The sequence below is a fragment of the Protopterus annectens genome, chromosome 7.part0 (assembly GCF_019279795.1).
Source record: "Protopterus annectens isolate FY-2018-M chromosome 7.part0, PAN1.0, whole genome shotgun sequence".
Taxonomy (NCBI): Eukaryota; Metazoa; Chordata; order Ceratodontiformes; family Protopteridae; genus Protopterus; species Protopterus annectens.
Genome location: NC_056739.1, coordinates 1,830,459,100 through 1,830,531,188, shown reverse-complemented (window position 1 = coordinate 1,830,531,188; position 72,089 = coordinate 1,830,459,100).

Sequence of the window (72,089 nt, the reverse complement as noted above, 5' to 3'; positions counted from 1 at the left end):
AGTTATGGTTCTCAAAACCAACAATAGACATAGTGTAGGGTTTAGCAGGTGTAATGAAGCATTACTGGCAAAGACTGCCGTCACTGACTACATACTAATCGTAAAAATCTGAGGGCATGTAAAAATTAATAGAAATGGGGCGTCATGAAGAGAATAAACAAAAGCAGTGATAAAGGCTAGCTGTGACGTGTATATAATAGTAGATATTGCATATGATATCTCTTCATCCATTACTATTCATGTTATTACAGTATAGATTACTGACTGAACATATATGAAGGAAATTATATTTTTTATCAAGTTATAGTTATGCAATTAAAAGCTTATACTGCATTTTCTGTTATTACTGCATTTATAGCCCTTTCCATTTTTATTTTTTGGGGGGGGTGGTGCTAGAAGTAGTTCCAAAATTAGGTTGCATCTTTGGTTGGTTTATCTGTGATTAGAATATATTGAAGTGAGAACTCGGAATTTTCTCAGCAGACCTTAGGCTTTGTGCCAAGACTACAGCATAGCTTTTTTACATCTATATTAGGAGGGATCAGCTAGTTATTTTCTGTTCAAGCAGAACCTGAATTAGACATAGGCAAGAACACTAGATAAGACTGATTTACATAGAAATCCCCTCTGTTATTTTGTGGATCTATACTTTGCCAAAGCTTGCACTAATACTAGTTGCACAATATTTACAAAAGACTGCTATACAGGTGTGTTATAGGTGCCATTGCAGAAAGTAAAACATTGCTTGTACTGTCCAACAGGATTCACTGTTGGCTCCTCCTCTTCTCAGACCACCAAACCATCAGCATAGACTATGGCTATTTAAAATTGTTTGTGACTGCAAATTGGATGTGGTTATTCATTCACCTGTTCCTGCTTGGGGTTGCCACAGTGGACCACAGAATGAGTGGCAGTAGAGTTTTTGGGGTTGCCACAGTAGACCACAGAATGAGTGGCAGTAGAGTTTTACTGTGCCAGCCTGGCATCCAACCTTCCTCACAAGGCACACACTCATACCTAGGACAAAATTACAAATGTCCAATTCACCCACAGCATGTCTTGAGAGGAAACCGGAGCACCTGGAGGAAACCCACTCAAACACATGCAGACTCCACACAGAAGGCACCCCAGCCAATAATCAAACTGGAGAACTTCTTGCTGTGAGGCAACAATGCTAACCACCAAACCACTGTGCCACCCTTATCATTATTCATTCACCTGTTGATAGAAAATCATTTCAACAAGGGTTAGACCATGCTAATAACTGGTGCAAAGAAAATGGTCTCAAATGTAATGCAATAAATGTAAATACAGTACAACTTGGTAAACAAAGCCGTTCCACATCATACAACATGGATGTCATGTGCTTCCAAATAAAAATCATTATCAGAAGAGCTCAGTACCTTTATGATTAAGTCCTTATTTCTAGATCGTCATTTCTCAGCAGTAGTTAGGAAATATTTTTATCTGGCCCAGTTCATTTCCAGGACAATTTCCTCTTGATCTAAATAAGTCATTCATTGCATGTACTCAATTCTCATCAGATGTTATTGAATATTTAGCATGCATTTATCTAAACATATTACATGGCTTTTAAGGACCTCAGAGATTGATTACTACAAAAATCACTGGCCTGAAAACTCATAGTTATTCTGACAGTCTGTCAGTCTTCTTCCTTTATTTTGTGTCTTGTAGAGCACTATATGGCTAATTGTGCATAGTCTTTCATGTAATTAAATATACTACCATCCCTGTTCTTCTTCACCCCACAAATTACCCTGATCTTCATCAGAAAATCGATTACACATTTACACAATAGACTCATCTTCGAGTATGTCTGTGTCTCCAGAGTAAACTCTTACAACATATCAAATAATACCCTTCTACGTTTAAGTAAATTTCATCAGTTTGGTGGGTAGCCACAAATTCTTCCAGGGTTTTTCTTGTGTTGCTGTCATGGAATTTTGAGTATGTGTTATTGGATAGAGTCAAATGATCTGTCGAGTAATTTCCTAATATTTACCTAGGATCCTATAAACCTGTGCTGATAGTATTAACCAAGGCCAGCCTTGAACTACATGTCTTAATAAACTTGACTGTGATTGTACAGAGAACAACTCCACTTAAATACTGTTAGCTCACTCCTGCCTTTACCATGAAGTAGATTCCTTTATTATTTTTCTCTGTTGCATCTCATATAAACAGCGCAATGCTGCACATAGCATAACCATCTTAAGGACATGTCAGTAAGTGAAAAGGAAAGCTTCAAAGCTAGCTGTAAGTGGCTGAAGTGTGTATATGGCTGTGTGTGTGTGTGTATGTGGGTGTGTTGCTTGAGTTTGTGGTTCATACTCCAGGTGCTATGTCTTATACCCATTGCTTGCAGAAATAGAATCGGTCTCACTTGTCACCCTGAGTAAGATAAAGTTGATGATAAAAGGAATGACTAAATAACTCACATACATTTGATAATAGAAGTTATGATGGTTCCAGTGAAATCAGAGAAAGTTATTTGAAATTGATGGGAAAAAAAGGTTATTTGAGCACACTGGAACAGTAGCACATTTCTGTCATGTAGTTCTACATATAGTGTTAATAAAAATTTTGCATCGAGATTTTTTCATTGTGTCTTTTTGTGTCTTTTGATTTGTTTCTTTATTACAGCCATGACTAACTATAGAACTATAATTCATAATCTGACTCTATATTTTATGTTTTCAGTTCTTGAAAGATAGTGCTTATCTTCACCTACTATGCAGTCAAGATGCATTCAGGTTCATTCCTGAGATTTGATTCTGCTTCCAAGAAATTTGTCTGTCAATCATTCTTCTGATAAAGTCATCAAATTTTTGGTTAGGAACTTGGTGATCTTTGGTCAGCAAAAATGCCTGTACATCTACTTCTGTCCCGGATAAATGGAGGCTTTGTTTCAATTGTTAACAATGTCATGAATTTGTATGTCTTTGTAATATGACAACATTAGTTTCAATATAGTCCAATGACTGCAATTGCTTTAATATTCTAAGTTGACAATTTGTTAACAGTGATTGATTTTCAATGGGCTGATATTAAAAGCATAGAATATTATGTACATGGTGAGATGTGACCATCAGCTATATCCTCAGTACTGTAAAAAAGAGTTGACATAATATTCATTCATTTTAGAAATGACCTTTATTTCATTCAGTATTGCAGTGGAACTGACACCTATCCAAAAAAAAGCAGCAACATGGATGCAGTCCTGCATAAGACACCAATACATTACACACACACACACACACACACACACACACACACACACACACAGACACACACACATGCACTCACACACACACACACACACACACACACACACTGCACACGCACACACTGCACACACACACGCGCACACACACACACACACACACACACACACACACACACACACACACACACACACACACACACACACACACATTGGGCAGTTTGGAGTATTGCCAATTCATGCATGCTTATGGGATCTGTGAAGAAAATGTGAATATCAGCCAAATCTTGGGATCCTATAGAGAACATGAAAAATTCCAAACAGAAGGTAGCCCAACAGGGAGATACACATGAGGACCAAGTACTGAGAGACTGCAGTGTGGCCATTTGTTTCATTTTGTTGCCCCAGTACAAGTGTATTTTATACTTAATTAATTTAGTCAGTCAGTGGGGCTGTTATTTTGCAAATAGTGTAATATTTCCAACTTGATTGATCATACAGACTTTAGATACAACCACATATTCTATTCTGAAGTTGCCTTGCATTCTATATTTATTGTAAATTATAGCATTTCTTAGGTTCATAGGTTCATATGAGATTACAAGGCTAACAGGGCAAGAGCCCTTACAAGCCTAGCCAGCTTTATAAAGATTTTACCCAATTTTCTATCCCTAATCAAAGATAACAACAGTCAGCAAGCATGTTTTGACAATTTTTACAGATTGTATCTGTCCAAAAGAGACATGGGCACCACCCTAGGAGTTAATTTGTGATTTCCCATCCACTGGTCCAGATTGCACTTGAAGATGGTTAGGGAATGGGGTCTGGTTCATTTGACTAGGAAGCCTATTCCAGAGAAGGGTCAATCTCTGGGACACATATCTGTCTCTCCAGCACGATCTATTCAAGTCAGAGATCAGGTTTAGATCTTTGGAGTTGGTAACCCTCGTGCAGTTAGTTTTGCGAATATGCAACATTTCCATCAGGGCTAGGCCAGATACTGCCTTGTAGGTCAGGCACAGATCACCCCTCAGTAATCAGTAGGAAACTGAATACAGTAATAGGGCTTTTAATCAGCCCACATATGATATGTTGGTTATAGCCTGTATTTTTGGTGAGAAACCTTTGAGGATGCTCCAACTATTACAGGTGCCTGGTGAGGTGCATGCTAAAGGGTGAATTGTACTCAACTGGTGATCTGATGTGGGCTGAGTACTACTATAACATGCTTAGTTCTTGATACCATGCCCTTACTTATAAGTTGAGCCACACAGAAGGATTTCCTCACCAACGTGGACACATAACTGTCAACGTTCAGACTGCTATCTATCTGAGCGCCCATATCTCTCCCCACTGGGCTTGCTGTTAGGGAGGGTGCTATCAATGTTATAATTTGCAATGGTATTTGATTTCCAAGAGGGTATTATTATGCATTTCTTCATATTTAGTTTGAGGCCATGGCTTTGACACCAATAATTAATCTGTGTCAGACCATTCTGTAAGATATCAACATTGTTTTGGGAGACAATGATTGTCAACAAACTTGGTCAGCCAAAGGCCATCTGCATTTGCCTTGACATCTGAGAAGTATATCCCAAATAGGAGGGGGACCAGCACCCTGTGGTATTTCACTGGTGACTGGCCTCTTGCTGGTTGTGGATTCCCCCACTCTAACAACTCATGTCCTATTCATGAGCCATTTAGCTATCCATCTGGTAATGTAGATGTTTATGCTACATTGTGTGAGTTTATCTATAATACCTGAGTAGGATACTATGTCAAATGCCTTGGCCAGGTCAAGGTAGGTGGTATGCACTGTCTTATCCTCATTCATTGCCTTGGTGACCATCTCAAAGAAGTTCACAAGATTGAGCAGGCAAGACCTGGGCTTGAAAAAACCTAATTGGGTTGGGTCTAGAATCTGGAGATATCCTATGTTGTTGTTAATTAGGTCCACGATTACCCTTTCCATAGACTTGCAGACTTATGGGTCACTGGTTTCCTGGGTCTGTTCATGGTCCCCCCTTGTGCAGAGGGATGACTGTTGCTGTCTTCCATTCTACTTGTAAAAGACCTGTCTGGTTAAATAGAGATCCAAGAGGGTCTGCTAGGTCATGTTTCAAGATATTTTATAGGCACCTTGGGATTCCATCAGGGCCCATTGATACCATTTTTCTAGCTTTAGAGAGCACAGTGATGATCTGTTCTTTAGTGATAAGCAAAGGAATGGTAGGGGATATTTCATGGTGAGTGACTATAGGTGGTAAGAGGGTGAAATTTCAGCTTATTTATTCAGCCAGCAGGTTTGCTATTTCTTCTGGCTGAGTATAGGTAGTGCCATCTACAAACAACTCAGTATATTGTAGAGTGTTTCCCTTAAGATTTTGTACATAACTAAAAACACGTTGTGGTTATCCTTTGTTTGGAAGGCTAATTTAGTCTCGTATTTAGCCTTTGAAGACTTGACTAGTTCCCTGATTTACCTGTTGAGGCTAATGAGAGATTTTTTTCTGTTGTGCAACCCCCTGCTTACTTCTAGACAGGAATTTCTTCCTTCTATTGTATAGTCTGTTTATGCCAGGGGTCCAACCAGGTGACTTGCTTTTTCAGATATTTGTGGATTTAGTTTGGTCAAGTACTACCGTTTCTATGCAGTTGTTTAAATGGTTGTACATGGAATTCATATATACTTCTTCATAGGCTTCTGTGTTTCTGAGGTTAGGGGAAGCCTTAAAATTGCCTATGCTCTCACTTAATAGAAGGTAATTTGGCCTAGAAAAATTCTTTAGGGTTTTAGGGTTTGATGGGTGTTCTAACACTACATTTATTTCAAAGGAGACCAAGTTATGATCCAGTCCTACCAAGGAGGCATTGCACTGTGGGAGGGGGGTGCAATCCTCCCTCCTGTTTGTAAGTACTATGTCAAAGATACTTGAGGCCCTAGTGAGAGTGCAGACCAGTTGTTCTAGAGCATTTGCACTGACAAAGTCCAGGAATCTCTGAGCTTGCATATTAGTGGTTGTGTATGTTTCCTAGTTTAAGGAGGGATAGTTAAAGTTACCCATGAGTAGTGTGTGCTGGGCTAAACGTTAAGTGATTCTAGTAACATCAGGTATGTGGAGTGGTTTTCATGGTTGGGAACCTGTCGATAGCGATAATATGGTGGGGGATTTTGCCTATGGTTAACTGGACATGGACTAGCTCAAGCGAGTCATCCTGCTTGACCAATCTAGGGGTGTGATTGTTTTTTATGACTGGGAACACCTCTTTCTTTTGTTTTTTTCCTTTTCAGAAGGTGGTCTAGTCATGTGATAGGCATTGTAGCCTTGCACTGCTGTGGTGCTTTCCTCATCCTTAAACCACATGTTTGTAACTGCACAGACATCGGCATTCTCCACAATGAGGAGAGCTTCCAGGGAGTGCAGTTTCTTGTTAAGATTTCTAGCATTGAGCAGTAGAGCCTTCAGCATGGTATGAAAATAATTTATTACATTGCTAGGTCTGTTGGTCTGGCAACAATACCATTGCTTTTCATATAAAAACTATATGGCGCCTACTATTTTTGTACCTGCATATTACTAAAAATAATTCTGATTTTCTTACAGAAGCATACGTTGCTATTTTGCATCTCCAATGTGTAATTAAGTGGCACTGCAAGAATATATTTAAATTGATTTTCTAACATAGGTAAGACACCATTACACTTTAACAATGTATATCAAATAGTATTCCATGTTGGTGATTTTTTCATGGGTCCCTCACTCCCAATATACCCTGCTATCTTTTCAAAATATGCAATATATTTAAGCAATAGAATCAAATTTTTGCCAGGTTTAATAAAATAAGCAAAAATTAAAATTTTCTCTGCTGCTTTTACTAAAGGGATAAAGTTACGTTTTTATGCTAGAATTTTGTACTTTTGCTGCAAATGGGAATTGTTTTCCATGTTATAAATTATTAATCCAGAAATCTGCAGTAGACAGTGGGCAATCATTAAACCAATACAGTGTATAAAATCTTTCTTGAATTATTCAGTTCTAACACAGAATTTATATTCTGTAAAATACTGTACTGAGTTATACTGAGCTCTCAGGATGAACACAGAGAGTAGATCTCCTATGACCATTTTAGGGTTTTCTGTTTAATTTCATGTATAATGTATTAATGGTTAACCGTTCTAGAACATGCAGCATGATACACATAAGTTTACTTTTACAGAAAACTACAATTAAGTTCAGAATCTCTGAACAGGTATACATTTCTCTGAACTAAATTCAGCAATGGAACAAGCAAAGTATATTTTAGCCTGAACTACAGTACAGTAAAGTTTCTGCATGCAAAAGTATGGTAGAGTTAAATTACTCAACTCTTCAACTATGCTTTCAGTTAAACGTAGGCCTTTTGTCAATAAAGCAATTCACTATCCCAGAGCCAGCTTTCATAGGACCTTAGAATCCATTTTTTTCTTGAATCCATGTGGTTGTTTAATGTTAAGTATGCTCCATGTAAAAATATAAACCTATGATATTCACTGGGGCTATATAAGCATGTATTAAGCACTTATTAATGTATGAGTACTGAATGGGCAATTTTATTTATAGTAGTATTAAGATTTTCTATTGTTTTCTGCCATGTATTTATGTGGTGTCTAATTTATTACAAGAATACTAAAGCACAACAACATATTCTAGATGGTCAGGCTAAATTAAATGTAAGCAGTAGACTCATACATTTTCTTAAATTATATTTTATTTTTTTTCCTGTAAATTCTAGATAATGCTTGAGTACATGCTGAACTTGAAGAAAAAGGTATTAAGTAAACCTCATAAACAAAATCATAATGCTGCTACTGATAAGTCATCAATGAATACTTGGAGTTTTGTTTTTTGTAAATAAATGCATTGTTTAGCTTTTGGACAGTTAAATTTTGTAATAAAGAGCAACACTGAGAGAGAAAAAAATCCTGCTCTGGTCCACACTATATTTGGTCCAACTGTCTTGACTTTTTCTCACTCCTTTTGTACCTCCCAAGCCTGACCAGCTGGACTTTAGCATGGCTACTCCAAAGACTCCTTTCTTTCTGTCATCCTGCTTACAGAAATGGGCAGTAGGATCTAGAATTTGAGTGACATGGGGCTGTTATCAACAGTCAGTGGGCGTATGTTATGCCTAACCCATGGTAGTAATCAAGCTCCCAGCTTTGGCCAGGTGTACAGCTGTGGGACTCTTCATAATATGTTTCCATTCTCTGAACCTCAGATACACTATAATACGTTGCTTGGGATACCTGCGTCTTCCAATGTGTACTAGGTGGGACCCATTCTAGTTCAATTCCTTGGATGAGAAGCTGAAACAAACCACCACTCCTACCATCCAGCTGATTTCTACAAGTCATTGTATCACCCATATCACCAGAGTTTCACTATGGAAGGTATCACAGATTTGATGCGATAGATCCATGACTATGATCTCCCAGAACATGTTAGGGAACACATTTCAGAGAATCACAACATAAAACAGTGCTTAATTAGTCGTCATATCTTTTATATTTGAAAATGTCATTCAAGTATAACAAGCAATATTGTCTCTTTCATAGCATGGGTAAACAGAAAATGCCTTCTTAGCAGCTCTCTAGCAGAGGTAAACAGAAAATGCCTTCTTAGCAGCCCTCTAGCATGGGTAAACAGAAAATGCCCTCTTATCAGCCCCCTAGCATAGGAAAGCAGAAGACACCTTGTTATCCAGCCCTCTAGAATGGGTAAACCGAAATTATACAATGACTCCCTATTACTATTCAAAAATATGCATGCTGATTGGCCAGCCCAACCAGCGTGCCCATTGTAAATCCCACAATATACCAACGGAAAAAGGTCCGGTCACCCAGACTTTTGTCCGTTGATATAAACTGCCCCAAAACCTTTTTTTTTTACAATTAAAAAAAAAAAAAGAGAGAAAACGGAGCAACGGAGACTTTCTTTTCTCCATTGCTTCCGTTTCAAAGCATTGATGTACTGGGTATGCCTGGGAACACAAGTCCCATATGCATGCACAGTACATCAAAACGAAGAAGCAGTATACCACAACCGATGGAAGAACAGCAATCCGCTGTTATACAAAGACATTATTTAAGAAAAGTAAGTATTTTTTTCTTAAATTATGTCATTGTATAATAGCAATAATCAACTCCGTGGCTTCGCCCTCATGATTAAACCACATCAACCGTGGGTAAATCTTCAATATACCACACCACGTCAACAGTTATTGATTAAATGCCTTTTTAGTCAGCCCTCTAGCATGGGTAAACAGAAAATGCCTCCTTAGGCAGCCCTCTAGCATGGGTAAACAGAACCTTCTAGACTTCCTTTTATTCTCTTTCATTTTAATGATCTGCTGAATCCCTGAAAAAAATGGGTGAGTCACTATGCCAATTACATTGCCCTTATTAAACATGCTGACCCAAATGTAATAACTCTGAATGATATTCAGATGGATTTTTCAAGGCTTAGTCTGCACTTCCAATTTGGTGGATTGTAATAGGTTGAAACAACATCCATGATCACCTTCTCATTCAAATGGCTCAGTAAACATAAAAAAACAAAGTAATCAGTGATGATCTGAATAGTAGAAAATACCTAGGACTTCTAAGAGACCAAATCAATACAATCAAAATGCACCTATAAGTACTTGTCTTCAAAGTGCAACGATCTTGAGATACTAAATCTTCAGAATTAACTCACAAATTAGATGGTACAACAAGTGCTCTGTCTCTGCTAGAATTCAGGTTCATTTGCGGAAGCCTGTTCACAATTAGTTTTTTGCATAAAATAATACTGTTTCCAATAGGTGGTCCTAAACAGATATAAGAAAGATAACAAAGCAACCTGTCAACTCAAAATGCATCTTAATCAGAATGGTAAGTGTTCTTGCTTTTTGTGCAAATATTCAGCTTGGAAAATGTTTATGATTACCTTATTTTGTATCTGCACTTGTTTGTGATTACTTACTGTCTAATCTTACACAGAAGACTAGGAGTTTTTTGGTGGTTTTTTTTTTTTTTAATTTTCCCACCCAAACCATAGCTGTCTGTATCAGCTATGTCCTAGTCAGCTGTCTGCTCTGGCTTTGCATGGCATGTGTCTGCTTACATCTCACAGATCAAAGCTTTGCAATTAGGAAGCCTTAGTATAACCTACTGGAGAGGTGGGCAGAGAGGAGATCAGTGTGTTTTGGTAGGCTGCATCATAACAGCTGCCGAAAGCTTTTTGGTATGCACTAAGCACTGTTTTTCCAAATACCAATGGGAGCTAATTATACTTTGTTTTTCTTGTTTACTGCCTTATATTATACTGACATCTCCTGATACTTTATTTTATATAAAAGGGATTGATTGGTCCAGCTCACTTACCTGTTCAACACAGAAATAACTAAGTATATAGACAGTGATATATAGAGAGAAAGATGAATAGATAGATAGATACATAGATAGATAGATAGATAGATGATAGACAGACAGATAAATAGACAGACAGATAGAGAAGTAGATAGATGGCCAGATAGATAGACAAATAGACATAATGAGATAACAGGTTTCACAGTGGAGAAATATGGGGATTCTGTCCTAAAGAAAAAAGGGTTTGATGATAAAGCAATTAAATTTCTTTTAGCTTAACCTTGCCTACAGTTAATTATAAAACTGTTTTTTGTCTTCAGCTAAGAATGCTGCCCCAGTGGTACACCTCTGTCATGGTACTCGGGTTCTGAGAAGTCTAAAAGAAGAAAATATTTACAAGAATAATATTCTAGTGCATTGGACCAGTCTTGTAGCAAGTTGTATGAATATGAAAAAAATCCCCTTACCTTTAAAAATTATCTAACTACACTATTCAGAAATGGTGCGTCATGTTACATGATTTTATTTGCTAAAGTAGATAATAATTACAGTAAGTAATGCATGAATCATATGAAGAAATTGTCTGCTGTTAGTGTGCTGCACTACTAAGAATCTGATAGACAAATATGCAGCTACAAAAATCAAATAGTGGTATGTAGGTGCTCAATAGACTAAAACCACAAAAAAGCACCGAAAGGACCACAGAAAACTCCTTTTAATGAATAAATATGCAACTATAGTCAGTTCCTTAAATACCACGGAATCTGGATAAATTCAGATCTTATATTTTACTCTCAAATCATACCCCTGCGCCTAAAAATTCTTAAATGGTAAAAAGACTGTTTTCCAGTTTAATTACCTCCTTTCTAAGGAATCCCAATGAGGTATTTCCCAAGGAACTATGATAACAAGCTTAGGAAAAAAAAAAAAAACATGCAATACATACTGACTACCAATCTTTAAAATTAAAATGTAAGATTTGCCCTCCACAAACAAAACCAAATCCACTATTGGAAATCGTTATCATCCTTTAGATGGCTACCAGTGACTTCTTTATTACTTCATTTATTTATTCTTAGCATAATAAGTTTTGTCCATCAGATGACTTTACATTAACTAGATATAAATTCCACCCAATTAACATTGTATTCATTATATATGGATCATCTCTGTGGAATATGTCTTTTCCATAAGTTCTTCCATAGTCAAGCTTTCCTGTTTATCTATTGTTCTAGAAAAAACCTTCATTTACACACTGTGCAGCTTCATTTAAAATATTAAATATTTACTATCGACACTCCCAAAAAATATTAAAGCTAAGTGGCCCAGTGACTGTTTTTGCGTGGACTTATTCTGGTTGATACAGTAAAAACAGAACAACCCAGCTTTTTATCAAATCTTGTAAATCATGCAAAATTCAAATAAGAAAAGCTAAGTTTGATCTGGTAAATAAGGGACTGTGTGGATTGAGATGGCTGATGTTCTTTGCTGGCAAGCACTAGTGAGACAGCTTGTCTGGTGAACCAATGAATGCAAAGGAATGGAACAAGTAAGCTGATGAGATAAAAGTCCAGTTGGTGACAGGGAGCAGGAAAGCAGCTAGTGGGAAGTGGGGTTAATTTTGATGAGCAGAATTCAGGCTGTCTATCTGGTGACAAACTACTCACAGAATTATTTAATGCTGTTAAGCTAGTACTGTTAATAGAATTTAAGGATCTCAAGCTGGCTACATAGCCTAGAGGTTTTGCTTTCACCTGTAGAAGGTGAGTATACAAGTGACCAACCTGGAAGTGGGAACCAGTTTTTTGGCTGTTGGACTGATTGCGTCCAATTTTCTTGAGGACTGGAGATAAAAATCTTACCCCCCACCTGAAAAAAAATGTAGGAATCCTTTCAGAAAAAAAAAGACTATGGATGGGCCAGCAAGTTGGAGTTAAAACAGGGAAAGAATAAGGATGCACACATGGAAGAATATGACTAAAGTGGAGCATAACAAGCCTAAAATCAGAGTAACTTCATGTAAACAGTGGATACCTATGGAGCACAACAAAGGTAGAGAATGTCAGATTTAGAGTTTAGTGAACATACCCACTTCTGGTCCCTCCTGGAGTAGACAAACAGGATAAGGTTACCTGGGCTGTCACAGCAACCATCTGAATGCTGGGGTATATCCTCTGGAGAAAAGGCCCTAGCTGCAAAAGGCATAATACTTCCAATAATACAATTCATTAGTCATCTCATAACCAGGTTACTATGTGCATTTCTGGAAGGTGTATAATGAGTGAGACATTCAGAATCTAGAAAAAGTTCTGATTAAGAAAAAAACACCAGAAAGGTACATAGGATGAAAAGGAAAGGATATGCCAAGATATCAGAAGGAACAGGAGGGGAACATGATGTTTGACCTTACCAGGGAATGTGAAGGTATTGTCCTAAAAGGAAATTACAAAGGCTAGAAAGTAGGGGGACAGGCATGACATTTTAGGAAACAAATTATCATTAGAGCTGCTAAAACATTCTTTCATAGAGAGGTTTTTGAATGCATGGAATGGCTACAAGAATATGTGATGGAATTGAAATCCATAAAGATACTAAGAAGCAAAGGATAGTTGGAGAAGAGATGAGGAGAAAGACATGAAAGATTGGGAGGTACATTGGTGAATTCAGTCAAATGGCAGAGTAAATAGACTTATTGGCTCCTTCTACAATTATACAAATGCAATTTAACAAGAGGTGAGATAATGCATTACCACCGAGGGGGAGTGGGTGGCTTATAAGGGCTATAGTCTCTGCTAGTTCTCATATTGTGAACTGCAAAACTTACATAGTTATTTATTCTAAAAAAAGTCAAGTTAATATTTATTGTTAACTTTGGGGAGTATTTTCTGTAGATTTCTGTAGGTATTTTGTTTGCTGCAGCATGATTCACAGTTCACTATATGCATCTCATTTCAAGTTATAACTGCTGCTGACATGGGATGCAGAGATGTCTCATTTAATAACAGAGATGAACATCTGGGACAGCTTTACTAACATGCATTTCAGATCTAGAAACAAGGGTTAGTACCAAAGATGTGCATAAGGATTAATAATCCACCCTAAAATTAATACTTGTTCACTAAACAATAGATCATTCAAAATGTAAAAAATGATCTAGGTCTTCCTATATAGTATCCAATAAGATCTAATTTAAGACATTCATCTTTGAGATGGACTTTCATAATTAACTCTTCATGATAATTAGCCCACATCTCTTCTGATTTATTTAATGAAGCAGACTTCCCATCACTTCTACAGAGGTCAATGAGAGTTGCTAGTATTTTGAAGTCGATCACTGATCATATCAATTGAGTGACAAAAGATTTAAATGGCATTTCCTAAGGCAACTCAAGTTTTCACACAAGATCCTCTATGGTGACAACTCTGAATACTTTTCATCCCAAACAACAGTGGTCTTGCTCCAGGATGCAAGGAAAGAACAAAATACAAAACTAGGGTCAAGATCACCGGAACTAACTAGTAACAGTTCCGTTTTCAAGTTAAGTAGTTTTCATTTGATTTGCCATCATGTGACTCTGTTAAATAAAGTTTTGTCTTTCATTCCCGTGAGTCGAGTGAGTTTGGTAAATGTTTTACTTAATTTAAAGGTGCATGTCAGGACATTAAATTTACAGTATATTTTTCATGATGTTCCATATTTAAATTTACTAAACAGTTTGATTAATGGAAAGAAAAGTATGTTTAATTGAAAGTTGCTAAATACTTTAAAAACTTTCAGTGATGCCTGTGAGAAAGATATGAGAAACCCTTTAGATAAATGTAAAGTTACATTGGTTAATATAATGGAACAAGTTTGAAAGTCATTAAGAGATATATAGCAACAATACTACACAAATTATGAAGGCTGACAAGAGTAGTGGCATAGTGGTTATGGACAATGATTTATACACAAAAAGTGTTGGAACTTTTATCAGCTGTTAATTACTACACTAAATGTTTTAAATCCTTTGTAAGAAACAGGTATAGATGCACAGACTAGTGTTTATTATAGCAAAAACCAATGATGACAGTGTAGTATATTGAAGATTTACCCATGGTTGGTGTGGTTTAATCATGAGGGTGAAACCCGAGTGATTAAATAAAGCCAAACATGGATAAATCTTCAATATACCACACCACAGAGTCCATTATTGCTATTATACAATTATATTATTTAAGAGAAAAAATACTTACTTTATTAAATAATGTCTTTGTCTAATGCCTTTGTGGTACCCTTCCATGTTTTTCTGGTATCCTGGGGCTTTTCTGATGTACTGTGCATACGTATGGGACTTGTGTTCCCACACTTATGCAGTACATCAGTGCTGTGCAGAGGAAGCAATGGAGAAAGGAAGATCTCCATTTCTCTCTTGCTTTTTTTTTTTTTTTTTTTAATTTAAAAGAAAAAAGAAACCGGGAGACTTTTAAAATTCATGGCAGAGAAAGTAAAAGGATTATCAGATAATCCTCTTATTTTTCTCTGTGCCATCTCCCTCGTTCATTTGAGGGCTTCGGTTTTGCAAATTTATTTAAAAAAAGAAAGAAAGGTAAACATTTTATGAGATATACTAATGGAAAAAAGTCCAGGTGACTGGACCTTTTTCCATTGGTATATTCTAGGATTTACAATGGGCATGCTGGTTGGGCTGACCAATCGGCATTCTCATTTTTGGATATTACCGGCCAGTCATTGTAAAATAGATATGTTACATCAGGGTTACTTTGATTATAATCTGTATGAATTTTTGATCAACCAAAATTAGGTCATAGTTATTTATTTATTTATTTATTCTTGCATTCTTAAAATCAATAAAAATATACCAGACCCACCATTTTGAATTATTGTAGCTGCTGATTACAGTTGAACAAAGCCCATTTATATATATATATATATATATATATATATATATATATATATATATATTTCATGTTGACCCTTATATACTGAGAACTGATTTTGACTTAAAAGATTCATGTGTTTATTTAGCTTTATTGAAATAATATAAATTTAGATGTATTGACAGCTTTCTTATTATTGTGGACATCAATTATTCAAGAAGTTATAACTAATTATGCAAATAATTATTTAAGTATTTCCCTATGTTTGATAATATATTGATTAATACTATTTGTTTATTGCTTGATTTTGTATTAACTAATACTTTTTCAATTTCAAGATCAATTTTTTTTACTAACTAAAAGGCATCACAGCGGATGCCATGATGGTACCTGCCTTTGCAAATTTGATATTAAGTTGGTGGGAAAATAATTTATTGGTCAAAATTTGTTTTTTTTGAAGTCAGTGTCATTTTATAGGAATTACACTGATGAACTGTTTTTCATTTGGAACAGTACTATGGATGATTTTTATTCTTTTCAAATCACTGAATATCTTGTTTTACCTTATGGGTTTTTGGTAAAACTATTAACTTTCTTGATTTAGAAATGAGTATGGTCAACTTAAATTTTTGTTTTCATAGTAATATTTATAGTAAGAAAATGTTTGCTAATAATTACTTGCATAGTACTAGTCAATATCCTACTTTCATGAAATGTAACATTATTAAGGGCCAATTTATTCAATTAAGTAGGCTAATCAGTGAGAATTACAAGTTTAAAGAAGAAGTAGTCATTTTAAAAGAAATGTTTCTAAACAGAAGTTATGTTAACATAGATAGTAATCTAGCCTTTGATCATCACATGTCTACAGTGGTGAGGAAATCATTCTATGTTGTGCAACTTATAAACAAAGGTATGGCATCTAAGTCCAAGGAAGTTATTGTTCCACTGTATTTGGCATTCATCAGACCTATCACTGAGTACAATGCCCCCTTTGGTATGTACTTAACCAGACATATCCAACAATTGGACTATCCACAGAGGTTCCTCACTAAATGAGTACAGGGTGTAAGTAATATGTCCTATGCAGACCACCTCAAGGCCCTAAACCCTTTATTTTGTCTCCTACAGACTTTTGAGGAGTGAGCTATGCCTGGCATGCAGGGCATTGTCAGATCCCACTCTGATGGACCGCCTGCATATCCACAAAACAAACAGCACCTGAATAACCCATTCTAAAGACTTAAATCTTACTTGTGATATAAATAGGACCTGATGGAGAAATAGGCATGTATTACAGAGACACCCCCATCTATGGAACAAGCTCCCCATGCATGTGAAGCAAAGTTCCTCCCTGTCCCAATTCAAATGCAGCTTGGACAATTGGCTGAGAAACCGAAAATTCATCCTTGGTTTGCACCTCTGTTTCTGATAGAGACAGGTAACCTGTAAATGGTTCATCTCCCAGGTACATGGTTACACTTAGAGTATTGGAACTTGTCAGGGATTTGTGATGGATGGCTAGGCTTAAAAAGACCTTTATGGTCATTATCCTAGTAAACCCTATGAATTTATGAACCTATGAACAATAGAAATGACAATTATTTCTAAAGTAACTGATAATAGAGGTAAAAAGTTTTTTGCATATTCTTAATATTCCTAAGATTTGTGAAGTTGGCAATTTATTCTTTTAGAATATATTTTCCACTACCTATTAATATGGATTCATTTGACATTAAAACATTTTAGTAGACAACAGGAAAATTATTACAGGTGATAGTGAATTAATGAAACCTTTTTGGTCTACTCTGCAGTTCATGTATAAACAAACTTGAATACAAAAAATATTTGGAGAGAAGGACTATCTTTACATCTGGTCCTGAATTTGAACCCTTTGGTATGTATCCTTGTTAACTGTAAATGTTATAGGATTATTAAAATGGGACAAAGTGTTATTTTGAAACACACAAAAAGGAAATTAATTGGTTCTGCAAGATACACTTGTAATATAGAAAATGTAGTTTATCTTGCCACATATTCTTCCTGTGAAAGCTTCTACATGGCTAAAACCATGAGGAGGCTCTCACAAAGAATGCATGAACACAAGTTAGCTAATAAAAGCAAAGCTGAACACAATAAATTGGCCAAACATTTGTTATTTTGTTAAAAAAATTAGGATATATTTGTTATTGATCATATTTACATTAAACCTCTTTCAGAGATATCATAATTTGTTTAAGGTGAAAGATGTTAAATGGCTTAGAACATTAATGCTAAGTGCTTTCTGTAGATGCAGAACAAATAAAGTATATATTTAAGTTTTTATATATTATTTTTATTTATACAGATGGATTTGCTATCTATATATATATATATATATATATATATATATATATATATATATATATATATAAGGCTATTCAAATATTGAGTCTATTGTTGATTATAATGTTTTTTAGGGGAAGTGTCAGCCAGTACTATGTGATTAGATTAAATTACCAGCAAAAGATAATTTAAAGTTTAAAAAAAATATTTGAATCTGTTCTGTTGACGTTCATTTGAAAAATAAAGAATGAAAGCAACCAACTTTAATTTGGTGTTACTTTCTTTAATTTGAAGTGGTTTCTTTGTTAATATATGTTATTGCTTTAAGTTATAATATAATGTAAGAATGTGGTAGAAGCGGACAGTAAGCCTACTTTTACATCACTGAATTAAAATGCCAGCCTTCATTAACAAAGGCTATGTTTACTGACTCCTTTTTTACTTACATTTATTGACTAGTTTACTTATATAGCTCTCAAAATACTTATTTTACTGATATGAAGTTCTGAAACTGAATTTGTAACTAAGTGGCTCTAAGAAATTCCACAATATTAACTTGTGGGTCACTTGGTTCTACCACCTGGCATCTGCTCCAGTATCCATCATTGTAGCACATATGATTAGTGTATAAGCAGTCTTAACTAGACTTGCCTCTAAGTTGTTATTAATGCTACATCCTCCTGCAGTTGTCCTGAAACTGTCAGTAATAGCTAGATAGATATATAGTTAGATAGATAGATAGATAGATAGATAGATAGATAGATAGATAGATACCCAGAAGCCTTCAGCAGATATGTTAAAAGGCCATCAACCATATGCATACATTTTCAGCTTAAAGTGGTATATGTAAGATATGTATGTGTGTGTGTGTGTGTGTATATATATATATATATATATATATATATATATATATATATATATATATATATATATATATGGGTCTACTTTGATTCACTGAAAACTCATTTCACTGAATTTCAAGTCCCCCTCAAGAAAACGCTGAAAGTTCATATCAGTGAAAACTCATTTCACTGAATCACATTTCACTGAATGTAAGTACTGCTGGACAAATTAAATGTATATGCCCTTTTCCCCACTGTAGTGCAATCCTGGAATTAGTATATATAGTTGGGGGGTGTTGGAGACACATCCCCCTAAATTTGTGAGTGTGAGGGGCGTAGACCCCCTCCTACTTAGCTTTTATATTTATGAATCTCATTTCACTGAAAGTTAACAATATAAAACCAAAAGTAGGTGGGGTCTTTGCCCCCCCCCACACACCCCAATGTGGGGGGGGGCTATGACCTCCACCCCCCCAAAATATATATATATACTAACTCCAGAATCACACTACAATGGGGAAAAGAGCATATTCATTTTATTTATCCAACAGTGCTTACATTCAGTGAAGTGTGATTCAGTGAAATGAGTTTTCAGTGATTTGGTATGAGTGTTTTGAAATTCAGTGAAATGAGTTTTCAGTGAATCATAGTAGACTTATATATATATATATATATATATATATATATATATATATATATATACATATACAATCTAAACATCAGTCAGGTTGGGAATATTAAAAAAGTGTGAAAGTTCTGAAACAATGCCTCCCAACTGTCCAAACTATTAGAGAATATCCAGACTTTTGCTGCATATTTCTGGCCTGTTGCTCATAACATTTGTGCTTTTTTTAGCAATGTGAGTATTGAAGTCACTAACTAAAGATAGAAAATTGAATTTTATAGTTTATACCCTTCAGAAAATACATGTTAATGGAAAAACAGGTATTTGATCACATTTCTAAGTCTATAGACATATTTAAAATTTGTGCATGATTTTGAGCTTTAACCTCCCCATTATTTTGGCTTTTTCTAGAATTTATCATCTAAGAGATTGAGAAATATGTCTGAATCAGAGAAAAAAGGCACTGTTGACCTCATTGATATGATAATTTGCAGCTTCTCTCCATTTTGACTCAATACGTTATTAGGACAAATCATTAGGAAGCCATTCCACTGCTGGAACAATTCAAGTGAGCCAAATTCTCCACAGACTATGTTTTCATTGACTAATGAAGTATGGGGTCCTTTTTTGATAGGACAAGCCTATCTACGACTCATATTTCTCAGGCAATTGCAACATCCAGTTTGATATGAGTTACCTTGTATGTTCAATATAATGGCTTGCAAATTCTGGATGTTAGGTGTTGTGCTTGCTAGGTATTTGCAAAGCTGTTTCTCTAACTTGCCACCACAATCTGCTTATGATCTTTATTCAGTCTAACTAGATATTGAAAATCCATGATGCTACCATTTAACTGTAAAAGTTATATATTCACACATAAGGTCTCCTGTGGACTCAATATCTTTTGATGCCTTAAGATACTGCTTAGAACTGATTGTGATGCATTGAATAGTCATGCAGTACCTTACCTTCCTGAAGTGGTACTGCTGTCGAATGTTGTTGTGCCTGCTACTTTCCAATTATTTTGTCAGCCACTTTTTATATAGCTGTTTTCTTTTAGGTGTGCATTTTTAAAAGGAAAATGTCATTCTGAAGACAGTATAATTTTATGCATTTCACATTATAAAACTTCATATTGCTTTAATTATAATTAGCTTTTTCACAGGGCCATATTTTGTCAATTTTGCAATAAAACCTATTCTAAAGATACATTGGCATTTACTGTTTGTGATAATAAATTCTAGGATTAAAACATCACACTTGCAGAGTTCCATGTTGTTGATAATTATATAGTACCCCTAATAAGAATAACTAGGATTATACCACAGATAATGTGAGGGGGCCCATACAAGGGATAAAGCATTTGGGAGCTGCCTCTGTAGTTAGTACAGGGGGCACTCCTGGAGTAACTTTTCTGTTTCCCATCCATAGATCTAAGTTGTGCTTACAAATGGACTGGAACAGACATTGCTTAATGTGGATAGTGAGTCTATTCCACAACAGTGGTATCCTTTGTGCAATATACTTGTCCTTCCAAACTGTTCTGTTGATGTTGCAAAAGAGGTTTATATCCCTAGACAAAGCATTTCTACTGTCATTTGGAATGGTTCAGAGGATGTCTTGTACGGCAGACACAGGTTACCTCTTAGCAGTCTGTAGGATACCAAGTATAGTAACAGGGTTTTGGGTCAGTACAAGTAGGGCATGTTGTTTAAGCTTTGTATCTTTTTAGTAAGGTATCTCTGTGTGCATTCCAGTTGTTGCAGATGTCTGGACAGATACATGCCAAAGGGAGCATTACATCCAATGATTGGCCTAATGAGGGCTGAGTAAAGGGGGGCAATGACATACTTATATCCAGACATAACCCCCTTGTTTATAAGGTGTGGAATATAGAAGAACATTCTTCCAACAACAGAAACATATTGATCAAAAGTTAGATCACTATCCACATAAGTTACCAAATCATGAACAACTGGGTTAACTCTGAGGGTAGTATTGTTAGTGTGGTAGTTTCATGGGGTAAATGTCTTATCAATGGATAAAATAATGCATTTTTGACATTTAGTTGCAGGCCATGATTTTGACACCAGTTATGTATTTCAGACATACCTTCCTACAGGATGGTTAAATCATTTAGGTATTCAAAGACTGCTACTAACTTACAGTCATCTATAAACTGAGCCAGAGCCCTTTGGCATTGGCTTTGACTACAGAAAGTAGATAAAAAATAGAAGAGGTCCTAGCACAGATCATTGAGGGACTCCATTGGTGACGGATGTCATTGTGGAGACAACAGCCCCTATTCTGATTTTTTGCATTCTATCTGTGAACCAATTGTCAATCCAGTGGGTAACATAGGGGTTTATTACCAGTTTATTTAGCTTTTCTGCTCTAGCTGAGTGTGGGATTTTGTCAAAAGCTTTAGTCAGATTGTGGTATGTAGTGTGTATCATTTTGCCGTCATCCATTGCTTTGGTGACCTTTTCAGGAAAATTCACAAGGTTTCACCAGGTTGAGTAAGTATGACCTGCCCTTGATCAATCCAAAATTAAATGGATACAGTGTTTAGAGGTTCCCTATGTCCTTATCGATTAATTCTATGATAAGTCCTTCCATGGCTTTTAATATTATGCTGGCCAGACTTAAGGATCTGTAATTGCCTGGGTCTGTGGAAGATCACTCATTATCACTGCAATCACAACACCAGGTAATCACATTAGTATATGTAGTGCATGTTGTGGCATATGGACATCATGCCTGTAGTGGATGTGGTCAAGACATATGTGAACATGGCCATTGTACAAAACATGTATATCTGGCTAAAGAACCATTGCACATTGATGAGCAGTAAAGGCAGTAGTTCTAGTGCTGTATTTTTCTGCTAAGACTTTATCTGCTATTAATTTTGCTGCACATTAATATATATCATATTTACTTTTGTTACATGAATTTTTGTTAATAATCTTGATTATTGTGTTCATTTGTTTTATTAGACTACTAACCTTCTGGATCTTATTTACTTTCTGTAACCTATTTCTTTAATCAGTCTTAATATATCTCTCCATTTCTATAAAATTGAGCAACTCTTCCTTTAACTCTTTTTCTTCTAAAGTGAGAGCACATTCTTTATTCTCCATTTCCTGTTGGTATTCTACAGAGAGATTCAGAACATCTTCCTGTGTCATAGTTTCTTCAGCTGCTTCCTGAGTCATCTGTTAACCTTTCATATGGGATTTCACTGGTCTGTCACTCTGCAACGTTGACTGTGTCAAAGTTGCTACTGTTTCCTGTTCTTTCCTTTGCTGTGAAACTCTAAATGAACTTTTGCACTAGCTTCCTACTGAAGGTTCCAGAGTATTTTCATGGGGTAACTGATCAGATGCTTCCTGTTTCTCCTTAATTTGTGAACTCACTGTTCCATCATGCTGTGACATTACCAGACTGAGATTTTCTACTCTAAATCCTTCAGTTCACTGGTAATTGATAACTTCAATTTTTATTTCTTTAACTTCTCCATTACTAATCCTTTTTTTTCTCCCCCCTTTGTTTTCTTATTTTTTGTATTGTAAAATGTTTCATATCTGGATGCATTTGCCTGTATTTCTCTTCAAATATCTCTGGTGCTGATTTTTTGTATTGAATAGTTTTGCTTTCTTGTTTGCATAAATATTGCACCATATTAAATCTTTTTCTTTTCCATGTCCATATTTCATCTTCAGATGTCTCCCACTCCACCTATTTCTCCTTACTTTGGGGGATCATTGTTCCATCATGCTGTGACATAACCTGTGCAAGACTTCCTACACTAAATCCTTCACTTCACAGGTATTCCATAACTTCGGATTCTATTTGTTCAACTTCTACTTTACTAATATTCTGTTCTGTGTTCCTCCTTTGTGATCTTATTTTTTTCTATGTGAAATTTTCCACATCTGGGTACCTTTGCTTGTATTATTTTTCAAGTATCTTTGAAGCTGCTTTTTTGTACTGATTATTTTGTCTTTTTCCCTTGCATAAATATTACACCATATAGATATCTCTTTCTTTCCCATGTCCATATTTTTTATAACTTTCAAAAATCTCTAGGTTTTATTCATTATATTTTTGCACTTCCTCATTCCCTTCTTTTTCCAAATGGCCCAATGTTTCTTGGTCTATATAATGTTTTTTCATTACTCTGTTGTATTAATGAACACAAATTTGATTTGAAGTTTTTCCTGACAGTCTTTTCTTGTGCAAGTAATTTGCTTTCCTCTAATTTCTCTCTTAATCTTTTTGAATAATTTATATCCACAAATTCTGTCATTCTTGCATAAAGTAACAATACATACTTTATTTCTTATCCTCAATAGTCCATTCTGTCATCTTTTCTTTGTTGGCCTGTAAGTTGTTATAGTTTTTGTGGACTACTACTTCCTTCTACAACAGGAGGTCCATTCTCCCCCTGAGCCTGGCCTAACCTCATCATGAGAATGTTTCTGTGTCTTAATAATTGTGACACTGCCAGCCCAGCTATCTGGAATTTTGTAAATAGTTCTATGTCATTTGTGAATATTGATATGATTTATACAGAACTGCATGTTATGCACTGAGCTTCAAGAATGTAACCACAGCATACCCTGTTGGAACATAGAAGATTAACTTACAAAACTTCAAGAAAATAAGTTGAAATTAAGTGATTTATGATGTGCTATAAAATTTAGTTTCATTGCAGCAAGAGGACAGGATATCTAGAGCTAGAAGTTTTTTATATTGTCTTGGAAAGAAGTATTTACTATGTTTAAAATGTAAAGTGTTGTATTGCTCTATGACTTCCTAGCAGCTGCACTTCTGAGAGATATGTACTTCTCACACAGAGATGTTAAAATTCTGTTAGTATCTGTTATCCTGAAAACTGAAGGCAGGTGACAAAGAGTGATGTCATCCAAATTGACCCAGCAGTAATGTTTGCTAGTAATTAAAAAACTCTCTCGGAGAAAGACTGTGCATTTTGTATCTTGTCTTTGACCTGGAAACATCCATAATCAGCATTTCTGTGTGCATCTTGCTCTGTAAATAAGTTATTTAGGGCATAGTAGCTCTCAGATATAGATAGGACTATAGTAAAGATTAGTTTAAATGTTTTATGTATTTGTATTTGAGACTGTCCTGCAATGAAGTTTTAAAATATTTCCTGTGATTCTGAACACCGCAGTTACTGTGTTGTTTGAGTATTGCCTTGTTCTTTTATTTATTATTAAATATATTTAAACCCATCTTTGTGGCTAATATTTGTGAGACATATTTAAGCTCTTAAAGTGCTTGCATATGTATTTGGTGACACTGTACAGGCCACTCCTAAATAGCCTTGGTCTTGGTCAGACTACCATTTGGATTATTAGTAACATTGCACAGTAGGATTGGTCACCCTTTGGGAAGGGCCTTAAAGTAGCTGATAAGGAGTTCTGGTGGCAGTGATAACTACGTTATGGTTTGGGCAGAAGGAGGCATAGCTAGTAAACTTGTGCCAGCCTTTCCCATGTGTGTTTGTATATAAATCAAATCTCAAAGTGTGTGTGTGTTTCAGCTACTTGAGCAGGGACATGAATCACTGGTTGGACAGAGATAGTGTTGGAAGGACTTGGCTTGGAACCCTGGCTAAGGATTCAACTCTATAGCTGTGCCAGCGGGGATTCTTATTGGGGATATGCTATATGAAATACAGTCTATATATCAGTGTCGTCTTTGTGAGCTTTTGTAAAAAGAAGGTCCAACTAATGAAGGTTCTCACCAGGACTTGAGGATGAATTAAATTCCAGCAATACTTCTGTCCTTTGTTGCTGACTTTATTATCTCTCCATTTGGACCCCTTGCTTCACAGTAAGAACCATGCCATTCTGTGGCAGACCACCTGGCAGAGGTGCCTCGTCAAGCAGCTCAGTGACATAGTACACCTCATATAGCCCTGCTGTGGTCACCACCATCAGACCAAATTCCATAACTTGATAGAAATGTTATATCTATGTTCAAGATGCATAGTGTTTGATTGAGGTTGATGGAAACCTGATGCAGTTCCAAGGCTTATGATACATTATAGCTAGAAACTTGGCAAGCTGTCTAGAAGATGTGGCCTGGAACACCCTTAATGTATCACTCGTGGTAGTGGAATGTTCTAGATACAAGTACACCCCACACATTTGTTTCTAGTGTTGGATGCATGGGCTCATGTGTGGTCCAAACAGCTCACATACAAATTTCACTTGGTTTCTATCCAATCCAAACAAATCAATAACCTACTGATCAAATAGCTTGTCTAGCAGGAGCCACTGATGATGCATATCTTGAAATATCTTTGTTGCGTGGTGTGCAGCAATTAGTCTGAGTTCTTGTACTATTAAGGATTTATACCCAAAAGGCTGCTGCTGGATGGAAATATTTTTGATTAATATCTCATATTCTATTTATATATGCTGCTTCTCTTGAGAGTGATCTTTCAATTTTTACTTTTGCCTGATATGAGGGCTGCAAAGACACAGGGCCGGATTCATGAAGGCTTGCACGGAGTCTAACAGTAGAGTAAGACTCTAGACAGCCAATATGTCTGCCGAGCGATCCTGGAACAGCCGGCAAGGGCGTGCATGAGAACTCCTAAAACTACCCTTGCACAGACAGTGTTATGTTATGCAAATTACCTCATTTGCTGCAGAAAGCTATGCAAATGAGGTAAATTTGCGATCCAGGAAACACTAATCTGTCTGAGTAAGAGTAGTGTTATTTGTAGAAATGTACTCCGTTGGTAATGGAGTACCTTTGTGCAAATAGCAAAACGGAGCTATGACAGCTCCAAATAAAGGATGCATCCAGTTGAGGAAGCATGCCAATGGCCAAATATAAGGCCATTGGCATTTTTATCTGTTGCAAAATAATAAAAAATATTTTTTCCCCCGATCTCTGATGTTTAAGCGTAGCGCAGTGCCGAGCAAACATGCGGTGCTCTAAAAACCAGAAAAAAAAATAAAAGCCAAAAATAGGCATTTTATTAAAAATATTCATCTGCCATACAGGTGAATGGCAGGCTGAAGACAACATGGCTACTGAGTAGTGGTTGCTAAGGGGGGAAGCTCAGTCTGAGAGATGTAACCAAGCATTACTAGGCAATCCTATCAAATGAGGATAAGGAGAGTGAATCCCAATTTTCCCTGTCATGTGAACCATGTCCCTGGAGTGTCAGAGTAGGATTAGGGGAGTAAAAGAGTAGAAAATAGGTGACATCATGAGGGGGTATGTATCAAAGACTGTAAGCTTATTGGAGCAGAGTGGCATGTGTTTGCTGTAAGTGACTCAGGACTGGAAGAGGCGTGTCTACAGTTGTCTTAACTGAAACTCAGAAAATGAAGGTGTATGCCATGGATATCACCAAAGTTTCTTGCAAAGATGCTTACACTGTGTGTGAGCGTGTGCGTGCCTGTAAACCCATCTAAGCCTGTGTGCGCATGTGTGCACCCGTGTAAGCCTGTGTAAAGCTGTCTAAGCCTGTGTGCACACATGTGCACCCACCTAAGCCTGTGTAAGCCCGTGTAAGCCTGTGTAAGCCTGTGTGCGCGTGTTTGCGCGTAACTGCCCCCTGTGGAAACAGAAAGGGAAAAGGAAGGAAAAGAAGTAGTAGGAAGTTAACCAAGGAGAACTAGCAGACCTGCCAGGTGAAATCAATCATAATCAGCCAATTACAGAGGCAGTACACTAGCCCAGCCCAGCCCAGCACTTAAAACTCTGCAAACAACATTCCCTCATATTTTTCTCAGAAACACTGCCACACTGCAGTCTACAAAGAGAAGTGAAAACTTAAAAAGCTCAACTGAGACAAATAATGTTAGGGGCTGCCATTGCTATTATAAGGCGACATGTGCAAGATGCTGAGGGTGGTGCCATTGTGAATGCTGCTGAGCAATTCACAGTGAGGAGACAGAGAAGAGTGTACAGACCCAGGGTAACCTACCAGGGGCTACATGAGCTGGAGATAGTGGAGCACTATAGAGTGGACAGAGACCTCCTGCAGCAAATTGTTGAGCTGTGCAGGCCACGCCTCACACACAGAACCAACAGAGGGGAACCCATCCCAGTGGAAACCAAGGTATGTGTTGGCCTAAGAATACTACCAACAGGTACCTTCCAGAGACCAACTGGTGATATGATGGGGATTTCATAGGCATCAGCATCCAGGTTACTGCACCAGTTCCTGAATGCCATGTCACCACATGTCGGTGATCATGTATATTTCCCCAATTCCCGTGAGGTATTGGCCAGCAATATGCATCTCTTCCAGCAAATAGCGGAATACCCTGAGGTAGTGGGTGCAATTGACTGCATGCATATACACATCAAAGCACCAGCCGGTGAGCGGGGTAGGGCATACGTCAACCGCAAGGGCTTCCACTCCATCAACTGCCGGGTCGTGTGCGATGCCCAGGGCATAATACTGAATGTGTGTGCTGGCTGCCCTGGAAGCTACCACAATTCCCATATCTGGCATCTGACGCAGCTGTACCAGATGTTTGCCAATGGGGACATCCCTGACGGTCACCTAGTGGGGGATGTTAGATACGCACTGGAGCCATGGCTGATGACACCCATCAGAAATGCACACACACCTTAACAAGAACTCCATAATGAGGCACACACACAAACACGAAATGTAATCGAGCGTGTGTTTGGGATGCTCACGGTTCCGGTGCCTGGACACATCTGGTGGAGCCTTGCAGTACTCACCAACTACATGTACCCAAATTGTCATGGTATGTGCCATGCTACACAATATGATCCTGTGACAACAGCTGCAGCAGGAACAACATGGGGCAGGGCGAAACAGCCCTCCACCATTACCAAGGCCTGCAGAGGCACAGCGTGACTTGGAGGAGGAACAACCTGAGCCTGCCCCAGTAGGCAGAAGGAGGCGTGCCCAGTATGCCTTGGCCTTGGCAAAGAGGCAACGCATAGCACATACACTGGCTCAGTAGGAACCCTGGAAATGATACCTCTCTCTGACTCGCACATAAAATAAAAGGGATGCCTAACTTGACACTACCTGTTTCCAAACATGTATAGGGAGTGTAGTATGTGCATCCTACATAAGCAGCCCTGCAGTACCACCTGAGTCATGATTGCCATGTTTTAAGCAATATAAAGCAGTGCTAAGCAGCTTTTACCAATATTTAGTATATGTAAACAAAACTGCCCGTGCTAACTAGCGCAATGTCAGGCAATGTTGAGCAATGTTGGGCAAGGTCGGGCAAAGCTGAGCAAAGACAGGTAAACATGCTTATATTAGCTTTACTGTCCCTTAAGCAGTCTGGTCTGCCCAGCATGAAAATAAAAAGCAGTGACAGGGCTCAAACCCAGGATACTGTGTACTATAGTCACAGTACTGAACCACTAAGCCATGATAGCATTTCAGTGGCACAGACACAGCAGGACAATTGTACACTAATGCAAACACAAAGAAATGCTGTAACATGCCCCTAAAGAGGCATATGGGTAACCTCCCCCACAGGCCTATGCAGACAGAGAACATCAGGCCAGGTGGTGTGATGTGGGTTGTGTAGGCTATGAAGTTGCAATCTAATATATGTGGCATTGGACGCTAAGAAGTGTAGTACAGTAGTATACCTCAAGCCAGTACGATAGGCAACAGTACAGACTGAAATGGTGTACCGTACATAGCAGTGCAGGCATAGCAAATGTGTATAAGTGTCAGGTGAACCCCTCATCCTATGTACACCCACAGTAACAATCAAGTGTGCCCCCGAGTAGAAATGTACAAAGAATGGCTGTCACCCCTGTAAGTAGAAATGTTGATAAGTCTATGCAAAGTGTCTCATGGAAGCCCTGCAGGCACAGCATGATCCCTGTTGATCTATGACACAAAGGTGAGGCCTGCTGTAAAAATACAACTTGATTTTCCATACACATATAGTATAAATGTCTATACCGGGTGTGCTCACATACTCCAACAAATGTAGTGGATTTCATTCAGTATCACACTGAAAGGTCATATTGGGCATGCTCACACACTTATGCCAAATATGGAGGTGATAATAAGGGATCTATGGACAAATGTGGATAGACGTCTATACTTCCAGAAACATATTCACAAAGTTGTCAGAAAATCATGCTATGTGTTCACACAAACTGTCAAGGTCTGTGCATGTAGGTCAAAGGAGGTTCCCACTACTCATCAGTCATCAGACCCATCAGAGAGTACCACAACACACTTGTGAGGAATCTGACTAGGCATGTTCAGCAGCCAGAAAGACCACTGAAGTACCCTAACAAGAGGATTACTTGCCTCAAACAGTTGCCCCATGCAACAAGACTGAATGTAACCCAATCTGTACTCTGTTGCATGCTGTCTACTCAGGAGATCTCTGCCAAACAGACAGGTCCATGTCATGGCTACACTCAGATATGTTCTGAGTTACAGCTCAATGGCATTAAATATACAGACCCAACTGATATTGCCAACATCCTGGCAGATAGGATCAGTGTTAACTTTACCCCCCTCACCCATGAAAGAGCACATCTCTATAATGGAAGACTGCAAAGTTGCTGTCATCACGGCTGCACAGGTAAAAAACACTCTCCAAAGCCAGTATCACAGCAGCCATGGGACCAGATAACTTCACTGGCTGTGTTCCACACAAACTACAGAACGAACAGGCACCACACTGACGTACCATGTGCAGTCATAGCCTCACTTCATGCTTTGTACCTGTTGAATGGTGCACAGTGACGGTTATCCCACTACACAAGGGTGGAGACACCACGGACCCCAGGAACTAGTGCCCCATTAGTCTGATGAGCCCGCTCTTCAAGGCCATGGAATGTATCATCATATAACATATAAAAAATTACATTTGTAATACCCAAACCCTGGACCACAGCCATGTTCGGTTTGTAAAATGCAGATCATGTCTCCTAAACCTGATAGATGACATTGAAGCAGTCAACAGAACCGTAGACAAGGGTAAAGTGGTTCACACAGCCTGTGTTGATCCTGCCACGGCTTACAACACCACCCCACACTCTGGAAATATAGATAAACCCACTAAACTATGTATAAATTGCTATGACACAAGATGGGTTGCCAACAGGCTTACTGACAGAACACACACTGTGAAAGTAGCAGACTCCAAGTATGACTTTGGACAAGTGATGAGTGCAGTACCACAAGGTCCAGCCCTGTGTCTTGTCCTGTTTAGTATCTACTTCCCAGAAGTAAACTTTAACATGGAAGGTCTGTGGCTACTGAAGTTTCCAGAGGACTGCAAACTAGGAGCCATAATTGTAAACACTAAAGATGTGGACATCCTACAAAAGGGCCTCACTGAGACAGATGGCTGTTGTCAAAGCCATGGGCTCTAGCTCAATGCCAAAAGGTGCATTGTCATCCCCTTTGTTAAAAACTCTGTAGCCAAGATCTACAACATAGGCGGTAGTATACTTGACACTGAAAGAGTGACAAGAGACTTTGGGTCACAGGTGGACACTGGACACAACTGTGATAATCACATCCCCACAGTAGTCAGGAAACCCTGCTATGTGGCACACCTCATCACAAAATGTGTCTCATGCAGAATAGAAGAGGACATCGTTCTCCACTACAAATCACTCACTAGAACTATAATAGAGTACAACACCACTTTTGCTATGTACCTCACAAGACAACTACAACAACTGGAAAGCCTGCAGCAATACCTCACAAAGAGCATTAGCGGCCTGAAATACATGCCATACACAGACCATCTCAAAATGCTCCATCTGTACTCCCTTGCATATCGCCTACTCAGATGTGTTCACTGCCTAACATACAAAGCTATGTCAAACGCAGAGCTGTTGAACATGCTCCATGTACAACACTCACAATCCCTCTGACCTTCGGACCCAAAACCACGAGTGAAATACAAAAGGAAGGGGTGTACCCATTTACCTTATGGATACCCATACCTTCAGGTTAGTGGCACAGCATGAGGCCTTGGAGACCATGCAAGTGCAACTAACATTGGGCAAAGCTGCTCATCAGATTGTAGCCTGCTACAGATTACCTACCTTGTCACAGGAACCTCACTCAGTATTCCTGAGAACAGTGGAAAATATAAAGGTCCTATCAAACACCATTATATGAGGTGATTACAACTACCCAAACATTGAGTGGGAGAATTACTTGTATACAACATCCTTTGCCCAAAGTTTCCTAGAGTTTAAAAACTCTACCACCCTGGAACAGCTGGTCACCATGCCCACTAGAGGTGACACCATACTGGACATGATCATCACCAACATGGGGTACCAGTATTTCACAACAGAGATAAACCCCTCGCTGGTAATATCAGATCATAAAGTGATCACACTGGACATCCACATCCCCCCCCCACCCAGTCAATGAAACCACCGTGAAGACATTTTCAAAAGCAAACTGCACACGTCCAAAGACCAAAGTGGAAAGTTCCAAAGCCCTCTTGCTATAGGATAATGGTATACAATCTGCTGAATCAGTTACAAGTGCATCCTATGAGCATCTACAGGGATGCATGGATTGAGACATCACAAATAAAACCAAGATGCACTCCTCCAAAAAAAAGAAAACAATCTGGTGGTTGTTGCCCATAAATAAGCTAGATAACAGAAGGAGGAAACTAACACCTGATAGAGCCAACTTCACTAAAGGAAAAGCATCACTGATCATTAATAGGAAGAAACAATGATCGCTCATAAAATAATTCAAGGACAGTTTCTAAAGACAAATTGCCAAGGAATGTAAGAATAACAACCACAAAGCCTGCAGTAGCTATACCAGACATATAGGTGTCAACTTCCAAATATGCTGTCAGCTACTGACAAATGGCAAGAAATACACTGAACCAACTTTCATTGCCCACATCCTGGGGGACAAGTTCAGTGTAAACTTCCCACCATCACCCCAAAAAGGGCCTGTGTCCATCACAGAAGGATGCAGATCCCCAGACATCATGGACATGCAGGTAAAGACAGCCCTCTCCAAAGCCAAGAACACAGCATCAATGGGACTGGATGGTGTCTCAGGCTGCGTCTTACACTAGGCCCAAAAGGAACTACACCCTCACCTACATTCACTGCCCAGACTCAATCGTACCACAGGCTATGTACCCAAAGAATGGCATACACTAACAGTCATCCAGCTACACAAAGGGGGTGCCACAACAGTACCTGGAAACCATTGCCCTATATGTCTACTCAGCCTGGTCTACAAAGCTATTGAGAAAATTGTCATGGAACCCATAAACAGAGACATTGGGGACCTCCAGACACTGGAATCTACACAACCTCATCTTGTTAAAGGCAGAGCCTGCCTCCTAAACATATTTGACTTATTTCAAACAGTTACCAAGGACATAGATGGAGGTAAAAGTAGCCCACACAGCCCACCTGGACCTCACTAAGGACTTTTTACACCATTCCCCACTCTGTCATCATGGACATGCTTACCAGCTTGAACATTAACAGCTATGTCACAGGATGATTGACCAAGTGGCTCACAGGTCAAACACACATGTTCAGAGTTGTGGGTGCCATGTCCGACTCTAAGCCAGTCACAAATGGCATCCCACAGGTCTTGGTCCTGGCACCCCACCTGTTCAGTAGACACTGCTCAGAGTTACAGGCAAGCATGGGAGGAGTATGGCTGAACAGGTTTGCAGATGACTGCTAACTGTGGTCCATAATCGACTCTATGGCTGACACACACATCTTCCAGAAGGGGCTTACAGAGACAGATACCTGGTGTCAAAACAATGCCCCAAGCAGAATGCCAAAGAATGCATAGTCATCCCCTTTGGCTAAAACAAAGTGCAAACAAATTACCACATAGGTGGTACTCCAGTATGTAAGGAGAAAGTCATGAAGGCCCTGGGGACACAGTTAGATAGTAAACTCTCCTTTGATGATCACATGGCCAAAGTGTTTAGACATTCCTTCTATGTAGCCCACCCAATGTCACCTAATGTAACCCATTTTGTCTAGTCTGGTGATGTCAACATCCTACAAATATACCTATGGAAAGTAGAACTCATAGTAATGTGTGTAGTGTGTCGTGTAAATATGTACGCCTGTAGTATCATAAACCTGTTAGGTAGGGGTTTGAATCCTGCACTTCACAGGTGTGTGTGTGATCTCTTTGGAGAGGAGCAACCTTTTTGGAGAGTACTCAAACACCTTAAAAGTGGTATACTAATCTTTGTCAGGTCTGATGATGTCGCCATCCCACAAATATACCTGTGGAAAAGAGCTCTCACAGTAATGTGTATAGCACATTGTGTAAATCTCTTGTAGTATCATAAACCAGTTAGGGAAGGGTTTGAATCCTGCACTTGACAAGTGTGTGTATGTTTGCGTGTGATCTCCTTGGAGAGAAACAAACTATTTAGAGTGTACTCTAAGGTGGTATACTAATCTTTGTCAGGTCTGATGATGTCACCATCGTACAAATATACCTGTGGAAAGAGAACACACAGTAATGTGTATAGCACGTTGTGTAAATCCATATTCCTGTAGTATCATAAATCAGTTAGGTAGGGGTTTGAATCCTGCACTTGACAAGTGTGTCTGTTTGTATGTGATCTCCATGGAGAGGAGCAACCTTTTTGGAGAGTACTCAAACACCTTAAAAGTGGTATACTAATCTTTGTCAGGTCTGATTATGTCACCATCCTACAAATATACCTGTGGAAAAGAGAACTCACAGTAATGTGTATAGTGTTGTGTAAATGCGTACTCCTGTAGTATCATAAACCAGTTAGGTAGGGGTTTGAATCCTGCACTTGACAAGTGTGTGTCTGTTTGTGTGTGATCTCTTTGGACAGTAACAACCTTCTTGTAGATTAGTCAAACACTTTAAAAGTGGTATACTACTCTTTTTTCAGGTCTGATGATGTCACCAGCCTACAAATATACCTGTGGAAAAAAGAACTCACAGTAATGTGTATAGCGTGTCATGTCAATACATACTACAGTAGTATCATAAACCAGTTAGGTAGGGGTTTGAATCCTGCCCTTGACAAGTGTGTGTGATCTCCTTGAAGAAGAGCAACCTTTTTGGAGAGTACTCAAACACCTTAAAAGTGGAATATTACTCTTTGTCAGGTCTGATGATGTCACCATCCTACAAATATACCTGTGGAAAAAAGAACTCACAGTAATGTGTATAGTGTGTCGTGTTAATACATACTCCTCTAGTATCATGAAGTAGTTAGGTAGGGTTAGTGTGTGTGTGTGTGTGTGTGTGTGTGTGTGTGTGTGTGTGTGTGTGTGTGTGTGTGTGTGTGTGTGCTCTATGTGTGTAACACTGTTGGTCAATCTGTTGTGGGTTTTTCTTTTACTACTGTATGACATATTAGTATGACACCAGTATGTGCATTGCACATGTGAGGTAGCTGTGTTGCAAATACATATACGTACATGTGACCTCAATTATTGCATGTGTGGGAACCCTGCTTTCTCCAAGAACACATCTGTCATCTTTTCCAGAGTGTGCTGCTGCTTTCTAGACCTTAGGTCACATATGTATGCTTGTGACAAGGCCAGCCACTGCAGTGATCCCTGGCCTAGGTCAACCATGCCACACACACTCATTACAGTTTCTATAGAATTGTGTGAGTGAGGGTTTATGGTCGAGGTATATGTCAGACCTGTTCAAACGCAGCAAAGTCTGTCAATGATAGCTATTCATTATAGATGTACAACAACCTTTGTGGATATGCATGCAGACCCCTTATTGCTTATGTGATCCACCGAGGGATTTAAAAATACCTTTGGAAATGTGATTATCAAAGGAGAGATGACATACCTCTTGATTACATGTACACATCAGTACCTGTTCTTCATGTTGGTGGCTACTACCTATGTGGTACTGTGGGGATACTATGTTCCATAAAGGTGGATGACTATGCTTTGGTAGGCTTATAGCTTTACAGCATGGGTTTGACAACAGGGATCTGTCTGTCTGATACCCTTGTGGAGGATGTGTGTGTCATCCGGAGAATGCATTATAGGCCACAGTATGCATTGCCAGACATGGACGGACATATCCGTACTGTGATTGCTTGTACCTAAGAGAGCTGTATGCCAAACAGGAGTGGTCTCAGTAATGGGTGCAGGTGAATATCACTGGTTACTGGCATAGTATAGTACCTGAAGGATCCAAATGTTACTGTGTGTCCTACATCTGTGTGTCAGTTGTCAAGACATCATCTAACAATTGGTTATGGTCAGGCTGTTGAAGTTATGTATACTACCAGAATGCAAAACAATGACAGATAGTAACAGTATCACCCACAGCACAGTGTCAAACCATGTCATACACACGTGTAGTCAAGTTCCGAAATATGTGTAGTACAATGTATACTGGCCACCAATAGAGACTATGGAGTGTTACTGTGTAATACAGGGCATGTCACCCTGCCCATGTGTCCACTATGCATGTACATGCAGACAGTGCACCTCCACCATGTTCACAAATGTACACCTGCAAATCTGTGCCACACACATCCCACACATACTGTCCACTCTCTAACACATGCTGCCAATACTACACACATCAGCCAAGTGGCACGTGGGCAGACAATACACTATTGGAACTAACCCTGGTGTAAATATTACTACATTGACAGTCATAGCTTAAATGCATCATGCCTGCTCAGCTACACCTTCAAGCATATCATTACACTCTACTGCTGACAACATGCTAACATTGCTATACTGCTATAAAGTCACCCTGTGCATCAGCACCATGGTAGCCTGTTCCTGCATCGATGTTACAGATGACAGGAGGTGGCACAGGTTAGATCATATGCAGAGGGTGCGTTGTTGGTTTGCCAGAGGCCTACAGTGAGCCACACAATCGACATGTATGTGTGCGCGTGTGTGTGTGTGTGTGTGTGTGTGTGTGTGTGTGTGTGTGTGTGTGTGTGTGTGTGTGTGAGGGCCAAGAGTACTGTTATGGGCCAATGTTGATGTAATGTGTGCGGGTATGTGTTAGCCCTAGGTGTCTTGTTTATGTGTGTGTGTGTCTGCATGCACACAGTACCACCATGTGGCTGCCATATACAGGTATTTGTGGGACAACCACAGACTGTAGCTGCCAGGCTTTACAGATCACCATCTCTGGCCATGATATGGTACCTGTGCCTGGCAGGGGTGCTACTGACACTATCAGGTACTAAGCCTGACTGGGTACTATCCCCAGAGGTAGATGGATGTACACTGGACCCAGGTCCCTGCTGGGGCTGTCCAGAGCCACATGCACATGGTCTTCTAGGATGGTCTATGGACAGCCCTCCTCCAACATTGCTGGGGCTGGTACTGGCACTACAGGAGTGGCTGTGACTTGAGGGACATCTGCGGTGACTGCCAGCTGCTGATGTTGCTGGCATACGTCCACATCGACGACTCATCCATCCCGCACTGTCCTGACACATGGACATGACATTGCAGAGGACATCTAATGTCTCACCCCAATGTCTATCAGTGACCTCAGTGTAATGACGGCTGGCACCTGCTAGGTCATGGATACTGTCAATTACGGCAGTGTTATGTGCCCTCTGTGCCCTTAGTCCCTGTCTGGTGTACCCTTCCATATGTGCCTCCATGAAAGCCTGGAACATGTGTAAGGTTGTAAGACCTGTGGCATGTCTGCCAGTGGCATGATGTGCAGCAGTGCTCCGATGGGAACCCCTGGACATCTGCCTATGTGGTACCCTTCCAGACATCTGGTTATGGCTGCTGTGTCAGGATGCATGTGCCATAGATACCACACTGTCCTGGCCAATGCCGGCTGTACGCTGTCCCTCAGCTAAGGGCATTGGTGATGGATGTTTGGCAGTATGACTGTGTGCATGGATGGGGTGGACACTTGTGTACTGTTGATTGGTGGCCCAAAAACAGACCCTGGCAAACATGCCTGTGCCTCAACACATCTATCATCATTATCACTATTATGCTCAGTGACATCAGTTTCCCTGCTGCAGTGAACCAGCCCAAACTCAGCACTTATGAGAGGAAGACAGGAAACACACTTTACGACCTGTACATGATGTTGGCACACATGCACACATGCACACATGAACACATGCACACATGAACACATGCACACAAATACACTCCTCACTAAAACAGACACACACACACACACCACCAGCAATCCAGAACATACTCAATAGCGTGTGATGGTGGGGTACAGTATTACAAGCCAAACATTTATATCAAACGTGTCAGAATACAGGATGTGTGTTGCTCAACAGCATGCAGTGTGAGTGTAGACATCCCTTGCTAATATCAGTATACATGGCTTGGATGCATGTGTGTTTTTGTTCAGTGATTGGCCTCACCCTGGAACGCAATATGTACATGGACACAACATTGCTGTGCAAGTATTAAAAGCTCTGCAATGTCCTGTGCACCATCACTCACAGGTATATATACCATGGCTGGATGTGTATCTGTGTGTCACATAGATATCCATTTCTGATTAGAGCATCTGTGTCTTTAGCAGATAATTGTGGACACAGGTTTAGCACATGCATGCTATGTATACACACAGGATGAGTGGTGCATGTATACCTTATGGAATACCATTGCTCAACATAGCCATTGTACAGTGGTTATGGTGAGTGTATGACATATTGTGGACATGCCAGTGCCAGCCATGACATGGCATGCTACAACACAACTGCAACATTAAACATCACACATACACAATGTGTGTCATGTGACCTATACACTCAATAGCATTACAAGACATATGTGTGTCACTTTGTACAAATGGTGATTGCTATGCATATTGTGTATAGGTGCATATATTTGCACACACACAGCATTGAGGTGCATAGCAATTAATGATATGTGTAGTACTGTGGCCACTGTAACTGGATGGGGTGTAGTACCATGAGCCATCATCACGCAGCACCATGTGGTCACTCAAGGTTACTAATGTGTGCCTGACTGGCACATAGCATGCTGTACCTGAACTGCAGTACCATGGCTACATTCACCATTTCACAGCCAGTTGTTACATGGGTTTGTAAGGTGCCCAATAGGGGGCATTCCCTAACCTGAATGTGTTATGTGTTGAAGAGTGTCGCGCAGCCACATGAGAGGCCTCTACCCCTCAGGTATATTATGTGTGCTGTATGGATGACATTTGGAGTACTGGAGTGTGACCTTACAGCGGGTGTCTGAATACGCCATGTGTACCATGTTAACGTGTACTGCGTATGACACAGTTGTGTATGTTGTGTGCATGTGTATTGACTCTGCCTATCCAATGTCCACTACAGTGTTGCCACAATTGTGTGGGATGCTCTGTGTATTGCATGTGTTTGAGGCAGCTACTCACGTTACTGAGATGTGTATAGTCTCTCAGCAAACATGCACAGCATGCATTATGCGCAGGTGTGTGACGTGTACATGGCCTACACCTCACCTATGACATGCACATTTAATTAGCAATATTAAATGTAGAACACACTCACCAGCTTGGGTCTGCTGCCTTGCTGTCACACCAGAGGGACCTACAAGGATATGAAACAGTTTGTCAGTGGCAACAACTGTGGCATTGCGACTGTGTGTTTGCAATCTTAAAGTAGTACGACGGTTGACAGTCACAGGTCTGCAGATTATATTCCTAATTATTATTATTGCACAACACTAGGCACCACATCTTCTAACTACACAGTACACATCTCACATAAGCATGATCTACCAATAGAGGTAACAGTAGTGTACAGCTATGCCATGTAACCTGCACGCTCTGTGTCAACTTGCTGGGTGGCACCGGCCTCCATGATGATACATGTTAGTTGTTGTTGGCCAGGAGCCACCTGGCTCAGGAGCAGCTCATCCACTCTGGTGAGGGGGAGGGTGGATGGCTACCCCACCACCTGTGGCAAGCTGTTGTCTACGGATATCAGACGCACGCTGCCGGACATGTCTAATTAAATCACTGCAGTGATGGCATACCTGCTCATATGTCCGGTTATGCATACCTATGTCATTTACTGTCTTGCCACAGTGCAGTCCACTCATGCTGGTACTGACTGGTTCTTGAGAACAGCAGGGCATAGTGCTGAACCATGGTGGCTGTAATCACTTCCTCCTCTGCTGGGCTATATGAGGAATTACGATGGTGGGCCATGACCCTGGAAGACAATGAAACAATATGTGTGAGCAAGTCAAGTGGCACACTTAACATTCTAAAGTACAGATATCAATTAACTGCCATATATAGCAACCTATTGGCACACTCTATATATCAAACCATGTTTTGCACAGCAACAAAGATAAACCAGTATGTAAGACTATACAACAGTACATGGCACACTGTATGTGACACAATGCACCACCTAGCCACAGGGGGTATATATCAACCTAATGCATAATGTAACATGTAATCCATTGCAATGATTGTAAAGTCCAGTTACAGCATTACCAGTATACCACACTAGTCATTGATGGCAAACCCCTGCCTAACATATGAGCTCATTCGTTAATATAGGTGGAATACTGCTGTACTAAACTATACATGTTGCTAGATACGCACCTATATCCTATAACACACATATGACTGAGGCCATGGTACAGGCATACACACACACATCAGACATACATACCAGACACAAAGGTATGGCAACCCACATGACCTTTACCTGTGTACCATACAGTACTGTGTGTCAGTAGTTACAAAACATTATGCCTGAGGTATGTCATTTTTGAGGACTACGGGGAACACACAAAACAGTGGTTTCAAGAAATGTGGACATACACCATACTGTGCTGTTTAGGCATACAGCTTCAGGTAGTACTACAGTTCAGACATGGGGTTGAATTCTCCAGCAGTAACACTCAATAAGCATACATGTACTGCTGTAGCCTACAATGGGATACCCCAGTCAACACCAACGAACTACGTCAGACCATATGTCATACTGCTTTTTCTGCCTAGCAATAGCATACACATCTTTTGATGGGATCACAGCTAGGACACATAATACCATGACAGAAACAGTTTCCCACTTAGCTATCACACATATACAGAACTCTGACACATTCACCAACACATTCACCATCACACTCAGTCAACCTCACATAGCAATTATTGCAACAGGTACATGTGGGTGTGTATCGGTTCATAGGTAGGTTATAGGCTATTGGCCCTAGGACCTATAGATGTCTAGCCATATGCTACCCTGGCCTTTGACACACAGGTAATTTCATTTCACATGGCCCTGTCAAGCAGAGCCACAGAGGTGATTCCCGGAGTGTATTTCCTATCTCCCATACAATCATCAGGATTATATATGATGACTGCTAATTAGGAGCTTTATTTGCTATTGATAGGTGGTTTGTTCCAGAGTATGGGATGTCTCTGAGATAGGAATCTATCCCTCCAGCATGTGCTGTTTATTGAGGTGACAAGGTTTAGGTCCCTAGACCGTGTAGCTCATAGGGATTGTGATTTGTTTACATGGAGCATGTCCAACAGCTCTGAGTTTCACATAGCTTTGTATGTTAGGCAGAGGTCACCTCTGGGTAGGCGGTATGTGACACAGTCTAGCTGTGGTTTTGTGAGACGGTCTGCATAGGGCATCTGTTTGAGGCAGGTATTACTCTTTGTGAGGTATGTCTGTGTCCTTTCCAGTTGCTATAGATGTCTTGTGAGGTACATACCACATGGGGCATTGTACTCTATAATGGGTTTTATGTGTGTGGAGTAGAGGGAAACACTGACCTATATTTCCCTGGATGACACACCTTTTGTGATGACGTGTGCCATGTAGACAGATTACATGACTAGTGTGGCACTGTGATTATCAAAGGGGAGACTATTGTCCACCTGTATCCCATGGTCTCTTATCACACCTTCGGTGTTAAGTAGACTACCACCTATGTGGTAGTTAATGGGTACTGAGTTTTTGCAAGGAGGGATGCCAATGCAGTGTCAACATTGAGCTTGAGTCCATGGCTTTGTCACCAGGCATCTGTTGCAGTAAATATGACCCTGTCTCTCTCTCTCTCTTTATATATATATATATATATATATATATATATATATATATATATATATATATACACACACACACATATAAACATCCATTGGTGTACATATAGATATATATATATAGGCACATATACAGTCCACCTTTCATGGTGGGAATATCAAGTATGCAAAGGTTGTGAGGTATACAGTTATGTCATAATATTGCACAGTGTTGTGCGAAATGCATTGAAGGTGTTCTCAGCCCATGTAGCTTTAGCAGGCCTCACTGGCTGCAACACTGCAAACCTGATGAATCATACCCACAGCGTTTAACCACCACATGTCATATACCAGCACTGTATGCTGTCTGGTTTGCCACACACTACAACCTACATAGAAATATGCACATAACAACCTTCAACAACATATATATGTCCACTTTTCACAAACAGTTGCAGTATGTCTCTTGCTCTGTGCACATGTACAGATGCTAATATATCTGACACAGACAGATCTCTCTGTATGTGTGTGCCATACACACACAAGGACCACACTGTTGTAAGTCTGTGTACCTCACGGCTGACCTGTTGGGCCTTGCTGCAACATGAACAGGTGTCACATGTGAGCACACAGTAATATTAGAGGGTGTATATATAGCTGCAAATGCTAGATTAACATACTAGCCTGGTACAGCTGTTGCCAATGCTAAGCTACACGTTAATATGACTATCATGCATTTGTTACTCTGTCACATCCATGTTTACATAACTGTATGTGCTACTCCCCCAAACAGACATTGTACACACTACTGTACAGAACACAGATAACATGGATCAGATGTTTGACATTTAATGCTGAACAACATATGTCACAGTCATATCCCACTGCACACAGCTGCACACTGATTTCTCCATGGCAGTAGTTATGCAAGGCATCTGTGCATAGATACGTACTGCTGCAATATATGGATGATTCAAACTATGTAGAGTACTCTTCAAAAACATCTACTACATGCCAGTATATACATATCTGTTACAAACCTTTCCTTTGTATGTGTTTGTAGTAGTCAGTTCCGTGTGTTTTGTACACTTTTATTTTTTATATCTTATTTTTTTCAATAAATATTTTTTTATTTTATTTTTTCAATATATTATTTTTTTTCAATATATTTTTTTCAATATTTTTTAATATATATTTTTTCAATATATATTTTTTGCAATATATATATTTTTTCAATATATTTTTTTTCAATATATTTTTTCAATATATTTTCTTTTATATCTTTTTTGTTTCCTGTTGCTGTGGTCTGTGTCTCTCTGTGTTGCTCTCTCTCTCTCTCTCTCTCTCTCCCTCTCTCTCCGTACCTGCAATGAAATGATTGCATGTATGGACAGCAAGTACAGCCTGCTTTTATAGGTATCTGCACATGTGCATGTGATAGCCTCTGCACCAATTGTTGGCTACCATTTGGCAATTGCATGCAGCCTGCTGTGTGGTACTTGCAGTACTCACTGTCATAGCAACCAAATGCTATAAATTGCTAAGTCAGGTAGGCGTAGCCCTTTCAGCTTTCCAAAGTGGGGACCATGCTTGTTTGCTGTGGACACCATTGTGTAAGTCAGAAGGTTGGTATACTTCTTGTATCTGATGCTAGGGGTGTAGCCAGTGATTTGAATGTTGTACCCAGACCTGAATGTTGCCACTTCCAGTACACAGTTGTCAGTGTAGAATTGTACTCATCCCTACAAATGCTAACACAAGATACATGGGAGTATGTAGTTTCTTTTCTACTTAAACAATTAGCTGCCATACATACGTAGTTATTGAAATGTTTTCATTTGGCACATGAACTGTTTGTGAACTGCTATACTGTGGATATTAATGTACTCACTTCTGCACAGTTTGTGTTTTTTTTTTGTTGACATTAGCACATTATGCTCATGAAAACTGGACAATTCCAGTACTGAGTATGCCTACCTACATCCTTGCTGGACCTTGAACACACGGGTATTTTGTACATTTGGGTGGGGATTGTCCTGCTATGATACTGTGTGGGGGTTGTAAAGTGCTGTTGTAACATTATTTACTGCTAAAATGGCTGGTTCTGTTATCACAGTCATGTAATGCAATTCCACAACAACTGCTGGTAAAGTTCGACAGAACAGGTTTTGTGTTATGGCATTCCTATCTTTCCTTTACATTCACTCATTCTGATGCATGATATATATATTTCAGCAACAGCCTGCAGTATATCAACTGTGGCTTAGTGGTACTTCATGCAGTCTAGTGTGTACAAGGTCTGGGGTTCAAGACTGACAGTGATGTTTTATTTTGCTGCTGAGCAGGACAAGGCCCCTCATATGCATGGTGACGATTAAGCAGTTGTAAGCGGGTTTGCTTGACGCTTAGCAAGCACACAGTCGCGCAAACCCGCTAACTACTGCTTAAACGTGCTTACTCCCGCCAACCCCCATGCTCATTTCTTTGAAAGAAAAGAAAATGGGGAGATAGGACAGTGGTGAAAAAGGGACTCAAAGAGGGAAAGACAGTAAGGAAAACAGCTAGGGATGTGCAGGATGGGTGTAGGGAAGGTCCATAGTTGCCCATTTCTTTAACAGCAACAGCTGTGCATATACTAGTAATTTGGAGGGAAATTTGAAACCTTCCACCCCTGAGAGAGGGGTGAGGACAACAAAGTATGTTGTACTGCCAATTAAATTTCATTTTATGTGTCCAGCGGACATGTGTGCAAAATGGGCAACTATGTATGGGGCGTAATTTTTTTGTGGGAGCAGATTGCCCTTTTTTTTCAGGTGAGAGTGGAATGTGGGGTAGGGGAAGTAGGTATATTTTGGGAGGTAGATTGGGGAGGTAAACAGACAAGACAGACAAGATGCATACAGGGGCGGAATATGACACATAGGGTGGGTGAACACCATTGACGGGGAAGGATGTTTGAAAATCGCAAGTCCATGATCTCGCAGATGGCAACAGTGGAACTGAGATCCCCACTGCACCTTCACATCCCAGAGAGTGGCTGTGCTGGGGGCTGTGTAGGAGGGGCAGGCTCACCCATGAGTCGCGCCACTCTTGCCTTGAGCTGGCGTAGAGGATCAGTGACTGAACGCTCGATCTCCCTATGCACCACAGTCCGGACCGCTCGGAGGGTGATAGGTGGCCCTCCTCTGGCCACGCTTGCACGGGAGGATGAGCCCCATCCCGTGCAGTGCTTCCACCCGAAGGTGGCAAAGGACCAATGGAGGAGGAGGTCCCGGGCTGGGCACCAGATCTGCTGGTGCCAGGTACCAAGGCGAGCTGAGGTGGGACAGGTGAGTCTGCTGGGACCGGCCTTCCCATACATTCTATGTTTAGGAGGATTTAATGACAATATGGGTTAGTAATAGCCAACAGCATTCCAATTTAGTTGTAACAGCATACAGTAGTATTCCCATTAACCCAACACACCAGAGTTCCAACAGTTGAACAGCAAGCATAACACATGCATATATAGAACAACAGTGGACATTCCAACAGCATGCAGGATTGATTGGTGGCAACAGGCCACCAAGATTGTGGCATGTGAACAGGGCACATGCATCAAAGTAAATGCAGATATTTATAAACCAATAGGACATGTGTCCAACAAATGTTATGAGATTAGACATACCCATTGAGGTGTGGAATTGCATTGTTTATGCACATACAGTAGGGTGTAAAAAGATACCTCCATTAACAACTTATATATACTTGTAGTTTACACTACATTCCTATTGACTGCAATTATATACCCCCTACATGTATTATGACACTAGGCAATGTCCGTTAAATTGTGAAATGGGTTTTGCTAGTTCTTGATATACCTGACCTGTATCTGACATACAAACTGTCCAGGATGCAGCTGTTACTGCTACATATTTATATATTTCATTTATATTTATATATCTACATATCTGGATGTGTTCAGGTGACATTATCAGGTAGATTTTTGACAGCCCCCTACATTTCTAGTAGCACACTGACATTTCTGGGGAACACAATAACAAGCTACTCATTTCTATAATGCATGGGTACAACAACATATCGAAGAATAAATGTTCAAAAGTGAAAAAACTGCCAAAAGTCACCAAGAAACAATCCAAATTGCAGCAACCACGATAGAAAGCACCAGGCAGTAGTTTTAAAAGCAGACTTGTAAGTTTTTTACTTATTAGTTATTATTGCTTATTAATTAAGTTTTTTTTTTTTTTTCTTAATTAATATAGTTACGTTTTAAAGAAGTAAATATAATATTTACTTAAGTAAGGTTTCTTTATTAAGTAATAGAGTTTGTCAGTAGTTGCTGACACGTGCAATGTAATGACTGCATATCGAAGAAAGTGACACAGACACACTCCAGGAATTATACATTTATTAATTACATTACACACTTTTCTAGTGGCTCTCTCATTTATTTGATATATCGGTGCATGCAGAGGACTTTTATTCAAGACATATTATACCTTTATTAATGGGTTACAACACCTTTTCATGCTGTCTCACTTATTTTATATAACAGTACATGCAGAGAAGTTATTCAGGACTTATTATACCTTTATTAATGGGTTACAACACTCTTTTTCAGGCTCTCTCACTTATTTTATATGACAACACATGCAGAATAATTACTAACCTGCCTGGTGGCACAGCCTTAGCAGCCTATCTGCATAGGCTTGCTGATTCGCAGCATGGACACCTGCAGCTGTGAAGTAAATGAAGGGATATTGAGACATACCTATCCATAATATAGACTAAAATAGCAATTCTTACATACTTCATTGCATGGCTACATACTCAGTAGTGGGGCATTTTCCATTTCACAGGCCTCCTGTATCCACTGGTTCAGTCAGTCCTCCTTGCATCTCTTCAGGTCTGAGTAGTGGTGTCTGACCTGCTCACCAGTCCGAGAGACACCTGTGGCACTGGTGAAATCATGTGCTAGATGGTTCCAGGCTTCCGCTTTGTACTCAGTACCTTGAAACTGGCCCTGCAGGAGTCTTGCATCATGATGATGGACGAGGAGCCAAACTATTACTTTTGACTCCTCAATGCTCCACTGTTGCACTTGAAAATGAGATCCCTCTCCAACACCAGCCATACTGCCTGCAGATGGGAGCTACAACCAGTTATGGCAATTATTCCCACCTATGGAGCTTAAATATGCCTAATTTCCCTCACTTATTTGTGATTGGCCGGTTTTGAAAAATCTCAGTTAAAAGCAAACCTGCTTAGCAATGCGTAAACTTCCATTGATATATATGAGTGTGTTGGAAATGCATCCATATGTAAAGCTGTCATGGCTTAGTGATTTAGTACTGTGATTATGGTGCACAGTATCCCGGATTTGAGGTCTGTCATTGCTTTTTATTTTACTACTGGCCAGACCGGCTAGGAGGTGTGGCTGTGTTTAGCCAACTTTGCTCAACTTTGCCTAACGTTGCTCAACATTGTTTTGTCTTTGCAGGTCTTTTTTGAGCTGTCAGCCAATACAATGTCTTCAAGTTTGGGGTAGTATATTTCTGCAGGTGAAAACTGTTTTGGAATTCAATCCACAATGTAAGCTTAGAAGTTTATTTTCAACAGAACTTGAGAATAAATATATCAAAAGTAATAAATTATCTGCTTAATAGTATTGCAATGCCATAGAATGATCAGATCAGTTTAATTCCCTCTTTTTGTAGCTGTCAGCATACCTACCCTGCCAAGGAAATGAAAACTAATTAATTTGCTTCCCTTTTGGCCTTAATCCTCCATGCAGCTGCAAATATTCATACAATGACAAATACTTTTCTTTTTATAAACACATTTGCCTTGACAAATTCAAGGTAAAATGTATTTCAAAGCTAGTTTATAATGTATGTAGCCAAATAACTTATGGTAACTGTAGCATACTTGCTGGAAACATGTCAACAAATCAAACATTTCAACACTTTTTTGCCTAGTTAACAAAACTTGCTCTAAAAAACATGTTTTACCGAATAATTTATTTAGTTTTTCAATCAGTAAAAATATGGTTGACACCATTCATTCAGTTAATAACCTCTCCTTGGTTACTGCAGCTAACTGTACAGGGATGTTTAATTTTAACACATATGTGTATATCTCTGTACTCTCCAGATTTTTGCAGAATGTCCAGATGTTTGTCTCATATTTTTGGTCTGTTCCTCATAAAAGTTGTGTTTTTCTGGAAAATCCCTGAGGTCTGAAGTTACTAAATAATAACATACATTTGAGTTTCAGACATCATAGCCTTCAGAAAATAAATGCTAACATAAATCATCCCATTATTCTAGCAACATTCTAAGTTTAAAAGAGAACTATTTAAAATGTATCCATATTTTTGGGCCTTTTTCCCCCATTATTTCGGGTTTTGTCCAGAATTCTTGTGCTCAGAGGTTGAGCAGTAAAAGCAATGTCTTTCGGCTTTTCCTGGTTAGGGATCGACATAGTGGATCACCAGTCTGTAGATAGATTGGCAGTGGTATTTTTACAGTGTTGAGTTGCCAGCCCGATGCCTAACCTTCACAGAAGGCACATGCAAATGCATGTGCCTGCATGTCTTTAAAGCTCACTTGAATGTAGGAAGAACATGCAGACTCTCCACAGAAGAACCTCTTGCTGTGAGGCAGTATGCATACATATTGTAAACAAAATTCTTTTGTTGGCTATTAAAAGTTCATTCTCTGATTTTTTTCCCTACATGTATGCCATATGTAGAGGGGTAACCACAATGTTAGTACAGATTCATGTTCTTTTCTAGTGCATTTTGTACGCTATAGTCTAAGGTACACTAAAAGCAATACATTTAGTGGGTCTGAGTTTCCTGATGTTAACCTGTATTACACACACACACACACACACACACACACACACACACACACACACACACACACACACACACACACACACACACACACACAGCCATCTTAGAGAAACATCAGACTGAAAACAAACGGTCCAGGCACACTTAAGATGGATTAAAAAATATTTATTATAAAATTTAATATACAGGCGCTTTCACCCAGCCCAAATGCAAGGCTTTTTCAAGTGTAAAAGAACAACGGAAATTCTTCCATTTAAATACCACTTGCCCTCTAAAAAGGCACCAATTCTTTAAAGAAACAGTTTAAAAAAAAAAACAAAGTGTTTATAGAGACATATCCTCCCCCTTAGTTACAACAGTGCATACTATAATCAAGTACATTTTATTTTACATAATCTATTTTATGTATTTATCCAAAATATATCGTGATGGTATTTTATTGTGCAATGCATGTAAACCTAAATCAAACTTATAATTTCTTTGCTTTTTTCACCAAATAAGGTTTTGTAGATATATGTTCATTAAGACCAGGGGCGTTGGTTGCATTTAGTTTCAGCTGCCAGTAAGTCTCCCTACAACTCAATCAGTTCTTCCAATCCCCTCCCCTTGGGTCCATTAAAACATGTTCCAAAATTCCAAAACCAAACCCTATTTAGACCGTTGTTCAAAACTTTTTGGTCCTTATCTATAATCTACCTACAGTATCCACATCTTCCACAACTTTTTGTTCCTGTGGTCCCCTGATGACCTATGTTATTTTTGTTTCTCTCAAACAGTTTCTTTAAGTTCATTCCTGTTTTAAAAACAAATTGGGGAACCTCACCCAATTTATGTACTATCTCTTAATTAAATTTCAGCATTTTCCAATTATTCACCACTATACTTTTTATTTCTTTTGAACTATTATTGTATTGAATCACTAATATCCTGCTGTAACTTTGTCCAGTGGTGTGCTGCCTCTCGGGGTTCTACTGCCTATCCCCTAACAAAGGGGGTTTGAGAGAAATAAAAACAATATAGGTAATCAGGGGACCACAGGAACAGCTGTCTAAACAGTGTTATTAAAGTTAGGAAAGGAAATTGTACGACAACAGGTATAGTTTACCTAGCAGTGTGTAGAGACTGTCCCAGTTTCTATGTTGGTAAATCAGAGAGGGCATTAAGTAAACGCATATATGAACACACTTATAACAGCAGGAAGAAAATTTTAAATAATGCTCTATACAAACGTCTTTGTGTTGAACCTGGTCATGCAGGGTTTAGTTTTGGAATTTTGGAACATGTTTTAATGGACCCAAGGGGAGGGGATTGGGAGAACTGGTTGAGTTGTAGGGAGACTTACTGGCAGCTGAAACTAAATGCAACCAACACCCCGGGTCTTAATGAACATATATCTACAAAACCTTATTTGGTGAAAAAAGCAAAGAAATTATAAGTTTGATTTAGGTTCACATGCATTGCACAATAAAATACCATCACAATGTATTTTGGATAAATACATAAAATAGATTATGTAAAATAAAATGTACTTGATTATAGTATACACTGTTGTAACTAAGGGGGAGGATATGTCTCTATAAACACTTTGTTTTTTTTTTAAACTGTGTTTCTTTAAAGAATTGGTACCTTTTTAGAGGGCAAGTGGTATTTAAATGGAATAATTTCAGTTGTTCTTTTACACTTGAAAAAGCCTTGCATTTGGGCAGGGTGAAAGCGCTTGTATATTAAATTTTATAATAAATCTTTTTTAAGCCATCTTAAGTGTGCCTGGACCATTTGTTTTCAGTTTGTAGTTTCTGGCAAACGGTTCCTACTACTTTTTGATCTTAGAGAAACATGTTAACAAACAAGGCAACAACAGTACAAGTGGGATTACAGCAACATAGTACTTAGTGAAGAAAATTACACTTCAACATGCTTATTTGTTATGCCAGGGGTTTCTTTAAAATCTTAAAGCACTCAAGGTATGAACTCATTAAATATACCTTAAACAAATCATGAAATGAGATACCAGAGCAAGATTAAAAAGAAACAGTCAGATCATACACCCTTTCCTTGTTATTGATGGCAATTAAAATAGCAGATTCTGTGCTAATGGTGGTTATGGGTAGATGCAGTGGGAATTAACTCCAGGAATTTCAGACTAAATTATGAAGTAGAACATAGTACATGTCAACAGGATATATAATTGAAGTGGAGTTATATCACATCATGGATATTTAGACTGGTCTACTAGCACTGAGACAGGGAGGCCTCTCATATTGATGGTGACCTAGCTTTAAGTAGTAGGCCTTAAGCCAATATAGTAGGTGATGATAGACAAAAAATCTTGCTGTTTTCCCACTTTCTCTAATTTAAAAGAAAGTTCAGTTACAGAGTTGCTGTTCTGAACTGTTTGTAAGTTTCTTGGAGGCCAGTGCTTGCTTGGACTAAAGGGAAGTCTCTGTGTTCACCAGTGGCAGTGATTAACACTGAGCAGCCTGCCTGTCCCTGTAGGAGTGGTTACTGCCTAGAAACTGTAGTTTTATTGGCCATTTTGGGTCAATTCCAAACTCCTTGATCTCGCTCTCTTAAAACCCTGCAGCCGCGTGGTTTTGGCGTCTTTCCAGGCTTGATAGTTGTTGCTGAAGCACCTACCAAGAGGAGAAAACGCTGAGAGAAGAAAAGAGCCACTTTTGAGATTTTAAGTATTTTCTTGTGATTTATTTCTTAGAAAAACTGCATTGCCGCCTACTTTTCAGCATTTTCTTGATTGCAAAAGTTGATATTTGGCTTAGAAACAGTATTTAGAACATACCCAGAGCCTGTTTACTGCATTTTTTGTGTTGCACTTAATTTAAAATTGTTTTTTCTTAAATTGCATTTTTCCTGCCTCTGACCTAGCACACACGTGTTGGGGTCATTTCTTGCACTGTTCTGACTAGTTTGCTACTTGTGTGTCTCTGCTATCCTTAAACAAAAACAAAAACAAAAAATCTTGCTATTTTCCCACTTTCTCTAATTTAAAAGAAAGTTCAGTTACATAGTTGCTGTTCTGAACTGTTTGTAAGTTTCTTGGAGGCCAGTGCTTGCTTGGGCTAAAGGGAAGTCTCTGTGTTCACCAGTGGCAGTGGTCAACACTGAGCAGCCTGCCTGTTCCTGTAGGAGTGGTTACTGCCTAGAAACTGTAGTTTTATTGGCCATTTTGGGTCAATTCCAAGCTCCTTGATCTCTCTCTTTTAAACCCTGTAACTCTCTTTTTACACGGTCTTGCGCACAGAGCAGCGTCGGGCAGCGCCGCTTAAACAGGTTTAAACTATTCCCGGCTCCACAAAGACTGCTCTTCACTTTTTCCCTTAGAACTGCTCTAAATCTCAAAATAAGCACTCTATTTCATTCTAAAGCCCTGCACTTGCTCGTATAAATAATCTCATAGGTAAACACTAATAAACTTAAGCACTACATCCTCTTATACTCCTTTTATGTACTTGCTCCCTATTGGTTCTTTCCGATCAGTCAGCAAGTAGTTCTCTATATTATTCAGGCATGTCCAAATGTCAGTTTTGGGTTTACTGTCCAGTCCAGCTGGTAAATCTGGGAATCTTGAGGCAATGTTACAACTGCCTTATGTATACAGACCACCCTCTCCTCCTCCCAACAAGCTCAAATATATGTGAGAGATGCAACTATATAGCCAAACTGGAGGCTAAGTTCTCTCAACCCAGTACTGGCACAGCCTGTCAGGAGGAAAAGGTAACCACACACACCACAAATCCAGTCTCGCATGGACCTATCGCATCAGCAAACCAAACACATAAACACACAAAAGCATACTCGGAGGCTCTAAATAAAAATCTGCCTAAGCAGCAGAGACCTCCAAAGCAGACATCCAAGCAACCCCTACCACGAAACAATGCCCACATAGCACATAGCTCACAAAGTCAGTGTGCCACACAGTCACAGCCCCTAAGGCTAAATAACACACCTAATACACTTGTAATAGGTGACTCTATTGTCAGACACACTGACGTCCCACTCACCAGGCTGAACAAGGAGAAGGTCACTGTAAGCTGCCTGTCGGGTGCCAGGATCCGCCACATAACACAAGCACTCAGGTCACTCCAAAGCAAGTACAAATATGACTCTGTCATTGTCCATGCTGGTGTGAATGACCTGAGACATACCTCCCTGGACTACATGAAAAGAGACATAGAGGAGCTGTTTGATCATGTAGCCCAGGCCGGTATGACCCTGACCTTGAGTAGCATCTTACCCTCACCAAGAATGATGCCACAGTATAAAGACAAAATGATCAACTTTAACAATTGGCTAAAGTATTGGTGTCATCAAAGGGGATCTAGTGTCTGTCAGCCTGGGATGACATGCTCGACAAGCCACATTGCTTCGCTAGGGATGGCTTGCACCTGTCACCCCTGGGCTTTCGAATATTGGCAAAGGCTCTTGCCTCCCCCATAGTGCCTTTTTTAGGCAAGGGTCAAAAGACAAACCCAGTTCCATAGACAACACAAAGAAAAAAAAACTAAGGGTAATGCTGCTCAATGCCAGAAGTCTAAACCTCAAGATGCACGCACTCAAGACTCTCCTCAGTATGGGGAATATCGATATCTGTGCAGTAACAGAAACCTGGTTCAAGGCTCCCGAGAGCACCCCAGCACTAACAGGTTATACTTCATACCATGCTTTTGGGCCCCAAAACTCAGACAGAACCACAAAAGGAGGGGGAGTATCCATATTTATCAAAGATACCCACACCTCCAGGTTAGTGGCACTGCACGAAGCATCGGAGACCATCCACGTGCAACTAACAGTGGGCAAAACTACCTTTCAGTTTGCATCCTGCTACAGACCACCCTCCCAAACCTAGGAACCTCACTCCGCTTTCCTGAGAACACTGGAGAATATGAAGGTCTCTCCAAACACCATTATATTGGCTAACTTCAACTACCCAAACATTGATTGGGAAAACTACTCAAGCCCAAACACCCATGCCCAATGGTTCCTAGAATTTATAAACTCAAATGCTATGGAACAACTGGTCACCACTCCCACAAGAGGGGAAAACATATTGGATATGGTCATCACCAACATAGGGTCTCTATGTTCCACACTAGAGGTATACCCCTCATTGGTAAGATCAGACCATAAACTAATCTCACTGGACATCCATATTCCGTACCCACCCCCAGCCAAGGAAACCACGGTGAAGAACTTCTCAAAAGCAAACTTCACACTTCTCAAAACAGAGGTGGAATCCTTCAAAGCCCCCGGGCCAGTGGAAAATATGGCCCAAAATACAGAATCCTTTACAAAAGCATTCTATGGACACCTACAGGAATGCATTGAGCATGCTATCCCAAATAAAACCAAGACTCACTCCTCCAAAGGCAGGAGACCTGTCTGGTGGACCACAGCCATCAATAAGCTATACAACAGAAGGAGAAAACTACTACATGATAGGGCAAAATCCCCAAAAGGGAAGGCGTCTCTGATCAGTACTAGCAAGAAACTACGATCCCTCATAAAATCATCTAAGGCCAGCTTCAAAAGAAAAATTGCACAAGACACTAAAGATAATCACAAGGCCTTCTTTAGTTATGTCAGAAAACTGGGAGGCAACTCCCAGATATGCTCTGAGTTAGTGCAAAATGACAAAAAATACACTGAACCCACAGACATTGCCAATATCCTGGCAGAATGGTTCAGTGCAAACTTCTCCCTCCCGTTCCCCCCCAAAAGAGCAAATGTCTATCCCAACAGACTGTAGCCTTCCTGAGATCACAGATGCACAGGTGAAAGCTGCCCTTTCCAAAGCAAAAACACAGCTTCAATGGGACCAGACAGTGTCACGGGCTGCATCTTACACGAGCTCCAAGAAGAACTAAACCCTCATATAAAGTCACTGTTCAGTCTCAGCCTTACTACAGGATATGTACCCAAAGAATACAGCAACAGTGGTCCCACTCCACAAAGGTGCTGCCACAACAGACCCCGGAAACTATCGCCCTATAAGCCTGACTAGCCTGGTCTGCAAAGCTATGGAGCGTATCATCATGGAAATTATAAACAAAGACATTGGGAACCTCCAGACACTGGATCCTACCCAATTCAGCTTTGTTAAGGGCAGATCTTGCCTCTTGAACCTGGTCGACTTCTTTGAAACAGTTACCAAAGCCATAGATGAAGGGAAGGTAGTCCACACAGCCTACCTGGACCTCGCAAAAGCCTTCGACACAATACCCCACTCGGGCATCATAAATAAGCTCACCAGCTTAAATATCAACCCCTATGTCACAAGATGGGTTGCAAACTGGCTCAGGGATAGAACCCGCATGGTCAAAATAGCAGGTGCCATGTCAGACTCTAAACCAGTTACAAGCGGCGTCCCACAAGGCTCAGTCCTGGGACCTCTCTTGTTCAGTATATATTTCTCCGAGGTACAGTCTAGCACGGGTGGACTATGGCTGACCAAGTTCGCAGATGACTGCAAACTGGGTGCTATAATCGACTCTCTGGCTGACACAAGCATCCTCCAAAAGGGTCTCACAGAGACAGATAACTGGTGCCAGAGCCATGGCTTGAAGCTAAATGCCAAAAAGTGCATAGTCATCCCCTTTGGGAAAAACAAAGTGCCCACAAATTACCACATAGGTGGTAATCCATTAAGTATGGAAGAAGTAATTAGGGACTTGGGGACTCAAGTAGATAGCAATCTCTCCTTTGACAATCACATTGCCAAAGTGGTTAGAAAGACCTTCTATATAGCCCACCTTATCACGAAAGGGTTCACATCTAGATCAAGAGAGGTCATTGTGCCCCTCTACTCATCACTTATCAGGCCCATAATTGAATACAATGCCTCATTTGGGATGTACCTTACCCGACACCTGCAGCAACTGGAAAGACCCCAAAACTACCTCGCCAAGAGGATCAAGGGGCTCAAACAGATGCCCTATGCAGTTCGGCTAAAGAAACTCCAGCTCTACTCAGTTGCATACCGCCTACTCAGAGGCGATCTGTGTCTGACGTATAAAGCCATGTCCAACCCAGAATTAATGGACATGCTTCACCTCAGGAAATCCAAATCCCTTAGAGCTACATGCTCCAGGGACTTGAACCTCAGCACAGAAATAAATAGAACATGCTGGAGGGACAGATTCATATCCCAGAGGCTTCCCTCACTCTGGAACAAAATCCCAATCCATATTAGGCAGAGCCCCTCACTGACCCACTTCAAGAGAAATCTTGATGAGTGGATGGGAGATCGCAAGTTTACCCCTGGGATCTCTTCTGTGTCCCTGCTTGACAGAGGTACAGTAAACTAACTTTAAAAGGGCTACCTTCTGTGACCTACTATACAGAGGCACAGTCAACTAATCTAAAAGGGTGGCAAAAGCCAAACACACTCTGGCCTGGCTTATAAATGCCCTAGGGCAGATAGCCCAGTATCAACCTATGAACCTATGAACCTATGGAAGTCAATGACTTTTGTCAGTTGACATTACATGGATACTGCTACAGCAGCATCACCAATCATCCTGGCCAATAATTATACATTTGCCTTTGGTACCAGAAGAACAGTAGGACGTGGGTTTTATTCTTACTCCATATGACTACATTAATAACACAGCAGTGCAGAATTAGGGGAGCTCACTCCTGAGTGTGTCATCTTTTGAACGAGCAATTAAGCCAAGGTCCCATATTCTTGAGTTGGTAGTAACTCAGGTGGACATAAAAGATCCTGCGTCACCTTTTGAAATAGGTAGAGGAAAGTCCCTAATGTCCAGGCCAGACTTCCCCATTAATATAAATACCACTTTGGGTCTCACCTGAAAAGAGGACACTAGTCTATAGGGACTAACCTGGTTAACAATGGATAAATAAAATAAAATTAATGATCATGCATCATTGTTACATTAGTGGCATAATGTTACACAACTTAAAATTATTCTTCACAAGGAATCTAGCATCCTCTTAGCTCCCAAAACAACACTTTTTGTAGTGATACCCAAGGGAGGTGTGAATGTTAAAGGTGTGTGTTTGGGGGGGCTAGTTCACTTTAGAAGGCATACAAGAAATACACATGCTACACTCTGAAATACTGCTGTGGAGTACTTGCGCTTAAGTAATATTTCCAAAACACATTTTTTTTTGCAAGTTATCTGCATGCACATACCTTTTGAAGAATCTCTATGTCACTTGCTGGCACCACTGCTGCTGCAGTGTATTTCATGTGCTGGTACTTCATGTGTCAGTTGGGTCTCAGCTGAATCTTGCTGACTACTGGGATCACTGCATGTATACATTTAAGTTGGAAAGAGATGGTAAGGTGACATAAAAATGCTTCAGTCATGCAGTCTAATTTCATTTCAGTTTTTGCTTAATTTCATACCTCTCCTTGAAGCTCCCATGCACCTCTTTATTTATTAGTAAATAATCGGTTGTAAATGAAAGGACTTTTCAAGGACAGTAGTAACCTAAAGGATTAACATGCTACAGTGTTCAGAGATAGTGCAAGAAAAACTGCAAGAGAATATAGAGCAATTTGTTTGTGTAAGTAGTACACATTTTAAGGCAACTATCTCAGTTACAATGTTAAACATATGAAAAAGACAAACATTATTTCTTTAGTGAAACAAGTAATTGCCAGTATTTCATTTCCAATCAGGCAGTTATGTTTAGTGCTATATAAAAAAGTATATACCTAAAAAAGGTTTTCAGTTCATTAAAATTCCAACATTAAAAAGCAAGCAAGTAGCCATCGCATTATAGTTTGGAATAAATCAGTCTAGTGACTTACTCTTCAGACTTTTTGCAACAAATAAAAGAAACTCTTATCATTGCATCAAGTATATACTGCGGTGGTGGTGCTGCAGTAGCGTTGTTGCCGCATAGCAAGACGTTGTCCCGTTCAATTCTCAGCTAGAGCGTCTTCTGTATGGAGGCATACGTGAATGGGGCGTGCCTTCGTTGAAGGTTGTGCTTCAGGGCTGGTAACCCGGTACGTAAAAATCTACTGCCAATCATTAGCGGACCGGAGTTCCGCTGTGGCGACCCCTAACCGGGGAAAGCCGAAAGACACAAACAAATCATTGCATCAAGTATAAATGGATTGTTTTGCTATACTTTGGGAACACAGGATTTCACTTATGCTGTCCTGACAAAATCACAGAAGTCTGAAACATGACATGCCTACACCTAGTGGGTTTGGCTTTATTGGTTTGAATATACCCAAAAAGTCTTTAAAAAAGTAAAAGGCATGGGCATTCAGAAGCCATTTAGCTGAAATATGTGTATGCCTTTAAAGAAAAACTCACCTTTATCTCCAAAAAAAAATCTGTTTTTTTGCCCTATCTTTGTTTTCTGAGTTATTTTAACATGTCAAAATCAGTCTGACTGCGTGTTACATAATTTTAATATGTTTTCTGCAAAATGGTTGCCAATGGGGCTTGCCACATCAACGTGATCCTGTTTTTCTTCAAGCCTTTCTCTTTCCTATAATCCATTTCAGGTCTGTTTTAAATAATTCATGATAGACATAAGAAAGTAATGGTGTATTCCCATGCCATTGACATATTAGTGTCAGTCACTGTCATCTCGTATACTGTCTGTAACAGGACTGTTTCTTTTATTTCTTGAATGTTCTTCATTTGTGTGTGTCTCAGAGCTTGTTTGTTTTACTGTATACTAAGGAGTTGTACATCTGCAACCAAAACAGTTGCTAAATTGCAGGCCTTTGTTCAAAGTATCTTTTTTGCAGTCCAGGATGAATTGACAATCTCCTCCGACCACACTTTGGTAAATGTGTTGATATGTTACAAGAATTACAAGAAAAATATTTTCTGACTTTTCTCTAAATGTCACAGACATCTTTGATACTACATTTATGTCATCTTAAAATGTAAAGCAGTATAAACAACAAAGATTTGAAGTTTAAAGCTTAGCATTTCAATACTGTGATGCTGCTTATGTAAATTTGTCAATAGAGGTGACAACTGCCTTTAAACCATTGACAGAACTAATTGCTCTGTTTTGCAATGAAAGGCATGGTGACATTGGAAGCAGCTGTGAATCAGTGTATGTTCCCTTTTCTCTGCAATGAAGACAATGGAAAATTTTCACACCTCTCTATCTTTTTTACAGCAGTTGCTGATTTCCTGATATCAGAAGGACTAATTACCTGTATAAGATTATCAGCTGTACCTGACTACAAAATTCTCTTTATCTCTGCTATACCATGCAGGTGTAAACAAATTCCTCTGCAAATTAAATGATAAATTAAGCTTAAAGAAAGTGGGTGGTCTTTCCCTTCTTTTGATGCTAAATCAAGGAAATGAATGTTTTATAAACTATAAACAGATTTATGGTGCCTACACAATACTGGAACCATATTGCAGGGAAAAGAGCAACCTACGAGTTGAGTTAAACTGAAGGAGAAGGTGGAGTTTTACTTTAAGGGGAATTTGCATAGATCCTATGGACTCCACTATAAGAGATTTAAGGTATTGCACATTGAAGACCTCCTGTCAGACATACTGTGCATTCAAGCCCAAGGGGGGCATAAACACCTGCTTAAGAGTAGTATGGAGTCCCTGCTATTGTGCCAGTCATCCAGCTGTATCATGCATACATACATATATGTACATAATATGTCTCTCTATATCACATATCTACACACACACATATATATATATATATATATAGAGAGAGAGAGAGAGAGAGAGATGTTTGTGTGTGTGTGTGTGTGTGTGTGTATGTGTTTGTGTGAACTTTTTTATCTTTTGGTTTAGATAGTATTTAGAATGTTTTACATTAACCTTAATTTTTATGGACATCAGACTTGCACTTAAGGTCTGTGTTTACAAAGTATTGCCAAGCAATCCACTTATGCTTCCTGACAAGTTAAAAAAATGGGGAAATGAGTCATTGCTATAATCATTGTGGTTTGGTTTTATTGGCCTGAATGCACCAGACAAAAAAAAATAAATAAAAAGTAAAAAGGGAAAAGTCATGAGTAGCTATTTGTTAAAACACAGGTATGTCCTTAAGGGGTCATTTGCATATATCCCATGGGACCCCAATACAGGAGGTTTAAGGAATCTCACAGTTACCCAGTGAAGACGTTAGCTTAGTTGGGCCTTTTTTAGAGTTTATGAATATATACATATGAACACACACACACACACACACACACACACACATATATATAAATCTGTATATCTAAATACACACACACACACACACATATATATACATATATATATATATATATATATATATATATATATATATATATATATATATAATATTATCCAAAGTATAATATTTATTTGTTTAATTTATTTACAAATAAAATAAATAAAATAAGTTAGCAGCAAGGTTTTGTGACACAGTCCTTCAAATAAATAGTAACCTTCATTGTACTTTATTTAAAAGCAGCTCAGAAGGCTGAAAACAGTGCCATCTTAGCTAAGACCTTGGCCTATCACTTCATCAGAAATGGTCACTTTTTATTGCTATCAGCAGATTTTATTTTCCATGTGTTTGCTCAGCCTCTACTGACACTAGACCTCTTGTTTTGATTGCATGTTAGCCTGATCTGTGTATACCTACTACTCCATTAATCCCAATGTTTACTCAGTCTGCTAGACTGTTTGAATTGGTTTATTCTCCAAGTTATAAATCACTGAATAGGAAACCTTTCTACTTGTCTGCCATTTCCATCCCTTTCTTGATCCCTTTTCCAGGCCCCTAAAAAGGCTTCAAAGATCTTTGCAAAGAACGTACATCCTACGATGGCAGATAGTATTCCTATAATCTCTCTTTCGCTCTGTCTCACAAGAGATGAACTGTGACCTGATTTCACCCAGTCCACATGCTAGTCTGCTAACAGTGTTTCCTCATTTGAAAACAGGAGAAGCAGAAAAAGGGAGGCATTGCATGAAATATGTCTACCCTCTCTTCCACTTAGTCCCTAAATGCCATGTTCTCAGGAATGAACTTTGACATCTGTATATGTAGTTATTAAGAGCTCTGACTTTCTGACCTTCAGGTTTTGAGTAGCAGTATTACATGCTCTTTCTGAAATGCTTTGTTAATTTCTATCCACACATTGCTTTGCCGTTTGCCTGCCACACTGGTTGTCAATGATTTACTTGACCTCTTTATGCGCTGGTTATCCTGCTAACCATTAATATATGTTTACTCTCTGATGACCTTAGCAAGTGCATACCAGGTTCCTGAACTGTAAATGTCAACATTTATTTATCAGAGTGTTCTTTATAACATCGAGTACAATATTTAATCATTCATAAACAAATCAAAAAGGATGTTGTGCTATGGCATTCCTTTCATATCAGACTTGAAAAACTTTAACCATGACAAAGTTACAAAGAAAAGGGAGTAAAAATGGTAAACACCCTTCAGAGCAAACATGAGGAAAAAAAAAGCCAATAACAGAATACAGATAAGGAATGCTGACAGTTCAAGGACAGATCAGTGCTCTGGAAGATCTCAGGCTCAGATTGTTCCATTGTCTTTTCTTTTCAAGACCTAGGAAATTTGTTGACCAAATAGTTTTTCCATCTTCTTGACTCACATAACTATCATGTGTCTTTTTATTTTGGTACACACATCAAGCAGTATTTTTTTGTTCTGTTGTTTACTTGCGGCTTCTATCTCTTCTAATTTCTCATTTTTCTCTCATTGTTGATTTTGTTTCTGGTGTTAGTTTCAAGTAAATCTGTCTAGCCGTACCATGCAGTTCTTATCCAGACTGTATGCATTCAGTTTAGGATAGAAGTCTGTTCCTTTTGGTTGACTCTGTCAAAGTCTGTCATGAAAACAAGAGTGTTCTGTTTGTTTGTGTAACTTCCCTAAGAAAAGAGCTACTCTCTTCGTAAAGGAAGATGTATATATTACATTAAATGTACATTTTTCAATAACATACGTATGGAAACAGCAATATTTAGGCTGAAGTCATTGTAAATGAAAAACACATTTTCATAGCTTAGTAATATTAAGCCATATGACGTTGCGATGTGACTGGCATTTTGAACATATGCTACCTCCCTCGTGTAGACCATCTTAAGAAGACAACTACAGAAACAGCCTGTGAAACATTTTATTTGTAAGAACATTATATGTTTGAGTACAAAATAACAGTTCCAACCAATAAACAGACTCATTTTTTTTCCATAAAGCATGTTAATGCAACTTTTACACCTCAGGGAGCTGGAAAGCATGACACCATTAGTACTAGCCTGCTTGTCACCTCAACGTTAAATGGCATGACCTAGTGCCTCCTTGGCTATCTTGATAATCACTCCAAGACTGTCAGTATACATCAGTGAGATGTGTGTCATCAACCTAGCCATGTGGCCCAGTAGAGGTAAGAGGGATACAAAGGAGAGAAAGCCACCCAATGACCACCAACCAGGCTGCAACTGCAGCCTGACCCCCTTTTTTGGATGTATTGCACTCTGTGGTTCTGTAGAAGTTTTCAAGATAAAGTACTTTAATAGTTAATAATCGTACATTAGACTTCATTCTTATTTGAATGTTGTAACCTTTTTTTAGTGTGGGCATTAGTTTATTAGTCAATGTATAACCCCCCCCCCTTTCTCTTTCCATTAAGTCTATCTTCTTTTGTTTTGTTTTGGTTTTTTTTGTTTGTTTTTTTTTTTTGTTACCACACCATTTATAACTACCTAGTGAGGTAATATTTCATAAATTCTCCTGTAAAAAACATGTAGATGAAAATTAAACAAATCAAGTCCAACTTTACATAAATTAGCCTCATTATTAAAAAAACAACACATGATCTGTATGTTCAGTGACTTTAAAACCCAGCTGCATAGCTGCCTTGGCAATTTTATGGTTGTTGAACCATATGGTCAATTCCAGCTGGCCTTACCACTCTGACTCATCACATCCTTGAAACGATGGATGAACAAATAATTTTCATTCCAGGATGATGACAAAGAAACAAAATCAAGTCTGCAATTGTCTTAGATAATAAAATCTACTTAGGCACAAAACCAGCATCATTCCCCAATGTGTATAATCACAGCATGAGACACGTCATGCAAAGCAAAATATATGGCAATCTACAGTTGGTACTAACACAGCCCTTTAAAGCCCCTCCAGGACACCTTCCAAGCTGATAGATTGTGCCCAGTGTTCCAACCATTCTGTCGCTCCTCTGATGTTCTAACTACTGATGAATGGCCCCATTTTAATATTCATCTGCAACCTGAATTGAAATGCAAACTTATCTAAACAACTGTTGCAATATGTTACCTAATATAAGAAAAAAAGCTCTAGAGGACCACCTGTTTGTGTGCTTTATTTCTTCTACTGACTAACCCTCCAGGGCAAGATTGATAGCCCTTCCAATACGGAATGAATGGGAACTATACCAGTGACTTGGCAAACCTTGTGCAGTTAAGGCTTTACTGAAAGTGTAACTTAGATCTCCAGGTGAAATGAGGTGACCTGGGGTTTGAATATGAAATCATGGCAAGCCACACCCTTCTCTAGTTGCTGGAGAGTCCCAGCCCATGAGAACAATATGGCCCATATCACATAAGTATGATAGTCTGTCACTTTTATATGCACTCATAAGATGACAGAGCATAAATAGCTCTGCTGATAGATCATCATTGTTGACTGCTAGCCCCTTTACTCTTTTCCACTCCTTGATGACCCAAAAGGAGTTTGAGCACAAAAGCAAGGCAAGCTGTACACTTTGCTAGGTTCCACAGAATCCAAGCCCATCAGACCAGGTGCATAATAGGACATACTGCCCCGTCCAACCTAAATTGTTGAGTGACTCCATATTGGTCAGTTTTAGACTGAGAAGTCCACATCATCAAAACATCCTGGGTTAAAACAATATCTTTCCAGCATAAGAACTGCAAGGCTTGCTGACTCTAAATGTCCCTGCGCAGAGCTGTGAGAACTAAATGGCCCATAGTGCATAAGTCTGATAACCTGTCACTGTTATTTGCACTTATAATGTGACAGAGCTAACATAGCCGTGGGAGTCTGAAAAGCAGTAACAGAGAAAGGCTGTCAGCTATCATAGTGCAGCTGCCAAGGATGAATTTCGCAAAAAAAAAAAAAAGTCAAGTTGATTGTTAAAGTATGAAGTCCCAACAGACAAACAGATTACGCCCAACAAGACCTGGCAAACTTTGTCACTAACATCATAACTACTGTCTGTTTACATGAGTGGAAAATAACTCTTTGATTTCTGAATCAATCCTGCCAGACTAAAGTAATCACCAAGACCGGCATGATTTCATGTAATGTAATGTCTCTCTTCCTCTCTGTAGCCCACAACCTGACCCAAAAAGCAGCAAACTAGTGACCACCCATGTAACCCCTGTCTCATGCGTCCATGATGTGGCTGTGTAGTGGTGAAGTGCCTCAAAAGACACTCAGTCATTTTGATAGAGAGGTACACAATTATAATCAGACATGAATCTCTTCCACAAACTTATTTTTTTCTTAACTCTCTTCCTAATTCACAACTTCCCTTTAACAGTTTGACCAGTGATCTAAGAAATGTCCTACTTGTTGCTGCAGCTTGGCAGACAAAATTGAATAAACCCAACAACTCCTTAGCATCTCATAACGTGACTGTACATGTATCCAGAAATAAACTGATAGCCTCCTTCAGCCACTCCAGCATTGTTTGCGGCAACTTATAACATAAATAAGTCACTTCAATCTCCAAATCCAAAAGTACCAAGGACTGCATCAGGCCCTCAATCTTGTCTTCCATAAGTGGTACCCTGAATTGCTGGCATAGTTCAGCAAAATGGTCCATGGCTTCCCTGATACACTGGTCAATATTGCCTTTGATCAGAAAATAACCTAATAGTGAATAGTTGCTTAATGCATAGCCATTCTCCATCACCAATGGAGGGCAGTTCTGAATTCCTCAATGTTTTGCAAAGATGAAGGTGTGAGATCGACCTGATTGAAATAGAAGTTTTATTGCATGTTCTACATACATTATTGGAATACAGACTGACCCCAGTAGCCCTTTTGTTGTAGATGGCAAACAGTTTTTATTGTTTGACAAAATGAGACAGTTTGGTAGATTGAACTGAAGTATGGGGCTAATTGCTGAACAGGCAAATGTGTATATATGATTTTGTGGGTTAAGATGAGCTGAGTGTAAGATAGGTGGTAAGAAAGTTTAAGACAGTTACGTATTTTTAGTGCTAAACAGTGGCAGATCTGGTAAGGTTTTTCGCAAACAAATCTGACATCTTTGTTGTACCATTGTTCAAGTCTAGAAGTAAGTGAGTGTTGTATGTTGGTTATGATAGGGGCTCTATATAGGACAGAGGGTAAGAGGTAAATGGCAGCTAGAGGTATCATGGTAGAGTTGGTAAGGAATTTCTGTACTGTATGAAGGGTACCTAGTTTTTTATGCTTTTTCTTGACAATGTTATGGATCTGTAAATTGAATTTTAGATTGTCATTGATTGTCATACCAAGTAGTTTTTGTATGTGAGGTGAACTTCAATCATGGCATTATATAAGAAAGAAATTAAAAAAATGTTTTTTCATGGAAATGGGATTTTAGAAAAAAAGAGAAGTAATTTTGTTTTTTTGAGCTTTAGTAGCTGGTGATTGTCTTTTAGTCAACTTTCAATAGAGTTAAAGACTACTTCAGTAATTCTCTTAAGATGTATGAAGTTATCTGAAGTGCATATTGGGGAAGAATCATCAGTGTATTGTATAAGGGAAGCTTGCTGAGAGGATTTGTGTAGATAGTGAATATATTGAAGAATAGAGGTCTGAGGATGGAGCCCTATGGCACACCAGTACTAACAGGAAGGAGAGGAGAACAGACTGGTATCTACTGGTTAAGTAATTGTTAAAAACATAGTAGTGTGGATTGTGATAGCCTTAGGACAGGCAGCTGACAGAGGAGGCTATGGTGACATCAAAAGTTTTAAGGACATCAAGGAATTCAGAGGAAACGAGTTTGACTTTGTCTCTGACTTTGATGAAGAACTTTTTCATACAGATAGACCGTGTGATGCCTTGATAAATCTATTAGTTAGGACAGACTCAAGATAGGCTATGGAGCTGGCAGCTAGCCTGAGGTGTTCTGCTGGGAGATTATCTGATGAAGGAGAATAGGGTTTCAGTTTAAGGAGAAGCAATTGATGAAGGAGGTCTGCATGGGTTTTAAGGTGAAACAGGGTGTTTACTGTCTGAGGAAAAGGCATATCAGGATTGTTAGTTGGAAAATCTTTAGTAAGAGCTTTAATGCTTTCTATAAAATGTGTGTTAAACTGAGCAGCTGTTTTGGAGGGAGTGTTATTTGGGGCAGGAGAAGAAGTGATGGTTGTTCCAGGATGGAGTATATTATAAAGGATCAGAATTGTTTAGGCTTGGAACACTGATTTAGTAAGGGGTTATGAAGTAGATTTTCTTGTCTACATTAGTCAGTTTTAGTTTGAGCATGTACTTCTTTATAGTGCTGTAGGATTTACAGAGATCCATGTTTTAACCATTCTTTCCAAGCCCATTGTTTTTCATGCATAAGGTGCCTGCTAAGAGTGGATAACCATGGAGAATGGTTATTCTTTACTCATTTTGTTCTAGTTGGAGTCCGAGAAATGTGTGATATTTGTGTATGGCTTCATCAAGTGAAATATTTTTCATGACAGACCAGTTAAAGGAGGATTCTATTAAATGTATCATGGTAATAATAATAATCATTAGATAGATAAGCCATAAATTAAGTAAACAGTGTTTAAAGTTAACATCTGTTTGTTGATGCACTTTGGTCAACAGAACAGATGGTCAACAAGATCACACTGCCCACAGCATAGGGGAATATGCTCTTTCCAAGTATTGTATGATATTGGAGTTAGTATACATAATAAGCAGGGGAAGTTGAGGTACAGAGGGTCAAAAATACATTGCTGTCATTAAAAAATGTCAGTATTCAGATGGTGACCTTTTTGATTTTTACTGTGTTGACATTAACACCATCAACATTTGGTTGTTTCAGAGATTTTAAGAATACTATATTTATATATATATATATATATATATATATATATATATATATATATATATATATATATATATATATATATATATATATATGAGTCTACTTCAAAACATCAGAAGCCCACAATATCGAAGACCAAATCTTTGAGACAAAAGCATCAAAACCGCACTTCAGTGAATGACCGGATTGTCAGATCAATTTCCAGGGTAAGTAACCACTCATACCATAACTAACAAAAACAAAACCATACCATCCTCAACCCACCCAGGTGGGGGGGCTAAGCTCCCTCACCCTCCAATATGGGGGGCTGTGCCCCACAAGTCTATAATAAAATATACCAATTCTGAGATCACACTACAGTTGGGAAAAGGGCAAAGTCCACTTTGTTGGCCAGCAGGTTACTTACTGTGGGAATGGAACCGCCAAGCTGGTCATTAACCAAAGCGAGGTTTCAATGCTTTCATCTCAACAATTTGGTCTTCACTATAGTGGGCTTTTGATGTTTTCAGGTAGACCCATATATTCCTACTGAAATGTTGGAACTTGGATTGCAAAGACCCAGTAAACAGAAAAAGAAATTAAAAATACTGAAGAGCATGTATCAAACATCACTATTCTCATTTAAAGTTCTTTTTCACAGAAGGAGCAAGATCTCTTGCCCTGTCAATATGGGTGGCAAGCCCCCCTAGGTCTCCCAGAGTTATATACTCCAACAGTGAGATCATCATACCTCAGAGAAAAGGAAATATTTTCAGAAATGTCAGTCTCACACTTGGTATATTAGTCTTTCAGTCTCTTTTATTGGGAGGGGAGTGGCGGCTCGGCAATCCAAGTCTTGACATTTCAGATGGCTACCACTGTTTCACCAGCAGTACCAGTGTCTGGTATAATGCATTTTTCTGTCTTCTCATACTCATCTTGCAGTTTAATTAATCTTAGTGGTAAATATTTTATCTTGTTTTGGAGCACAGAACTAGAATTAGAAACAAAATCAGAAGCAGGAGAAGATGTCTAGTCTACCTTCTTTACAGGTCCACTCTTCTTACAGATTTCATATCAGTTATAACTTACAAAAGCTCTGCCAATCATTTTCACTGCATTAAAAAGGTCTTCATGTTGGTGGATCCCCTATACCTGCAGTGGCATCCAGCCTCCACTGTGTATCAGGACAGTAGTGATGGGTGGGATGATATAGTCCACTTTTTCCCACATTCCCTAGTTGGATATTCAATGGAATGGATTCATAACTGATCCCAGATCTGCCAGCTCACAATCAGGACTTTATCTCTCCACATTTCAAATCCAATAGTGGTTTCAATTTTGGGGGTAAATAAAGTAAGTTAAATTCACCAATCTGATCTATTGTCTTTGTGACATATGTACTGTGACAATGTGAGGTATTGCCAGCTATGCCAGGAGAAGTAGGTCAGTGGATGTATAACATATGTCAGCATAGCTAACTGGAGGTTTGTAAAAAAATATATGTCATTTGTATATCAAACTGATTTGTATAGGTGCTTGTGGTGAAAATGTATTTGCAAAACTGCTTGTGTTAAAAGTGTACCAACAGTGGGTCCTGCTGGACAGAAAAAAAGAAATACACCTGTATGTCAGACTATATTATAACAGTTGAAATTAATGCAGTAACAGAGCGTACTGGAAGAGAAAAGGTTAAACTCAGTCTAGCTAATGTTTAGAAAAATATCCTGAAATTAAATTACCTGGTCTAGGCCATAAAGATTGTATCTTACAGTTCTCAATGCAGCCAGAGACAAAAAGCCTTTACTAGCAAGCTTTCTGTATTCTCCTTAATAGTGAACTAATTGCTACTCTGGAAAGGTGGTAGTTTAAAATTGTTTTATGACTTTCAGAAGCTGCAACAGATCTTAGCAAAACTGTATGTGTGCATGTATTTAGATTCTGGTTCAGTTTCTAGTAAAAAGGGGTAGTATGGGAACTAGAAGTCAGATGAACATGTGCGTGATGTCATTCTGTAATCCAACACTGAAATAATGTTTTAATACTAGATGAAGACAGAAGTCTCAGAGCAATCTGTTTTTTTTAACCTAACATAGAAGGGTCTGTGATGCCCATGCACTGGCCCAGTAATCAAGGAGCCTTACTCCTCACCACTAACACCAGTGGGAGGCATCTACATTGGGAAGGATAACAAATACACACACACAGTAAAGTACAATTTCCCTTAAGAGCACACAGAGATCATAGTCAGTCTGGGGCTGTTTTCTCCCTTTCTCTCCAGATCCCAAATAAGACTCCCCACTGACACAGCTATAGGGTACAGATCTTAACCGAGTAGTCAAGTCAAAACCTCCAGTGCCCTCTCTATCCAACCAGTGCTTCATGTCCCTGCCCATGTAGATGACACACACACACACACACACACACACACACACACACACACACACACACACACACACACACACATACATACACTTTGAGATTTGGCTATATACAAACACACAGACACTCCTGGGGGATGTTGGCACAGATTCTCCAGCTATGCCCCCTCCTGCCAGGCTATAAGGTAGTAATCACTGCCACCAACTACTCTTATCAGCTACTAAAAAGGCCCTTACCAAAGGGTGTCCAATTTATACTGCACAATATTATTATCCAATTAGTAAGTGTGATGAACAGCAAGGCTTATTTGGAGTGGCTTTGTACCGTATCACTATATACATGCAATGTACTCTAGAGCTTAAATTATCTCTACACAAAACAGCCACAGTTGAAAGGTTTAAAAATATTTAATAATAAATAATACAAACACAAGACAAATCTTCTCAATTCAACACAGTGCTAGTCATGGGTTCATAAATCATAGAAAATGCTTAAAATAATACTGTAGAATAGTCTGACATAAATATAGAAAACAGCTAGACTAAATCTGACTAAATTTCTATCTAAGAGCAATCACAGTTCTAAATATACTTACATATAGTGCAAAGGCAGAGTACTGGTGAGTAGATGTTCTTTAGACAAAATCCAAAATGCTCTGATTCTGTCTCTCTAAGAAAGTCTTAAAAATAAGACATCACTGTTGACTCATTTTAGATTACATCATTCTTCTCTGGCTCCCAAGCTAACAGAAACTCAGAGTTTTGACATTTCTTTGATCTTGCACCTGGCCAGGAAACTACAGCAATATCATACATTATATATGTAAAATCTAGCAACTAACCCTGGTCTCAAAACAATAGAAGGAATTACTCAGTCCAGACATCATGTCTCCGAGTCTTGAGATCAAGCAGTCATACACTGCTTGACTTATCAGCTTTCTTCCAGTAGAGTGCACTCTGGTTACATTTTTGAAGTTCAACATTTAACACAGCTTTCTTACATTTAACAGGACAAGCCTGTGGATTATATTCATATTTACAATAACATAGAATTATCTACAAAATTGTATCTAGCTAGGCTGGCAGCCTTCACATATCTTCACAGGGTCACTCATCTATTTCATTTTGCCTTGCTTTAGTAATTAACCAGGGAATAGTAATTCTTTAAACTAGTCAGGAAAATATAGTGAGTTCAGTTAAGTACTGTGTTTCTGTCTGTGTGAATCTATTCACCTGTCATATTTTAATATTTCCTGTGTCTGAAACTCTGGTATTTATTGTAAATAGATATTTAGCATTGTCATGCCATTTTATTATTAATTTACTATTAAATATATTTAAACGTTTCATTGTGGCTGGTCTTTTAGATAATATTTTAACCTTTGAGAGTGCTTATATTTATTTTGTGATACTGTGGCCACTCCGAAAGCCTTACTGCATTGGTCAAACACTACCATAAGAGCTTTAGAGCAGCTGGCATTGGAGTGTCTGGTGGCAGTAACTACCTTATAGCCTAGGCAGAGGGGCATACCTAGTAAATCTGTTCCAGCCTTTTCCAGGTGTATGTGTGAACATCAGATCTCAAAGAATGCGTGTTTCAGTTGCTTGGAGAAGGGACACAGAGTACTGGTTTCACAGAGATAATGGTGGAGGACTTAGCTTGGATACTAAGCTGAGGACTCAACTGTACAGCTCTGCCAGTGAGGAGTCTTACTGAGAAAGAGAGAGAGAGAGAGAGAGAGAGAGAATGTACATATGCATGTATGTATTCAGTTTAACAATGAAATAAAAACAAGTAATAGACGTTCCATTTCTTTGTGAATTCTAAGATGGCATTCATAACAGAAATCTGTTTCCTAATAGTCAGTCATTTACTGATATAAATGCATTATTTAATAGTCAGGCACTTATTGATGTGAAATATTTTAGTTTTCACTTCATTAGAGTTACACTCTTCATATGATTACCATTCAACATCAAGATGTCTTTCATGCGTGTCTTTGTAAGTGCATAGAACTAATTAACATAAATATGAAACAGCAGAAGCTTAGTTTTACTAGTAATTGTTAAGGGTGAAGCAAAAGAACTGCATTATTTATTTATTTAGTTATTTGTTTATTATTAAACACATATATTCAAAGGCAAAAGTTTGTTTTTGGTAAATTCTTAGAAAATATCAAAACATGAGGTACTCCGTAAAATGTATTGAAGACTGCAGTTCAACAACTTGGAATACAGTTTCCAGTTTATCGTTAAAGGGACTGCCATTAGACATCACCTAGGCAACTAAATCAGTCCAACTGATGAAAAATATTATTTAATGAAGTATTACCTTATCTAAAAATTAACAACTGAAGTAAACAGCTACTTATTTAATTTTCATGAGATGTTGAGTAGGTTACATCATTAATATTTACATCAAGTGCACCATAGTAGGACAGCATAGGAGTTTTAATAGCACATAGTATGTAGATACACTTTGTAATGGCAAGACCTTTAAATTCTACAAAACCTACCTGACTAAAGGGATACGTTCTAAACAAAGTCTTCCTTCTACCTGCCTGGTGCTGTAATTTTTTAGGAAGCAAAATGTACCAAGCGATATAGAAGAGTGATTAAAACATTTAAGCTGATAACTATTGACTGGGGTTAAATCCCATTTGCTCTGACCTACATATAGTATAAGTCTAATTATACAGTAACGGGTCATTGCTATTCAAAAATGTGCATGTTGATTGGACAGCCCAACCGGCGTGTCCAATATAACTTGACCATATACCAATAGAAAAAAGTCCAGCTGATGAAGTACCATTGAGAGGCAAGATTTAGAGCACAACAAAATGCAAGAAAAATCAGGTACATTTTACAAAAATAAATACTCAGATATGTACCTGATTTTCCATGTACTTAAGCTGTCCCTTGTAAAAGCTTGGTAAAACAAAAAAAAAAGCAATGAAGACTTTCTGTTCTCCTTGGCTTTCCCTGCACTGCACTGATATACTGTGCAAGCAAGGAAATGTAAGTCCCATATGCATGTCCAGTACATCCGAAAAGGTAGAAGAACTTGGATGCACACTAGAACTCCATTACATAAACACATTATTTTAGAAAGGTAAGAATTTTTTCCCCAAATAATGTCATTGTAGAATAGCAATAACCCACTACCAAATGTGGGTATTGCTGGATTAATGCATATCTGGCTTTGTTTGATCATTCAGGCTTCACTTTCATCATCAAACCACAATGACTATGGTTAAATACAGCATTACCCACATCCAGTCATGAGTTATTGCTTATTATACAATGACTGGCCATTATTATTCAAAAAATGCAGCACGCTGATTGGTTAGCCCAACCAGCATGCCCATTGTAAATATGAGTATAGAACAATGGAGGAAGTGCAGTCACTCAGACTTTCTTCCATTAATATATGCTGCAGTTTTTCACTTTTTTTCAGCTTTAAAAAAAATAATAAAGA